General features: G+C 34.8%; 8 protein-coding genes and 1 pseudogene across 9 annotated transcripts; 4 read left to right on the top strand and 5 right to left on the bottom strand.

Moving 5' to 3' along the window:
* Positions 1-17,931: 17,931 nt before the first annotated feature.
* On the top strand, positions 17,932-18,600 carry LOC141692172 (uncharacterized). The gene has a single exon (XM_074496908.1). It carries the CDS (start codon positions 17,932-17,934, stop codon positions 18,598-18,600), a length of 669 nt encoding a protein of 222 aa, XP_074353009.1.
* Positions 18,601-20,077: 1,477 nt separating this feature from the next.
* On the top strand, positions 20,078-22,191 carry LOC141692171 (uncharacterized). Its single transcript, XM_074496907.1, has 4 exons — positions 20,078-20,421; positions 20,539-20,776; positions 21,023-21,809; positions 21,920-22,191. Exons 1-4 carry the CDS (start codon positions 20,078-20,080, stop codon positions 22,189-22,191), a joined length of 1,641 nt encoding a protein of 546 aa, XP_074353008.1.
* Positions 22,192-39,723: 17,532 nt separating this feature from the next.
* On the bottom strand, positions 39,724-40,577 carry LOC141692170 (pyruvate kinase, cytosolic isozyme-like). The gene is made up of 4 exons (XM_074496905.1): positions 40,566-40,577; positions 40,285-40,380; positions 40,005-40,228; positions 39,724-39,931 (listed from the first exon to the last, which is right to left on the bottom strand). The coding sequence occupies exons 1-4, from the start codon at positions 40,575-40,577 to the stop codon at positions 39,724-39,726; spliced, it is 540 nt and encodes a 179-aa protein (XP_074353006.1).
* A 993-nt stretch (positions 40,578-41,570) lies between these two features.
* On the bottom strand, positions 41,571-44,606 carry LOC141688865 (putative pyruvate kinase, cytosolic isozyme). The gene is made up of 3 exons (XM_074492987.1): positions 44,151-44,606; positions 42,679-43,140; positions 41,571-42,584 (listed from the first exon to the last, which is right to left on the bottom strand). Exons 1-3 carry the CDS (start codon positions 44,448-44,450, stop codon positions 41,772-41,774), a joined length of 1,575 nt encoding a protein of 524 aa, XP_074349088.1. The 5' UTR covers positions 44,451-44,606; the 3' UTR covers positions 41,571-41,771.
* A 2,531-nt stretch (positions 44,607-47,137) lies between these two features.
* On the bottom strand, positions 47,138-50,023 carry LOC141688836 (uncharacterized). The gene is made up of 6 exons (XM_074492952.1): positions 49,873-50,023; positions 49,617-49,667; positions 49,460-49,511; positions 49,018-49,076; positions 48,279-48,324; positions 47,138-47,553 (listed from the first exon to the last, which is right to left on the bottom strand). Exons 1-6 carry the CDS (start codon positions 49,939-49,941, stop codon positions 47,423-47,425), a joined length of 408 nt encoding a protein of 135 aa, XP_074349053.1. The 5' UTR covers positions 49,942-50,023; the 3' UTR covers positions 47,138-47,422.
* Positions 50,024-51,110: 1,087 nt separating this feature from the next.
* On the bottom strand, positions 51,111-57,786 carry LOC141693894 (conserved oligomeric Golgi complex subunit 1). Its single transcript, XM_074499082.1, has 6 exons — positions 55,494-57,786; positions 54,300-54,494; positions 53,498-53,781; positions 52,381-52,560; positions 52,074-52,251; positions 51,111-51,905 (listed from the first exon to the last, which is right to left on the bottom strand). Exons 1-6 carry the CDS (start codon positions 57,687-57,689, stop codon positions 51,765-51,767), a joined length of 3,174 nt encoding a protein of 1,057 aa, XP_074355183.1. The 5' UTR covers positions 57,690-57,786; the 3' UTR covers positions 51,111-51,764.
* Positions 57,787-58,312: 526 nt separating this feature from the next.
* Positions 58,313-58,840, top strand: LOC141692169 (ARS-binding protein 1-like). Its single transcript, XM_074496904.1, has one exon. It carries the CDS (start codon positions 58,313-58,315, stop codon positions 58,838-58,840), a length of 528 nt encoding a protein of 175 aa, XP_074353005.1.
* Positions 58,841-61,308: 2,468 nt separating this feature from the next.
* Positions 61,309-63,148, top strand: LOC141692167 (myb-related protein 2-like; annotated as a pseudogene).
* A 263-nt stretch (positions 63,149-63,411) lies between these two features.
* Positions 63,412-66,654, bottom strand: LOC141692276 (uncharacterized). Of its 2 annotated transcripts, none has more exons than XM_074497028.1 (2): positions 63,841-66,654; positions 63,412-63,631 (listed from the first exon to the last, which is right to left on the bottom strand). In XM_074497028.1, the coding sequence occupies exons 1-2, from the start codon at positions 66,609-66,611 to the stop codon at positions 63,628-63,630; spliced, it is 2,775 nt and encodes a 924-aa protein (XP_074353129.1). In that variant the 5' UTR covers positions 66,612-66,654; the 3' UTR covers positions 63,412-63,627. The 2 variants fall into 2 exon arrangements, with proteins under 2 accessions (XP_074353129.1, XP_074353127.1); XM_074497026.1 differs by having other exon boundaries at positions 63,759-66,650.
* Positions 66,655-71,387: the final 4,733 nt, after the last annotated feature.

The following is a 71,387-nucleotide window of genomic DNA, read 5'->3' as shown; positions in this document are numbered from 1 at the left end:
ATATTTTAAAATAAATTTATTTATTAAAAATATTCTTGTTCCTCCCACATATAAACTAAATGAAATGAAATAACACTAAGTGGTCATTATCTTTAAATCGTTGAAGATATCAAACTACTCTACATCAATATAAATTTTGCTCCAACAAATTATTAACAAATTTCTCAAATGATCCATTATATAGTAAGAAACTCATCAAATATAATTTCTCTTAAATAGTTCTCGCTTAATAGAATAAAAATAAAAATAAATAAATTAAATAAAATAACATTATTCCATTTAGAAATAAGCCATTTTTATTAAGTATTATATTTCGTGATATATATACATTAGACTGACACGCTCTAACGCCCCGCGAATTTACTAATATTTCAATTAAGCTCATAATTACTTAAGGTTGTGAGAAAATTATATGCGAACTATCGTAAATACTTACTTCAAATTTGTTGTCGTTACAATAATAAAAAGATTATAATTATTATACGATTTCAAAATATTTATTATTTCATAAAAATATACTATGGAGTCATACGGGAAATAAGATTACTGAGTTGAAATCAATAAAAAAATTGTAATTAAAAAAACGAGTAAACTAATACATCTATACTATTATATTAAATACCAAACATTAAAAATTCGGTTATTGGTCCTTGGTCACTTAATCCAGAGGCGTAAGATCAAACTAATGAGAACCAAAGGTTGGAAATTGACATGCTGGCAATCTGTGTGCTACATTTTCATCAAATAAAAAATGAACATGTTTCTCGGAATGGGCTTACATTAATTAACTATTATAAATATTAAATACTAATAATATAAATATATAAATATTTTGAAATTTTTCTAAAAATATATACAAATTGAAATTTGTAACAATAATTAAATTAAACTGCCATAAACATGACTCGTCTCTATTTTTTATAGTCATGTGAAAAAAATTTAAAAATATAAAATTTATCTTATATGACTTTTAACAAAATTCTATCAAATTTATATTGTACAATCTTTTAACAAAATAAATTTGTAATAGTTCATTATTTTAATAAAATTTTAAAATTGTGATTTTGCTCAATTGTGTCATAAACTTGTAAATAAAGTCGCGCTTCGCGATGGTTTTTTTATAAATTCTGATATGAACTTATATTATAATTTAAATAAAAATTAGTTTAAACCGTTTTTCAAGTCAAACACAAAACAAATAAAAAATTATTATAAATTAGATAAAATTAATTTTAGCCTTCTCCTTTAAAATATAATACTAATAAAAATTATTATCATTTACATAAGAATTAGTTTGAAACATCCTCCTATTAAACACAATATTAATAAGAAATGTTATTAGTACAACTAGTGTTTCATCCTGAATTGGTGTTTTAATATTTTTTTTAAAATATTTTTCAACAATCCACCGTATGGATGTTAATAAATATATATATATATTAGCGCTATAATCAAAGTTTCATATCAAAATTATTTTATTTGGTTTCTCATTTTAACAATCAAATTTCAATTTGACTAGTATAGCTAACTAGTGTTTATTCTTGAATTGGTGTTTTGCTTTCTTTTAAAAAAATATTTTTCAACGATCAAACCGTATGGATGTCAATAGATATATATATTAGCGCTATAAGAAAAGTTTCATATCAAAATTATTTTATTTCGTTTGCCATTTTAACAGTCAAACTTTCGGAGACGGACAATGGAAGGTTATAAAGGGGAATCTAGTCATTGCTCGTGGAGAGAAAAAGGGGACTTTATACATTGTTGAACAATCTAGCTATGAAGCAATTGCAGTTGCTGATGAGATTGAGTCTTCAACTTTGTGGCACAAAAGGCTTGGTCATATGAGTGAAAAATGTATGAAGCTGTTAACTTCGAAGGGGAAGATTCCAGAGTTGAAGAATGTGGAAGTTGGATTCTGTGAGCCGTGTGTTCTTGGAAAGCAGAAACGTGTTACTTTTGCAAAATCAGGGAGGACCCCAAAGCTAAGAAGTTAGAGCTAGTTCATACAGGTGTATATGGTCCAACAACAGTTGCGTCGTTGGGTGGATCTCGCTACTATGTCACTTTCATTGATGATTCCACTAGAAAGGTATGGGTTTATTTTTTGAAGAATAAATCAGATGTGTTTGCTACTTTCAAGAAGTGGAAGACTGAAGTTGAAAATCAGACCGGTTTAAAAGTGAAGAGTTTGATGTCAGATAATGGAGGTGAATACAGTAGTGATGAGTTTAAAAGTTATTGCGCGAAATTTGGGATTAGAATGATTAAAACTATTCCAGAGACACCTCAACAGAATGGTGTTGCAGAGCGCATGAATAGAACCTTGAATGAGAGGGCCAAGAGTATGAGATTACATGCAGGGTTGCCAAAGATGTTTTGGGCTAATGCAGTTAGCACAGCTGCATATCTCATAAATAGAGGACCTTCAAGTCCTTTGGGGTTCAAGATTCCTAAAGAAGAGTGGCAGGAAAAAGAGGTAAATCTTTCACACTTGCGAGTTTTTGGTTGTGTTTCTTATGTGCGTGTTAAAGATTCCGACAGGGATAAGCTTGATCCGAAAGCAAAGAAGTGTATCTTCATTGGTTATGGCTCAGATGATATGGGTTACCGTTTTTGGGATGAACTGACTAAGAAGGTCGTTAGAAGTAGAGATGTTACTTTTAATGAGAATGCAATGTATAAGGATAAGCTTGTAGTCGATTCTGAGTTTACAAAGGAACAACCTGAAAAAGAGGAAGCAGTGCTTGAAGATATTACAGAAACAGATCTTGCAGGAAATAGTGGGAGTTCGGAGTATGTTGATGACAGGGTTCCAGTAACTCCACGGACTGAGATAAGAAAATCTAGCAGAAGTGTGAGGCCACCATAAAGATATTCTCCTTCAGCATATTATATGTTATTGACCGAGGACGGGGAGCCTCGGTGTTATTCAGAGGCAGTACAAGTGAATGATTCAGTTCAGTGGAAATCAGCCATGGATGAGGAGATGAGTTCTCTTGAGAAGAATGAGACTTGGTCTTTAACAGAGTTACCAGCAGGAAAGAGGGCTTTACATAATAAGTGGGTGTACAGGATCAAAGAAGAACATGATGGAAGCAAGAGATACAAGGCAAGGTTAGTAGTCAAGGGTTATCAACAGAAAAAGGGTATTGACTATACCTATATATTTTCTCCCGTTGTTGAGATGACTACAGTTAGAATTGTGCTAAGTATTGTGGCTGCAGAGGAGTTACATCTAGAGCAACTAGATGTTAAGACTGCGTTCTTACATGGTGATCTTGAGGAAGACATCTACATGGTTCAGCCAGAGGGATTTCAGGTAGCTGGGAAAGAAAACCTTGTTTGCAAGCTTATACACGAAAAACGTCAACATTCTCATTTTCATGATTTTTTTATGATCCTGTCTTGATTAACCCAAATTATTCCTATTCGACAAAAGGCCCTTTGTATATAATAATCGCATTGTAGCGGGTATAGTTTAGTGGTAAAAGTGTGATTCGTTCGAGTAACTCCCTTAAATAGTTAAGGGGTCTTTTCGGTTTGATTAATATTCCGAGAAAAAACTTTATTTCTTAAAAAGCTTGTATGGTTTAAAGAAAGCATCGAGACAATGGTACTTGAAGTTTGACAGCTTTATGATGAAGAATGGGTACACGAGGAGTGTTATGGATCATTGTTGTTACTTTAAACAGTTTGATTCATCTTATATCATATTATTGTTGTATGTTGATGACATGTTGATAGCAGGATCAAATATGAGGGAAATCAACAGGTTAAAGAGACAGATGTCTGAGGAGTTTGAGATGAAGGATATGGGTGCAGCAAAACAAATACTTGGTATGAGCATCATAAGGGATAGACCTGAAGGTACTTTAAATTTATCTCAAGAGAAGTATGTTGAGAAATTGTTACAGAAATTTAGTATCCAGGATGCAAAGACTAGAAGTACACCGTTGACGAGTCACTTTAATCTCACAAAGAAGCAATCACCTAAAACGGATGAAGGAAAGAAAAATATGGCTAAAGTTCCTTATGCATCTGCAGTTGGCAGTTTAATGTATGCTATGGTGTGTACAAGGCCAAACATTGCTCATGTTGTGGGAGTTGTTAGCAGATTTATGTCTAATCCAGGAAGAGAGCATTGGGAAACAGTCAAGTGGTTGTTACGCTACTTGAAAGGCACATCCAAGGTTGCACTATGTTTCAGTAAGAAAGATGTTATCTTGGAAGAGTTCTCTGATGCAGATTTGGGTGGATGTTTGGACACAAGAAAAAGTACAACGGGTTATATTTTCACTTTGGGTGGCACCGCAGTTAGTTGGATGTCTCGACTTCAAAAGAATGTTGCTCTTTCAACCACAGAAGCAGAATATATGGTTATCTCTGAAGCTAGCAAGGAGATGATTTGGTTGAAAAATTTTCTTGAGGAGTTGGGCAAGAAACAGGCGGACAGTGCTTTGTATAGCGACAGTCAGAGTGCTATTCATCTTGCGAAGAATCCCGTATTTCATGCTAGGACGAAGCATATTCAGCTGAGATATCACTTTACAAGAGAGTTGATAAGCAATGGTACTTTGTCCTTGAAGAAAATCCTTGGTTCAAAGAATCCTGCAGATATGTTGACTAAGGTGGTTATGAATGAAAAGTTGAAGCTTTGCGTAGCTTCAACTGGCCTTCATAATTGATTGATGAGAAGACGCTGCACTAGTTAGAGTTATTGATTGAAGAATTGATTTTACTAGACTTACAAGAGTGAAGTGAAGATTGGCCAGACTCCAAGTGGGAGATTGTTGGGTTTTGTGGAGTCTATTAATTAAGCCCATAAAAATAGACTATTCAGATTCAGATTAGTTTATGGATTAGTCTACTTTTCAGATTTGGACTGTAATTTTGATTTAGGCCTAGTTTCTTCTCTTATAAATACTCATATAATTGTAAAATCATAACACAACAAATTGTGAGAGATCAATACAAAATTAGTGCGGCTTGTGGAGTAGGAATTTCCGAACCACGTAAATCTTTATCTTGTGTGGTTGTCGTTTATTTTCTTGTTCTTGTTTATTCGCTTTGCGTTTTGCTTTCGTTGTTGTATACTCAACAGTACGCATTCCTTTACTTTTCGTGGCGGCAGATGTTACACCCCTTTGACCCTCTTCCGTTAAATTACCCCGTTAACGTTAAAAAAGGACGGGGCAAAAAGGTCCAAATTAATAGATCGTCCATTAGGTGTAATAAAATATAAAACAAATGATTAGAAGTTAAATCAATCGTCTCTATCTCTGTAAAACCTATTTCTTAAATTAGCGAATTCAATCTATGCGATGAGAGGGCGATAAAGAATTGTTATTGACGGTGATAGAGAAGTCCAAAACCCAAACCCAAAGGATGCAGCCCAAAACCCAAACGATGCGGCCGAATCAAGTGAAGGAGCGAAAGTTGGGGATTACAGTCTACCCATTAGCAACGAAATTCCTGACTACGAGGGTAACCATCTTTGTCTTCTATTTGTTGATATGAGTAGCAGTGCATGTATATTTATGGAGTATGGATTTTTGTTATTTGTTTATGGTTGAAGCGGGGAGATATATGAAGTATAAAGTAGTGTATTTTATGTATGTGGTCCCCAATGTCTTTATTTCATCACTTGATTATTATATGTGATGTGGTCCTTGTTAAGAAATTGTGTAATGCATATGCCTTATTTGATGTGAAACCCTAAATTTATGCAGATGTGTATGGTTTCTTTACAATTAAACTTCATTTTGGCAGAAATTTTACCGAGGAATTCAATAGTTATTTACGGGGATAGATAGCTTATTTTGATATGTGCTTAAACATGAAATTTAACTTAGTTGAAATTGAAATTATGCTTGGCCAAGTAAGGTGTACTACTCAAACAGTGTCCTCTCCATGTTCAAACCAGTAAGCTTTTTCTCATAGGAAAATCTATCAGTCTCTGATGCTTGATTGTTTCATTTATCTTCATTTTGGTAAATAGTGCAGTTGAGAATTTAAGTTGTTTGATTTTTTTAGCATATCAGTTCATTTCTTTTGTAAAAATAAATGGATTAGTGGGGATTATCGGGCATAATTTGTGAATGCTGCTTGTGGATTATCAGACATTCAGACCTTTGATCACTTGTTAGAGTCGGATCATTAAACAAATTTTATTTTTTATTTTGTTCCTGGACTCGCTATAAGTCCCAAACCAACATATGTCCAATTCTTACGAAATTATGTGTTTGATCCAATTTTCTTATATAGCCCAACCCAATAAGACATTATATTTAAAACATATGAGATCGATTTTGATAAAAAAAACAAGCAAGAAAAAATTTACAAAATGCTTCATCATTGAATCTCGTTAAAATTATAATAAAATATTAAGCACTCTTATTTATTAAAGATCATTACAAAATTTTAAAATCTATGATCAAAATACTACTAATTTTAATCAATATCTAACATAGAAAATATAGATACTTTATCTAAAATGAAATCTAAATATCATGTATTGTTGTCATTTACTAAAGATATCATTTCCCAAAGATATCAGAGCTTAAAATACAAACACTTGAGAACTGGATTTTGTTTGAAAGATTGGAATTGACCAAATAAGTAACATAGATTTGGATTTGAATTTTATTTCAAATTCAAAATATTAATAATAAAATTCATTTGAAAATTTAAATCGACAACTCCGATCATAACTTTCAAAACCTATAGTTTATCTAATAAATATTGGAAATTGATAGATGAACTCCAAAATTTAATATTTAAGCTTCAATTTTCTTCTTGTAAATAACATCACTATCCATGCCAAAGACAATATTAATGAATTCACTTGTGTTCCATATATAATTTTTTGACCTCTTTATGATTTGTAGAATTTAGTTGGTATCCCAACCAACCCAAATTGACACAATATATAATGGATTCTCACTATTTATTACGGATACTAAAACAAATTAATACGCTCAAGAAAAGATCTCAAAAAGTCAAAAAAGAAAATAAAATGAGTGTATCTTTCATTAATGATATGAATGAAATAATCCCTAAGATATTCGAAAAGTAAATAAAAAAAATCCAAAAAACCATGGTCTGAAAACAGCTGGTTATAATTTCTTATCACCACACCTAGTCAACTTGAAATCTACTATAAATGTATGTGCATGCACTGCTCAAATATTACAGAGTACTTTCAAGCACTTGTCAGCGCTATCATCTATACGTTTTATGTTTTTGTAGTTCTTTATGTTTGTTCCCTTGATCTTTCAATCAACTTCGTGTACTTGATAGATTATTTGTATGATTTATAATTTTTGAGATCATGAATATATAAATCACAACTGCTTGTCTTTTGTTTGTTAATGATCAGTCATTGAACGTGAATACATTGTACAAGGTGTCGAGTTTCCAAGATGGAGAAATCAACACGGAAATGAGGCCATGTCGACAACTAAAGCTAGCTTTGATCAGCTTCAGAAGGTACATTGTTTTCAATCATGAGTGTGTTTTGTGTTATGTTGTGTATGTGGTTTGATTTATATGTTTAGTTGTTTGATTTCGGTAGACTTTATTTTTTTCTGATTACTATGTCCGTCCCATTTTAATTGACTTTTATTTACGTGTTGAGAAGTGAAACATCAGTTAAAATGGGAGTAAATTTTGTGGGTGTAGAATTGATGATGTCCTTATCATGGAGTAATTTTTAATTAAATTTTTATTAGTATTTACTATGAAGAGTACCATTTATTAATTGGTTTGTTGAAATTAAACCAAAATGTTGTGTCCATAACTGATGTTAGCGAAGGTATATTGTTTTCAATTATGTGTGTGTGTTTGATTTGTCGAGATTGAACAAAAATATTGTGTCCGTACTTGATGTTAGCGAATCTACATTGTTTTCAATTATGTGTGTGTGGTTTGATTTATATGCCTAGTTATTTGATTTCAAGAATGTTTGTTTTTTTAAACTACCACTTCCGTCCCATTTTAAGTGATTTTTTATCAACGTGTTGAAAAGTCAAATATAAATTAAAACGGGACAACTTTGATTTTATGACAGTGATTTCCTTGTCATTGAGCAATTTTTAATTTAATTGTTATTAGTATTTACTATGAAGAGTACTAATTATTTATTGATATGTTGATTTGTCTGAGATTGAACTGGAGTGCGGGTATTCAGTTTGTGTTACATTTAATATGTTGTTGTGACTGATATCAAATGTATTTCTTTTCTGTTGATTTAGTTCTGGAACGGTTTGCCACGACATGGGCGTCAGGAGCTTTTGAAAGTTGATAAACAAACATTCCTGAAGCAAGTTCGCAAGGTCATCTTTTGTCCCAGATGTTTTCGTTTTTTGGATGAAGAGTTTTCCGGGATCGTCAAGTATGGGAAGTCTTCCAAGCAGGACGGAGCTGTTGCTCATCTTTCTTGCAACAGACCGGGAATTCAAAAATCTCAAATTGTTGGTGGTTTGTCTCAATGTGATGATCAAGATCCTTCCGTTCATCCTTGGGGATGTCTGACCACAACTAGGGATGAGTCCCTCACTCTTTTGAATTGCTACATTCAGTCGAGCTCTTTTAAGGGGATCCAGAAGGTAATCACACTCTACGTCCGTTGATCAGTCATTTACTTTTGTTCTTTAAATTTTTAATGTGATGAATTTTTGTTTAATGAATGTCGTCGTCTTTGGGGTATGTTGATTTGCAGGTTCAAGCCCAAAAATATGAGCACCAGAAAGAAAAAAGAGAATAAATTTGCTTTCCTCACCAGGACTGATATCGATAACATGGATGATGGATTTAGATGGAGGAAATACGGCCAAAAATATGTGAAAGACACCCCTTTCCCAATAAAAAACACCCCTTTCCTCTATGATGGAAAGGCTTTTTCTATGTTTATGTATCAAGTTTTCAAAAAGCTATAAATAGAATGCGAAGGTTGTGGTTCAATACATGTTTAAAGCTTAAAAGCGTAGTTGTTGTCCTGAGTAATTCCAGAGCTCTCAATAAAAAACGATTTGAGGAAAAATTTGGGATTAATTTAGGACCACTGACATTGCTCTTTTGTCAGGGTCTTGCAGGAAAAGTTACTGGAAGCATGAAATGGGAATGTATAATAGTTCTGGAGAAATTAACGGAAATACTGAAACTTTGCAGTTACACTGTTCTACACAATATTTAATTTTGGACAGAAATAGGGTTTACATTAGCCATCAATTTGTTTTTCAAGTTTAACTGAAAAATTCTATTTCAAGTTTCTTAGTTGATATTAGCAATAAACCAGGGTTTATTTGTCAAAAAAATTTGGTATGAAGGATATACTATTGTTATGATGTAGGTGCCTTATTGTAGGAACGGGAAATAATGGCCACAATAGATTCCATCTTAATAAAGAAACATGTCAGAGTTCAGAATATGCAGACGGTACAGATGCCCCACTACGCCTACAGACTGGTGTTCGTGAATGTGAAGAAGTTGTGATGGATGACAAGCAAATAGCAAATGGAGGTGAGCCTTTCAGAAGCTGCTTGTTAGAAGGGCAAAGAATTCACACCCCAGAAAAAGTATCAAAAGATATTAATGGCAACGGAAACCTTGATGTTGGTCTTATGTATATGCAAGCTCAAGGAATTCCAGAGAAACAGGACCCTGTGCAAAAACAACCAAATGCAGCAGCAGGTGAGGAAAACCTAAACTCCGACATCTCACTGGCTGCCGATAAGGGTTTCTCCTGTTTCCATTCTGGTAGTCCATTTGCTCTTGCAGATGCATCTAAATCAGATTTTCTGCCATCATAGGATTCTGCTGGAGGTAATAATTTGGTCAAGTTTATCCATCTGGTAGTCCAATTTTTTTTGAATTATTGTGGTTGAAATATTTATACCTAATTGTGAGTGCTGCTTCCGATGTTGATATCTTGAATCACTTGACAAATCACTTCAATTAACTATGCTTTTTTCTTGTTTAATATAAAAATCATATTCCAACTTGATAAGGTCTCGGATGAATTCTGCGTGCTTTGTTCAATCGTCTTAAACTACACAATGAGCATTGTAGTTGGGGGTCTACTTATGATCAAACAATTTCGCATCTTATTTGTGTCATTAAGAAATTATGTGATTTCTGTTGTAGAGAAAACACAAAGGCCAGGTACTATAGAAGACAAAATGTAGAAGAACACTGTAACAAAGTGTTGATAGCACATTGACAAGTGTGGGCTAGCAATCTTAGCATACAGTTGAATCTTTATATTTTCAAGCACCTCAAAAGAAAATGGCAATGGAAACCCTGATGTGAGTCATATGTATTTGCAAGCTCAAGGCATTCTGGAACCTATGCAAAAACAATCAAATGTAGCAGTATGGGAGGAAAACCAAAACTCTGACATCTCATAATTCATAAGGCCTATGATACTTCAAATCTGGTTTTACTCTTGTCCAAGTGATGAATGTTTGAGCACTTGGTATTTCCAAACACAATGAGCTTTCTCTCAGAGGAAAGTCTTTCGGCTTCTATTCTTACTTGATTTATCTGTTGATTTTCTTTACTTATTATCCTTATATTGAACAGGTGACTTCAAATGTTATAAATGCAAACCTTTATTTTTTTTTCTATTTGAGGCCATTTTTTATCAGAATTAATGTAGTTGAAATAACTGACCTAATTGTGAGTGCTGCTTCTGGATGTTTGAATCTTGAATCTTGAATCACTCGAGAAATTACTTCCATTCTCTATGCATTCTTCTTATTTACTATGAAACTCATGTTCCAACTTAATCATAAAGTCTCGGGTGAATTGTGTGTGCTTTATTCAATCATCTTAAACTACACAATCATATAGAATTAGGTTGAGTATTACGAAGTAGTGTAATAAGAGTGCCCTGGTTTTCAAATTGTTATCCCACATTCAGACTGATCATAACCAAGATGAAGAAGTTCTCTATCAATTATTAAGCTGCAACTGCAAGGATTTCAAGATCTGCATGCGCAAGTTTTTTACTCTCAATTCTTCCTGCAGCTTGATGCACAAAGCTAAGACATGCCAGTTTCTGCATGCATTGATGAGCAGCTGATATATTGTTCAAGACACTGTCAATCTGTCAACATTTTTCTTATTCAGTACTTCTTGTTCTAAAAAAAGTTTATTTTGTGTTATGGCTAAAGTTTTTAAGAGGCTATAATAGAGAATGCCAAGGTCTTTTAATGCGTGTTTAAAACTTAAATGCAAAAGATTTTGGCAAAACCAATTTCTGCAAAAAAAATTAGGCTTAACGAAAATCAATTTGTTTTGGCAATCAAAAGTTGATCTTAGTTTTATTATTTTGAAAATTAGATGATTTAAGGGGACGATGGCCAAAAATACGACATTTTTTAAAATTGGTGACCAAAATACCAAATTTGAGAAATACAACAAAAAATATCGACGAAATATGCTTTCTCAGATTGGGTATATGTCCGAATATCCGTTCTCAAAATGGGTATTTCAACCAGTTTTTTTTATTTTTTAAAATAAAAATATGCTTTCTGAACCTCTGTATATGAAATAATTCTCAGAACACAATAATAATAATAATAATAATAATACAGTAATAGTAGAACTTATAAACCCTAATTTGAAAACCCAATTTTTCACCATTCTTTCTCCCAAGACCCAATTTGGCTATAAACCCTAATTGAAAACCCAATTGGGTAATACCCATAATCCAATAACAAACCAACCCAAATTAAGAAACAACTTAATTCTTATCCTATCAATTTCCAGTTAATTACATAACATTCAACTCAACATATAATTACGCAAAATAACAAACACCCAAATATATTTGCTACTTTTACTAGTCATTACATCACATATTCCACAAAATATAATTAATACCCATATATTTGCTAGTTTCTTTTATATATATATATGAAACATTTAAATATGACTTTTAAGTAAATAATTCATTTTTTTAATTATATTTATCAATAAAATAAAAAAACAATACTTGATTTAAATTTCAAACGGATCATAAAATCTTTAAAAAGTATCAAAATTCTCAAATTTATTCTACGAATCATATATAAGCAAGAATTAAGTTATTCGTATATTTTAAAATATATTTATTTATTAAAAATATTCTTGTTCCTCCCACATATAAACTAAATGAAATGAAATTTGGTTTAAAAACAAAATAATTAAATATGTATAATGATCTCTTGCTAGAAAAAAAATATGTATTAATCACCCGGGCCTAAAAAGTTATCCTATCGAACTGATCTAAAACAAGATTAGAATTAGAATAATTGGTTGATAGAATGACCACCCGTGATATAAGAAAATAGTATACACTATTCATACATGTTTAAACAACATTATACTACTAATCCTGGTTAAAAATAAAAATAAAAAAACTAAATATAGTTAGTTGATTTGTTATATTGGGTTAAAACACAATAATAAATATTACTCGGTGTTGTTTAAAAAAATATATAGTTATAGTACTCAATCTAGACTGAAACTAAATACTACTAATTCGTTGGTTGATATAATGACATCGAGTTAAAACAAATAATATATATTACTTATCCAGGCTAAACTTAAATAATATTCAACCCGAATTAAAATATAAAAAAGACAAATTAAATATAATTATTTGAATTTAGTTGATATAAATGTCTTATATAATTAAAGGTTTTCTTCTATGCTACAATATCCATATTATTTTATAAAAACGAAATTAGAGATAATATTATTTTATTAAAATGAAACTGGACACTATTCGTTAATTCGTAAGATATCGTCGGATAAACAAAAAATAATATACTATCACCCGAGCTAAAATAAATTTATAAAGTAATCCAAGATAAAATAATAAATTAAAAAATAATTAGACCAGCTAATATATATATATATATATATATTATGGTTTAATATATATATATATATATATATATATATATAATATATCTGAACATTAATAAATGATAATAAAATTTTAATATAATTACGTGGATTTTGTCGATATAATGTGTTTTAGGTATAACAAAATAATGGGTACAATTGAAGGCTAAACCAAGGTTAAAATTGAATTAAAGATGATTCCCCATATTGATTATGTTAAAATTATTAAAATAAAATAATTAATAGAATATTTAAATTATAAAATATAATTACAGTTATTTAAAACAATCGTGAATCGCACGAGTTATTGGCTACTATAATATTATAAGTCATATAGAAGTAAAAGAAAAATAAAGATTATACATTTAGAGTTATAATGAAATTTAAGGAGTGAAATTAAAAGTTGATGAAACCAAAAACGTATAATATATTGAATTAGAAATACATAAAAAAATTAAGAACACTACGGTTAAAGCCAAAAGGCTGAAAGAAAAATCAACCAAACTTAATAGAGTCATAAGACATGTAGAAGTATAAGGAAACAAAAATAAAATTAAACTTAGCAGAAGAAATGTAGAAGTATAAAATGACAAAAATAAAACCAAACTTAATAGAATCTTAAGATATATAAAAATATAATTAAGATACACATACAGTAATAAAATAAAGGGTGTAACCAAAAGTTTTAGTAGAATTTAAAAAAATACAGAAGTGGAATTATAAGATAGAGAATAAGTTAAATCAAAGTTGGTGGTACTAAATTTAATACTTTTTTATTGTAGAGAACCGTCGCTATCCTTCGGGTGCGCACTGGGTAAGTGAAATCAAAGTTGGTGGGTTTAATACATTTTCTTATCATAGAGAACCCGCACCTGCTACCTCCCACGACCTTGCCTGCAAACCACGTGAACAAGATAAATCGCATTTAAGCGACTAGATACTTAACCAACTGACTCAACACTTGCGAGCCAAATTTAATATTTGTGTACCACTTAAACAGAATTTCGCTTATTAATGCCGGAAAAATAATTTAGCAAAACAATCCAACAAAAATGTAATGGGTGCTCTCTGTTCGATTTATACTATGCAAGGTGCTATAACAATATATCTGATTATACAATGACTTGATAACTCCATCTAAAGAAAAGCGTGAAGTTGCAGAATTTGAGTAGGCCAGTCAAATGGTATCTTTATTATTTCCTTCGTCCTAATTTATTTGTTTTGTTTAATTTTTTGTGATAAAACTTACTACTATGGAAAATTTTCATTAAGATTGGATCAATTTGACCCTAAAAAGTCAACAAACAGATAAACGGATGGAGTACAATACATCTATGCAAGACACTGGATCACGTTAGACACAAGAGGTTATGCCGCCATAGAAATGGTGCAATAAACAGCAACAAGAGTTTTCAGCTAGCACCTCAAAGTTGACCTAATTGCAACCGCTATTGTTCTTGATAAATATTGCCAACAAGTATACCAAAAGACTGAGGTGAATGGTGATGCTAAAGGCAACCTATTTAGCCAGAAGAAAAATGATAAAAGCTTTCGAAACCATAGTCTACAAATTACAAGGTACACGACAATTGATTTAGCAAAAAAAAGGGTACACGAAAATTCTCCAGAAAAGCTTTTTAAATGAGAAATCAAAAAAATTATGGAGAATGAGCAACCAATAATAATGCAAAAGGGAGTTTCGGGTGACATTGTATATATAAATGTGTATGCTAATGTTGCAAAAGACTATCTAAATTCCAAGGGAGGTGTAACAGAACTTAAAAAGTTGCTTTCCAAAATTTGCATTCATAAACCAATAATTTTTCATATATAAATTCTGGTCTTCTCTTCAAAAAGTTTTTACCAGGATAGTTATGCCTAAGAGCAAGTCCAATTCAATGCTATTTTTGGTGCTATTGCTATATTATAACATTAAATGCAAAAAAACTCAACTTCAATGGAGTGCTATACTTAGATGAAAATTTGCATATATGCATTCTTGGTTCTATATCTGAAACCAAGGATGCATATATGCATCCATACCACATCATCATTTGACTAGAATTGGAGGGAAATGAAAATCTACCTGCTGCAAACTTTCAACTAGCTGTAAATTTTTTTTCTCAAAAAATAATAATGACCTTATATTTATGTTCCAACAACTAGCTCAACTGTGCAATATTTGAGCACTGTGACTTTCTATAATTAACACACGAACTTGCTTCAACCATCTGCATTGTGTTTAGCTCAATTTTTTTTTTCAAAAGCTGCTTAAGAGATATGTTATCAATAAGAGGAAAATCTTTTCACTCCCGAGCAAGATGAAGCTATTTGTCGAGCTTACTTGAGTGTCACTGAAGATCCAATAATCGGTAATTCTCAGCCTCGAAGTCAGTTTTGGGCTCGAGTGCTACAAGAATATAAGGAAAAAATAAATGATAGCCAACGATCGGAGGCAAGCATGAAATCTCGTTGGCAAATAATTCAAAAGTGCTGCAACAAATTTCGGGGATGTTTAAAAACACTGTCAGCTGACGTTCCATATGCGAGCATTCGTAATGATGCTGTCATATTTTGGATACCGGTCAAACTATCAGCACCAACAACATCAAATTTAGTCTTGAAATAATTGTCATGTCGCTGCAATTGACATAAAATTCTCTTAAACAAAGGACTTGACATCCGAAAATGTTGGCGAACGATTTGATCATTGAAAAGTGGTTGCATTGAAAAATAGTCAGAATGGATTCCTTCTTTGGCAGCAATTCTGTCACGGCGAATATAAGATCGACCACGAACGGAACCAGTATGACCTCCCTGATTTTGTCTTGTTTGCATATTTTGATAGTTGGTCACTACTAGTGCTTGCAAAATGGAGTATCCTTCTTCATCAGAGGAGTTTTCACTGAAATCTCCTCCCTGAATTCTTTTTTTTAAGTTGCTCATTGTAGTAGTTTGAAAACAAAATTTGGACATAAAATAAAATTGGTGAAACTTGTTTAAATGAGATGGTGAAAGTTTGTTGAGAACATTCAATAAAGTTAAAAGAATTAGGTAAAAATAAAGAGAGTTAGTTAAATTTGAAACTACTTATGCAACTAGCATCGTAGAGCAAGTTTTATTTTAGAACCAAAATGCACTTTTTGATATTATATTATAGCAATAATTATAGTAATGTTGCATCTAGCATTGGACTTGCTCTAATATTACTATGCATCTTAAAATTCAGTACATGCATACAATGTTCTTATGAAGAATACTTATTCAAAGAAACTTCTTCATCTTACTCACTCGCAGTCTCCCACATTCCCATCCTTATAAAAAAGATTATTAAGAAATTACTGGACCACAAGTTATTAAGAAGATTTTTCGGGATTTTCCATTAAATAGAAATAACTGGAGCACAAGTCGCAATATTGTTATATGTCATCACGAGTCAGCAAGATCGGGGTAAATCAAGCGAGAAATTTTTTAAAGAGGGAAATCTGAGTAAGCACGTGATCACGAAGGATCGTTGTAAATCAATAAGGAGATCTTTGTAATTAATGCTTATGTGTAGGTTTTTAATATAAATAGACCCCCTAGCCTCATTGTAAAAACACATCTCTTACTTCTCTCTTTTGTATCTCTTTCATTTTTCTCCCCTGTATCCAAGATTTTATTATTAATAAAAAACTTCAAGTTCGTCTTAATTCTAGGTATGAGTTCTTTATTTTCTTATACCATGATGGTCTCGATGATGTGCAACTAAGCTCTCTCTAAGGGGTGGATGTATTGGCAAAAGAGACCCGATCGATATCATGGTATGCGCTTTAATTGTTATATGTTTGTTTTATTGATTATCTTCAATATCATGCATATATGTGAGTATTTTCATGCGAGCCACACAAATAGAGTTGGGAGTTCGTATAGTTAAGATCCATATGATTTTGAGAACTGATTTAATTGGTAAAATAAATGTGAAATACTTTTAAGATTTTGAATGAAACTTGATTTGGAGTCATTGGATGTCTTTACTCTAAATACTTGTGAATTTATTTGTTATTAAAAATATATGTTTATGATAAGATATTCGTGTTTAACCAATAAAATCCGTTCTTTAGATCTATTAAAGGTGATATTGTTGAGTGATAGTTAATTGTTTTTGTTAGTTTATTAAATTAAAAATTTGATTCTCGTTCTCTGTGGTTCGACCCGTACTTGCCCTGTACTCACTACGTCAGTGCAGTTACGGTTTTGTTAGTTTCGGATTTTTTCCAACAGTATACCTATATATATGTAAAATCCGTTCCTTAGATCTATTAAAAGTGATATTTTTGAGTGATAGTTAATTGTTTTTGTTAGTTTATTAAATTAAAAACTTGATTCGCATTCTCTGTGGTTCGACCCGTACTTGCCCCGTACTCACGTACGCACGTGCAGTTACGGTTTTGTTAGTTTCGGATTTTTCTCCAACAGTATACCTACATATATATATATATATATCATCCTTACTTTCTTTTATAAATATAACTAAAATTTATAAACATCTAGCTAGGTAGCTACATCTCTAGATATAGTTATAAATATGAAGCTAGATCTGATATGTACCTAGATGAACCTTTTGTTATCATCACAGTAACTATAACACGCATGAGTTAGATATATGTAAAAACTTTTTGCTAGACTTGATGTGTGGGAACTGTTCTTATCATACATTCTCATACAACAAAAGATTAAGCCTCGGGGAAAAAATTGTCTAGCAAAAGTTAAAGTCTACAGGTGTAGACACTTGAATTTCTGGCTTGTCATACCATACAGGCTCGTCAAGCATACTATGATGGTATAGATGGATAGGGCTACAAACTGATTGACCATCCTCGTCTGGATCCCACTTCAACATTGCAGAGACGTAAAGCCCTTTATCTTCATGTGGTTGAATTTCCACACTCAAGACAAACTCCTTTTCCTCCCCAGGTTTAAACGTTAAAGCAGGAGGCTCCACTGTAATCCTAACACTGGGATCTAATGATCTATTAAAGTATATGACTTTACATGTGTAATGGTTACTCTTTGATTGGTTCCGTTAATGGCTTAGTCTGTCTACTTGTTTGCCCTAAAAGAGTGTCTCTATGGAACCCCGCAATTCGCCAATCTATGGAATTTAATCTGCCACCAGAACCTGGTTATAGTCGTTATCCAACTCTAATTGGAGCCGGTTTTGATCCTGTCAGTAATGATTACAAGGTCGTAGTCTGCTATTCGTTGTTAGACTTTTGTGCTGTTTACTCCTCTAATTCCACTTCATGGATTCAACTATCCGTTCCTCATCATGAGCTTCTTATGGAGAAAAATGAGAAATCAATATTTGTTCCGGCTACTTATGTGAAGGATTGTCCTTATTGGACATATTCTACGTACTCAGACGATGAGATCAAGCTTTTGACATTTGGGACGACTTGTTTCTATGGAACATATCCATCCGTTAAGAAAAACTTTGTTAAATCTTTGATTGCGCTCAAGTTTGATGCTACGAGTAACAAGTTCAAGTGGTTGCCCGAGTTTATCCCTGATGCACAAAGTCGTGAATATAGAATGAGAGATCTTCTTGCTTTGTTGGCATATCGACCATCTGCAACTGGTAAGCTCGATGTGTATTGTTTGGACGAGGAAACGGGATGTGATGCTTGGATTAAGACGCATCAGGTTGGCCCCTTTGAATAATTTGAACGGTTTCAGTACCTGCAACAAGGTTTCAAGTACGGTGAGGAGATTGTATTCTTTGAAAATCATAAGATCCGCTGCTATAATCACAAAACAAAAACGTTCAAGTGTCTTCTCGGTGAAGATGCCTTTCAATTGTCAAATCTTTTTACATACACACCAAATATGGTTTGGCTTCGAGGAATGAAGTCCATTTATACAGACAACCAAACTTGTCCACTTGGTAAGCCTATGCGATTGATCACTTCATTAAAGGAGTAAACATTTGTTTCTTGTATCATTTGGGATGTGACTCGACTCAGTTTAGACTCTTTTGTACGTGCATTTGTCTTCCCAGCAGAGGGGATGCTTCTGTTGGAGAAGTATTTGAATTTCTTAATTCCAACTTCTCTACATCTTGTTAAAAATCAAACTCTCCATCAGGATATTAAATGAATAAAACAAAGCAGTTGAAAATTATAAGTTAGAAAAATGGCAGCTGTACATGGGAGAAATAAAAGATGGTTGTGCATGAGAAAAGAAGAAAATACAGCAGTTTTTCATGGTCAATAATAACAAGCTACAGGTCTTGAAATCATGTCCAAAAAATAAGGTAGGCTATTAACCTCAAGAAGATGTTATCCAGAAGGCTTGGTCAAAGAAAGAAATAGTAACTCCTGAAATTAAGGTGGGCACTGCAGAAAAATAAGAACAGCTTGAAAGGTGACAGTTGTTTTTGGTAGGCTGCATGGGAAAACATATAGCAACATATGTAAGCGATGACATAAGCATTTTAGAGCCTATAAATAGCAGTTCTACCAGTATTAGTAAAACAACAACACACACCGAGAGAGGAAAAACAAAAGAAAAAAAAGCAGAAGCTTTTTGTTGTAAGAAAAGAAACAAGGTTGTAGCCTTTATGTGTTGTACTTTTATTATTCATCAAAATAAAAGTGTAGTGTTATTGTATTTGTACTTTAATATTATCAAAGTTTAGGTGTAAAAGCCCATACACGTTTCCAACAAGTGGTATCAGAGCTAAGGTTCCGTTCGTGAAAAATGGCGACGATGGTGCAACCAAATATTCCAAAATTGACGAGTATAAATTACGGGAACTGGAGTATTCAAATGAAGGTATTACTCGGTTCTTATGATAATTGGGATATTGTCGAAAGCGGGTATGACGAGCCCACAGATGCAGCCGCTGAAGCAGCCCTGTCAAATGCTGAGAAGATGATTTTGAAAGAGACCGGAAAAAAAGATAAAAAGGCGTTATATACAATTATTCAAGGAGTTGACGAATCAACCTTTGAAAAAATTTTCAAATGCAAAAACGGCGAAAGACGCGTGGGAGATTCTGCAGAAATCATTCCAGGGTGTCGAGAAAGTCAAAAAGGTTCGTCTCCAAGTACTACGTGGGGAGTTCGAAAATTTGAAGATGAAGAGTTCTGAAAATATTGGTGAATTTGTTACGCGTTTAAAAACGGTGGCAAATGAGATGAAAAGAAATGGTGAAAGTCTCGACGATGTTCGGGTCATAGAAAAGTTGCTCCGTTCATTAACAAGAAAATTTGATTATGTTGTTACTTCTATCGAAGAATCAAAAGACTTGTCCACGATTTCTATTGATGAGCTCGTAGGTTCTCTTCAAGCCCACGAGCAGCGAATGAACCAGTATGATGATGTAAGCCATTTGGAAAAGGCGTTGCAAAGTAAGGTGTCCATTGGTGACAGTTCTGGCAGTAGCAGTTATGCACGTGGTAAAGGTGGCTTTAGAGGTGGCTACCGTGGTGGACGAGGACGAGGAAGGCAGTCTTTCAATAGAGGCCAGACATCTGAAAGGTATCATCCATCTGGTCGTAGTCAAAATTTTAGAGGCCGAGGACGAGGCGGATATCAACAACGAGGTGATAAGTCTCAATATCAGTGCTATAACTGTAATAAATATGGTCATTTCAGTTATGAGTGTAGAGCACCAAAGGTGGAAGAAAGAAGCCATTTTGCAGCAGCAAAAGAAGACAAAGATGTTGGCACTGCTATGTTCCTCACTTACAAAGAAGACGAGGAAAGCAAGAAGAATGTTTGGTATCTTGACTCAGGGGCCAGTAATCACATGACTGGTCACAAGGAATTATTCACGGAGATTGACGACACCATCAGCGGAGAAGTTACTTTTGGTGACTCGTCAAAGATTCCGGTGAAAGGAAAAGGTATGGTCACGATCATGTCAAAGAAAGGTGAAAAGAAATATATAAATGATGTTTATTATATTCCTGCATTGAAAAATAATATTATCAGTCTTGGCCAACTTGTGGAGAAAGGATATAATATATAGATGCAGGACAATTCCCTCATCATCAGAAATCAAGCTGAGGAATTGATTGCAAATGTGGAGATGTCAAAGAATCGATTGTTTACGCTTGATATGCAAACGAATATGCAGAAGTGCTTAAAGTCGGTCATTAAAAATGACTCGTGGTTGTGGCATTTGAGATATGGTCATCTTGGATTTTCTGGCCTGAAATTATTGTCAAAAACAAAAATGGTGGACGGTTTGCCAGAAATCAATGAACCAGAAAATTTGTGTGAAGCATGTGTAAAGGGAAAACAACATCGACAAAGTTTTCCCGTTGGAAAATCATGGAGAGCCAGGAGGCCATTGGATATTGTTCACACAGATATTGCTGGTCCATTTGATATCTCATCACTTGGAGGTAATAGATATTACCTAACATTTATCGATGATTTTAGCAGGAAAAGTTGGGTTTATATCATCAAAGAAAAGTCAGAAGCTCTTGATAAATTCAAGGAGTTCAAAGCACTGGCAGAAAAGCAAAGTGGTCATTATTTAAAGGTACTCAGATCAGATAGAGGAGGCGAGTATACTTCTAATCTGTTCAGAAGCTTTTGTAAAATACATGGAATCAATCATCAGTTGACAACGGCCTATACTCCTCAACAAAATGGCGTTGCAGAAAGAAAGAATCGCACTATTCTTGACATGGCAAGGAGCATGGTGAAAGCAAAGCACATACCGAGAACTTTTTGGGCCGAAGCCGTTCTATGTGCAGTTTATTTGTTGAATCGATGTCCAACAAAAAGTGTCAGAAATAAAACTCCAAATGAAGCATGGAGCGGGAGCAAACCATCAGTTGGACATCTCAGAATTTTTGGGTGTATTGCTTATGCCCACGTTCCCGATCAGAAAAGGAAGAAGCTGGATGATAAAGGCGAGAAATGCATCTTTACCGGATATGACAAAAGAAGCAAGGCGTACAGACTCTACAATCCCCTAACGAAAAATTAATCATTTCTCGAGATGTTGAGTTCGATGAATCAGATTACTGGAGATGGAGCGAGGATGAAAGAAAAGTTGCTGGTTTATTTTTCAATGGTGATGACGATGACGGTGATAACCGGAACATTGAAGATGACGGAGACGATGATCAAACTCCTCCACCAAGTCCAAATCAACAAACTTTTGGATCAACGCCATCCATGGGAGGAAGCAGCAGTTCAGGGGGAGCACCACGAAAGATACGGAGTCTGGATAATATCTACGAAGCTACAAGTCCGGTACAAACAACGTTTGATTATTCCTTATTTTGTTAATGGCTGAATGTGACCCAGTTACATTTGAGGAAGCTTCTGAAGAAAGCAAATGGAACAAAGCCATGGATGAGGAAATTGGCGCAATCAAGAAAAATGATACATGGGAGCTCACAGATCTTCCAGAAGGATATAAAGCAATTGGCGTCAAGTGGGTCTACAAGACAAAGACAAATCAGGATGGTGAAGTGGAAAAGCACAAGGCGAGGCTAGTGGCTAAAGGCTACAAGCAGCGATATGGCATTGACTATGATGAGGTGTTTGCTCCAGTTGCACGAGTTGACACCATCAGACTTCTTACAGCAATTGCCGCTCAAAATCAATGGAAGATTTTTCAGATGGACGTGAAGTCGGCATTTCTGAATGGTTATCTTGAAGAAGAAGTCTATATTGAGCAGCCTCCCGGATATGTTCATAAAGGCAAGGAAGATAAAGTCTATCGGCTGAAAAAAGCATTATATGGTTTGAAGCAAGCTCCGCGAGCATGAAATACAAGGGTTGATGAATATTTTCAGAAAAATGGTTTCGTGAAGAGTCCATACGAGCATGCCCTCTATACAAAGACAAATTCAGGGGGAGATATTATGATCGTGTGCTTGTACGTGGATGACATGATCTTTATAGGAAACAACCCTGGTATGTTTGATGATTTTAAGAAAGTTATGACTAACGAATTTGAGATGACAGATATTGGTCAAATGTCATACTTTCTTGGAGTCGAGGTGAAGCAAAAGAAAGATGGGATTTTTATGTCTCAGAAAAAATATGCGGAGCAAATTTTAAAGAAGTTCAAAATGGAGGAATGCAAGCCAGTAAGCACGCCAGCAGAACCGAGCATAAAGCTCAGAGTTGATTCAACAAGGGATTCGGTAAATCCGACGTTGTTCAAAAGTTTGGTTGGAAGTCTGAGGTACCTAACTTTTACTCGTCCAGATATAATGTATGCAGTTGGATTGGTCAGTAGGTACATGGAAAAGCCGAAACAAGATCACTTCATGACAGCTAAAAGGATTTTGAGGTACATAAAAGGTACACTTGATCAAGGTCTGTTTTACACGCATTCTCAAAATTCAAAATTAGTTGGCTACTCAGACAGTGACTATGGCGGTGACTTGGATGACGGGAAAAGCACTTCAGGCTATGTTTTTCATATTGGTTCAGCAATATTTTCGTGGTCATCAAAAAAGCAGCAGACAGTTGCCCTCTCAACATATGAGGCGGAGTACATGGCAGCAGCAGCATGCGCATGTCAGGCTATGTGGCTAGGCTACATATTGGGCGAGTTAAATATTGCGAAGGAAGGTCCGGTTCAAATTTATGTGGATAATAAATCCGCTATTTCTCTCTTGAAAAATCCAGTGTCACACAGTCGCAGCAAGCACATCAATATTAAGTATCATTGTCTTCGCGAACAAGTGAATGAGAAAATTGTGGAGTTGGTGCACTGCAGGACTGAAGAAAATTTAGCGGATATTTTCACAAAACCATTGAAGCCGGATGTGTTTTACGAAATGAAAAATAAGCTCGGAATGCAAAGTCGAGTTTGAGGGGGAGTGTTAAAAATCAAACTCTCCATCAGGATATTAAATGAATAAAACAAAGCAGTTGAAAATTATAAGTTAGAAAAATGGCAGCTGTACATGGGAGAAATAAAAGATGGTTGTGCATGAGAAAAGAAGAAAATACAGCAGTTTTTCATGGTCAATAATAACAAGCTACAGGTCTTGGAATCATGTCCAAAAAATAAGGTAGGCTATTAACCTCAAGAAGATGTTATCCAGAAGGCTTGGTCAAAGAAAGAAATAGTAACTCCTGAAATTAAGGTGGGCACTGCAGAAAAATAAGAACAGCTTGAAAGGTGACAGTTGTTTTTGGTAGGCTGCATGGGAAAACATATAGCAACATATGTAAGCGATGACATAAGCATTTTAGAGCCTATAAATAGCAGTTCTACCAGTATTAGTAAAACAACAACACACACCGAGAGAGGAAAAACAGAAGAAAAAAAAGCAGAAGCTTTTTGTTGTAAGAAAAGAAACAAAGCTGTAGCCTTTATGTGTTGTACTTTTATTATTCGTCAAAATAAAAGTGTAGTGTTATTGTATTTGTACTTTAATATTATCAAAGTTTAGGTGTAAAAGCCCATACACGATTCCAACACATCTGCTATAATTATTAGTGGCTGTCTTCCCATGTGAAACCTGATCAACACAACAACTGACTTGATATATTTTCCTTAGAAATAACCTGGAAGAAATAAAACAGCCAGTTTCTCAGCAGATAAATTTGTTACTAGAATTAAGTTTTTCAGATACATTCTCCTCGTTCCATTAATTCAAGATGAATGGTTACTTTGCGTTAAAAACTGAATGTCACTTCTAAGTTCTACTAGTGTGGGTTATCAAAATGAAGATGTTTTAAGACCTTTAATACAACTATTTTTACTGGTTGTCAAGTACATACATATTGGTTGTCAACTTTTAGCTGTTAAGCAGTAAGCTTTCGAACTGACATCATTACCAACAAATATGGTAAGACGCCAAGTAGATTCTCTGATGGTATACAATACTGTGCCTATTGCAAACATGTATGATATTGGTGTAGTCAAAAGATCAAAACATAAACACTCCAGCGTTATCAAGTGAACCATAGAACTACAGTTGACTTTGAAATTCAGATAGATCTGATAAAAACAGAACCATACTATTTCTATAAATATGTGCACTGACCTCAAAATGGGACCATAGCGTTTGGCTAGAACCGAGAACAAATCAGGACCATACTTAGCAAGCAAAGGCAAATGTCCTACGAAGGAAAAAGCAGCAGGTCCTGGAACTCTCCTAACACTCCAATAAGGTCCATAGCAGTAACACAAAACAGCAGCAAGCAAAGCTAACAAAGAACATATAGCTGAAGCAACAGGCACGCTTGTTAAAGTCAGAGAAGCTTCACTTATGAAGTCCATTTTGCTGGGAATTCACTGCTGCAAGAATCAAATGGTAGACGGAAAATCGTCCCAGCAGAGGGGAGATTTTGGCTATTTTTCTCGCAACAGACTGGGATTAATCGCAAATTTTCAAAATGGTGATGGTTTGTCTAATGCAGATAGTTGTCAAGATGATGATCAAGATCCTTCGGTCCACCCTTGGGGATGTCTCACCTTAACTCGAGACGGGGTGCTTACTCTTCTGGATTGCTACTTGTTGTCGAGCTCTGTAAAGGGGATCCAAAATGTAATCACTAATCATCCTTTTTGCTCGTTATTTCATCGTTTTTGTTTGTTTTGATTGTGTGGTAACTTATTACGAAGGCCTTTGCATCAGGTGTTTGACAATGCACGTGCACCAGAGAGGGAGCGGAAGTTGAGTAGTCCTAATGCTTGTGGTGTAGGAGGTCGTAGATGGAAAGGACCTGGATCAAGAGAAACTTGTGCAGTACATAATGCTCGGCTTCCTCTTGAAAAAATGGTTGAGTTTTGGTCAGCTATGGGAAAAGAATCTCGGAAATCTCTTTTGAAGATGAAAGAAGAGGATTTTATGGAACAATTAGTATACAGGTTTGGGCATACCTTGGTATTGTACACGTGTAGAGTAGGGTTTTTGGTATGAATACATGAGGTCCATTAATTTAGGCACTGCTTATAATAGATGTTATGTTGCTAGCAATCGTTTGCCCTAGACCATCTCTCTTAAATTGAAAATACTAATTTTCTTCGTCAATAAACATCTTCACCTTTTAACTGATTAATGAATTGGTTGTGCGAGTTTTTGTGTGTGTCTGTGCTTAGATCTCACGACTCTAGTTTTGACTTGTATACGTCCGAAGAATCTCCGAAGAAGAAGAACGAAAGGAAAGGAGGAAAATTAAAGAGAAGGAGAAGAAGCTCCGAAGAAAGGAGAGAACAAGGAAAAATGATAAAGATAGAGACGATTGTTCTCTCACTAATCAGCATTTAGCACGCGAGGATGAAATTGAAGAATCAACAGTTGATGATGAGAAGCCTGTTACTAATGCAACAGGTGAGGTTATGTCATCCTGGCCTGTACCCCAACAAATCCAGGATGAGCAGCAAAGAAATGGGCGTGTCAGCAAAAATATTGATGACTTATCTGATGTCAGTCCTGCTGAAAACCTTGCTACCAGTAAAGACAAAGATCATTTTTCTGGATTTGATTATTCAAGGTACTCTGGACGCAAACTAAAAAACCGGTGTCAACAGGATACAACCTTAAAATGCTATGTTGACAAATCTGAGCAAAATTATCATCATAATCACATTGGTAGTTCTGCAAGGACTATCAGTGGACTGGATAAGCATCCTAGAAGTAGTGCTGCAACATCAATTATTAAAGCCAGTGGCCCTAAACTTTACGAAAAGGTGCATTGCTCTAATAGGATGTGTGACAGAGGTGACTTGCAAGCCCCTAGATGTTATCAGCATAGCGATTACAGAGGCAATGTAGAGCCATGCTGTATAAAGACGAGGGCTGGTCAGAAGTATATTTGTAAGCCTCAATCTGCTTCTTTGGATATGTCCAGACCATCTAACTTGGCAAATAAACTCACTTTAGGAGACTACATTACTAATAGTTGTGGTAGTAAAAAATCTGAAGATAGAGAAGCCTCACAAATCTTTCAGGTTGGGGTTCATAAATGCGAAGACTCTGTGGTGGATAAAAAGCAAATAGAAACTGGAGGTGAGTCTAGTAGAAGCTGCCCGTTGGACAAGAGTAGAATTTATGTTCCAGCAATGGTACCAAAAGAAAATGTCAATGACAACACTGATGTTACTCATATGAATTTGCAAGCTCAGTGCATCCATCTAGCTGCATTACCCTCCCATAGCCTGCAGAGGGATGGATGTTCAAGCAAAGCAGGATCCTACGCAAACACAAGCAAATGCACCAGTCGAGAAAAACTTAAACATCGACATATCACAAGCTAATGACAAGGGTTTCTCCCTTTTCCATTTTGGCAGTCCATTTGTTCTTGCTGATGCATACAAAAATTGCGCATAATTGTATACAAATTATTCACAAGCCCGTATGGCTTGTCTTTGTTGGCCCATATGGCCTCTACAGCAATGCCGGTTCGTCGTCATGAAGCTGTGCTAGATTTGCTTCTTGACAGTGTTCTTTCTTTCGTCGAGGTTTGTCACACTCTCCCTCAACCATCGTCCTGAGCAACAAACGCTTCAGCTTCTTTCTCTAATTTTAACTTCTCCTGGACAGTGCAAAAATAGAATAGAATATTAGCCCCATATGCATCCCATACTGCACATGATGATAACTCCCACTTTCCAACACTGCACCTCATCTTCTCAGCTCGAGATGCTTCTTGAATATCACATATTTGATGTCATTGAATATGAAAAATAAAAACTTAATGCTTAATATGTATATATATATATATGTGTGTAAAAATATCAACCCACAAACCCTAGATCATGAGGCTCTGATACCATGATGAAATTATAAAAACAAAGATTGATATGTAAAAACATGGAGTGTCTCCATGTCACATTGTGTTCTCTCTGCTTATTATTCTAACTGAGAACATACAAATATTTAAAGGATGGATCAACTACTGAGTTAGCTAAAATCATGCAACTACTTCCTACAAATACTTTAACACCCCCACTTATTCACAACTCTTCCTAATATTACTGAAACAAACAAATGACCTATTATACCTGCTACGTGGTTTACATGATTCAGCAGTAACACAAATAAATAAAACTTAATACAAATATTATTATCTAAAAACAAGTTTTAGATTAAATCCCAACAAAGAATACTTAATTCATATATGAATGTCGATAGTTTTATACTTTTGTTTGGTGCATTGGTGACTCCCGTCTTGCCTCGTAGGCTTATATGCATGAGTGAAGAAACTTAGTTTTCCTGGAATTTTGGGAACTTTAAAATTTATACTTAAAATATGTCCTTTGTCTCGTAGGCTTATATGTGTGTTTTTATACTATTAAATATTATTAATATTATTTTAATAGTAAAATCCAACCAGATATCTGTAGGGTAATCAGATTTTAGATTCTGGATTTGGTTTGATTTTGAATTTTGGAATTGATATGCCAGAAATCTTAACCCATATTGATTATAATTAAAAACAGAATCTATATCCTATCCAGGAAAAAAAAGTACATGTTTGTCATCCTATAAATATAACCCATGCAGATTCATTGACATAATAAAACCATTCAGTTTCGTTGACACGGTCGGTGATGGGGAAAAATAAATCAACCAAGAACTCTTTTGAGAAATCCACCGATATTTTATCAAAATTCTTTAACCGACTATTAATAAAATATTTTGGACAGTGTATGCGCGTTCAAAAATCAACCAGAAGCTATTTTCCAGACTCCACCGATATCTTATCAGAAATCTTTAACCGAGTACCAATAAAAAGTCTTGGAGAGTGCATGCTCGTTCAAAAATCATGGTATATTTTAGATAAAATCTCCTGACTTCATTAAACTCCACTTAAAGGATCAAAAGAGTTCTAGTAATTTATATCTATGTTTTAGAGCACAATGTGAAGAATACTACAAGCTGCAATTTCCATCTGGTTGTGGAACATGGTATGGGATGTCGAATGGTGTAGTATGTTTGTCAAGGTTAGCGTTGCAACCTGATAGCAAGATATATCTTTGGAATCCTATCATTCAAAAAACTAAAACTCTTCCAGATTCCCCGTTGCACTTTGGTAAGAGGTCCAACCCTATCATTAATGGTACGGTAACATGGCTTTATTGTAGGGTATATTTGGGTTTTGGATATTCCAAGGACTTGGATGATTTTCAAGTTGTTAAAATTTTGATGTGTCCTGAGAGGTTGATAGACGGGTCAATCATTGTTGATGTTTATAGTCTTGGCTCTAATTCATGGGAGACTGTCCGATTTAACGATGATGATCTCTCTCTATGAGTTGAGAAATAATTCCGTGTTTGTAAATAGTTCTGCATATTGGATAGGGAAGAAACAAAGTGACAGGGAAGCAGTTTTCCGTTTTAATATGAAGAACAAAAATATTTCAGAGATCAAGTTACTAGAAGAGTGTTCCTCGGGGAAAATTTATATTCAAGCATATGGTGAATCACTTCCTCTTTTTGATTTTAACTGCAAGTCCGATATGCTTGAGCTGTGGATACTTACAAAAACGGGGAACGAGTATGTGGTTTGGAATAGGAAGATGAGTATTAATCTTCAAGGAGTATACGATTGGTTGCCGTTGGGTTTTAGGAACAACCCCCAACGGTGAGATAATACTAAGAAAAAAGAATGCGTCTCGATTGGTCTCGTATAATAATGACAACAGGAAGGTGAGGAAATTTGCTGATTTGAAAAAGTTACGGCCTTGTAAACGTATCGACATCTATGAGAAGTTATATGTGCCGCCGTTTTCTGCTTCTGTGGAGAGGTTGCTTTTACTTGGTGATGCGAGTTTGGGTTTACTTGGTGATGTTGATGCAAGTGACATGCCGAAAAAATCAAGAATAGAGGCGAAAGTAATCTTTAAAGAGTCATGTTTTGCTTGTTATAGTTGAGCCTTTGGATGTATGATTGGTCTTTGTGTTTAAAAATCACTATCTTCTATGTTTGAACTTGTTTAATTATATGATAGACAAGTTTATTAATCTTTAAAGCGTTTTGTTTTGCTTGTTTTAGTTGAGTCTTTGGATGTGTATTGATCTTTGTGTTCTGTTTTGCTCGTTTTAGTTGAACCTTTCGATTATGAAACGAAGATATAACCCATGCAGATAATACTGAGAAGAAAAAAATGTTGTCTTGGTGTCGTATAATAACGAGCTTAGGGTCATGGCGACGAGGATTATGCCCACCTGACCCGTACCCCAGTTTAAACCAATGCTCAATTTTCCCAAAATCTATTGTAAAACTAATGTGTTGATGAGAATTTTACATTTAGGAAGATGAGAAAGGTTAAACATCATAGCACAACATTCAACCAGTTGATTGGTTGCAGATAGGCTAAAGTCAGTTCTGTAGTCTAAACACCCTCACCCTTTAAAGTTTGTCACTGGGAAGGAACATGATGTGCACGAATACGTTTCTTTGCATTATCATCTCCAGGATGAGAAATGACGAGAGCGTAATTAATAGGGTATTCTATAAATAGGGTACCTGTACCACAGACTGATTGATTAATAAAACTTACAGAAAGCAAAGCTCAAACTGAAGATCACAAATGTTCGATGACTAAAAAAGTACCAAGCGACAGAAATCCAACTTGAAGGTAGCAGGTCACAGCTCCGGTCTGAACTCAATTCTGTAAATTAGACTTCAAGACAAGATATCTATTAATATGAAAGGGGATGCAAAACAAACAATCATGGGAAAATAAAATATGCTGTCAATCACAAAATACTAATTTCAGGAACTCAACTTGCCTTATTAGTTAATTGTCTCCGAGAGTAAATATTAGTTATTAGGGTTTTAACGATGCCACGGAGAATTGGTGCAAAGAGGAAAAAGCTGACCATGGAGGAGCTGCTTCGTGTTGGTGGAGAAAAAAGAAGAAGATTGACTAGGGATCATCATCAGCTGCCTGAAGAAATAATAATCGATGAGATACTCACACTACTGCCCATCAAATCGGTTGTACGTTTTAAATCTGTATCTAAATCATGGCTATCTCTAATCTCCTCTTCACGCTTTATTAAAAAACACAACATCTGCAGTTCCCTGCAAAACCCTAATGACTATGACTGTTTTGTAGCTGATAAAGAGGCTAGTAGAGAAAGTCATATCGCCATTGTTTCCCGATACAAAGAGATTTTTAAACTCCCTAGAGATGTGTAACACGTGGGACTATTTTTATTTTTGAATTAGCTTGAACAGAAAGACATCAAAAGGAATTGCAGAAAAATAAAATGCTTACTAGATAAAAATGGCTAAAAGGTAAAGTGCAGAGAGATTACAGGAATGAAAGTAAAGTAAAAATACTATCACCAGTCTCCCCTTCTCTCCCTTCTCTCCTGCTTAAGTACTACTATCCTGGCCACGCGTCAATAATCGGTTGGTTGACAGCTTGTACCGTTATTGCACGTGATCCAAGAATGATGCTGTCTAACAAAGCTAAAACGACAGCGTTTCCCTTTCTAATATTCAAATACTACCCAAGTCAATTAAAATAACAAAAATAACTATTTTGACCAATATTGCTAAAATAGTTACAATGCCTCTCTCTTCAAACAATCCTTGTCCTCAAGGATTAAAGTCTGGGAATTGCTCCACCAGTGCTGCTGCATCCTCCCACGTAGCATCCTCTGGAATAGAATGAGACCACTGAACTAACCATTGCACAACAGCCCTGTTATTCTTCTTGACTAATCTAATCTGCAAGACTTTGTATGGATACACTAGAAATTGGCCTTCAGGACCCAGTTTAGGCAATTCTGTAGTAATAGTGTGTCTTGAGCCAATTTTTTTCTTCAACATACTGATATGGAAAACAGGATGTACATGGCTTCCAGGTGGTAACTGCAGCTTGTATACTACGGGGCCAATTTGAGCCAGAATAAGATATGGTCCGAAGAACTTGTGTGACAATTTAAGATGCTTCCGCACGGCCACAGAAATTTGTCTATAAGGCTGCAATTTCAAGAACACCCAATCTCCCACCTTCAGAATCACTTCCTTTCTCTTCTTGTCAGCATAAAACTTATATTTATTCTGAGCTTGTTGTATAGCCTCCTGTAACAGTGTATTCATAGCTTCTCTTCTTACTTGAAAGTCCTCAACTGAAGCAGTAGTAGTCCTGCATTCTGAGGGAATGCATAGCTGTCGAGGTTTGACTCCATACATAGCTTCGAATGGACTCATCTTAATTGCAGAGTTGTATGTGGAGTTATACCACCATTCTGCCAAGGACAACCACTTCGACCAGTGCTTAGGACTGCAACTCACCATAGCCCTGAGATATTGCTCCAAGCATCTATTTAATCTTTCAGTTTGTCCATCCGTCTGTGGGTGATATGCTGTACTAAACTGTAACTTAGTACCAGCTGCAGCAAATAGTTCTTTCCAGAAGGAGCTAGTAAACGTTTTATCCCTATCAGATACAATGGTACTGGGCATTCCATGTAATTTGTAGATAGTGTCCAAGAAAACTTGTGCCACTTGTGTTGCTGTGTAAGGGTGTGATAAAGATATAAAGTGCCCCACCTTAGAAAACCTTTCAATAACCACCAATATACAGTCTTTATCTCCAGATTTGGGCAATCCCTCAATGAAATCTAGGGAAATATTTGTCCATAGCTGTTGTGGTATTGGTAATGGCTGTAAAAGCCCATTAGGAAACTGATTACCACTTTTGATTCTTTGACAGATGTCACAGCTGGAAATATATTCATTAACCTCAGTTTTCAAATGAGGCCATGTAAATAATTGATTCACTCTTCTGAAGGTTGCTTCCTGTCCTGAATGTCCACCATAAGGGCTGTCATGACATTCCCATAGCAATTTTCTCCTAATGTCACCTTGGGAGCCCACGTAAATTCTGTCAGCTATCTTGATAATACCCTGCACGTATTTATATTGATGATAGACCTTTTCTTGCATAATGATGCCCTGAATGATTCCCTGTGCTTCTGGATCATCCACATAACTTGACAATATCTCGTGCATCCAGTTAAACTGGACTACAGTTACTTCTTTCAATTCTCCTTCAGGTATTGGATCAAGCACTCTAGACAAAGCGTCTGCTACCAGATTTTCTTTGCCTTTTTTGTAGCATATTTCATAATCAAGGCCCATCAGTTTGGCTAACCACTTCTGTTGAAATAGAGTGGATAACCTATGTTCCAACAAGAATTTCAAACTCTGGTGATCCGTTTTAATTTTGAAATGATGACCTTGCAGATACCCTTGCCATTTCTGTGTTGCCATTACAATGGCAAGCAACTCTTTTTCATAAGTTGACAGTGCTAAATGCTTTACGGAAAGGGTCTTGCTCATGAATGCTAGAGGTCTGCCATTTTGCATCAGCACAACACCCACTCCAGTGCCACTAGCATCAGTTTCCAGAATGAAAGGTTGGGAGTAATCAGGTAAGGCCAGAACAGGAGCTGTGGTCATAGCTGTCTTTAGTTGGTCAAAAGTCAGTTGTGCTTCTGTTGTCCATTTGAAGGCTCCTTTCTTAAGCAGTTGGTGTAGTGGTTTGCATATAAGGCCGTAGTTCTTGATGAACCTCCTGTAGTACCCCGTGAGTCCGAGGAATCCTCTAAGTTGCTTGAGATTATTAGGATTTGGCCAAGCTATCATCGCCTTCACTTTCTCCGGATCTGTGGATACTCCCTGACCACTGATAATATGTCCCAAGTACTCCATCTGTGGTTGCCCAAATGAACATTTGTTGTGTTTGGCAAACAAGTGGTGTTCCCTCATAATGTGTAACACTTCTTCCAGATGTTGCAGGTGCTCTTCTGGGGTCTTGCTGTACACCAGGATGTCATCGAAGAAAACCAGGACACTCTTTCTCAATTGCTTGCGAAAAATATCATTCATTAATGCCTGAAATGAAGCCGGGGCATTGGTAAGCCCAAATGGCATTACCCTAAATTCATAAAGCCCTTGATGGGTTCTGAATGCGGTCTTGTATATGTCTTCTTCTGCAACTCTTATCTGGTGATATCCAGACCTTAAATCCAACTTGGTGAAGTGTACAGCCCCATTTAACTCGTCCAATAGCTCATCAATGATGGGTATAGGGTATTTATTTTTGACAGTGATATCATTTAACCTTCTGTAATCAATGCACATCCTCCAAGAGTTGTCTTTTTTCTTGACAAGAATGACAGGTGAAGCAAAAGGACTTGTGCTCACCTGTATTGCTCCATTATCCAACATCTCTTGTACTTGCTTTTCAATTTCCAATTTCTGAATGTAGGGGACTTTGTAACCCCTCTGATTTACTGGTTGGCTTCCTTGTAAGAGAGGGATATGATGATCATGACTTCTGCTAGGAGGTAAGCCTTTTGGCTCTTCAAAAATGTCCTGGTAATCCCTTATCAATGTCTGAATCTCCGGTGGTATTGCTGGTGTTGGCACTTCGGTGCTTTCTTCCTAGCAAGCACTGATTAGGCATAAAAACCCCTGAGATGCAGCACCTTTCTGTTGAATCAGCTTGTTCACTTTCTTGCAACTGATAGTTTTTAGGCTGCCAGTGTTTCTTTCCCCTTGCAGAATTACTTGATTTCCTTCCTTGTTAATGGTGATGTTAACTAAATTGAAGTCAAAGGTAACTGGGTTGTGTTTCTGCAGCCAATCAACTCCCAGTACCATGTCTGACCCCCCAAGTGAGAACAACCTCATGTCGGTGTTAAATTGATGGCCTTGAATGCTGTAATTGAGCTGTTTACAAGCGGTTTCGACTAGTACTTGACTTCCATCAGCTACAGTCACAATCAAAGGAGAGATAACTTCTTCAGCTATTTTCAATCTCTTAACTAATGCTTTGTCAATGAAACTGTGGGTCGAACCACTATCTATCAAAATGTTGACTGGATGTTTCTTTACTGTACCCAACAATCTCACCGATCCCATTGATTTATGGCCAGAAATGGCATTTAATGAAATCTCCCCTGGTGTCTCTGTTCCTCCCAACATTGTTTCCATTTCTTGAATTACTTCCTCAATTCCTTCTCCCTCTATCTGTGGATCATCAGCTTCTCCCATCATTGAATATAACTTGGCTTTGCATTCTCTACCCGGATGATAGGTCTCATCATAGTGGAAATATAACCCTTTAGACCTCCTGTCCATAATTTCCTTGCTGGATAGCGTGGACCTGTTTCTGCTGTCTTTGAAGGTTGATTTCTGGACTGTTGGAGTGTATATTTGGGTTGGCCCTTTCTTTAATTCCACCATACTAGTGTTAACAGTTCTAGTGTAAGGCTTGCTCGACTGGTGATAACTTCTCTTGTTCTTGGACTCCTCTTGCTTAGCCAAAAATACTGTATCGGACAGGTTTTGAGGCCTGAACATTTTCACGGCACCCTTTATGTGGTCCTGAAGCCCACTGATGAAACTTGACACGAAGTACTCCTCAGTAAGGTTTCGGTTTCTGGTTGCCACCAGAGCTCTAAGTTCTTCAAACTTATCCTCGTATTCACTGACTGTCCCTGTCTGATTGAGCTTATTGAACTGATCTTGGACATCTCTCGTATATGGATCCTCAAATCTATTAATCACATCCAGTTGGAACAGTTTCCAGGGAACATTTACCCTGCTACTTTGGTAAAATCTATACCATACATTAGCATTGCCTTCAAAATGCAACCCAGACAATTTTACCTTTCTATAATCATCAATCGAGATAAACTCAAAATATTGTTCTGCTTTAATTACCCAACCCTTAGGATCCGTTCCATCGAACTTTGGGAATTCAATTTTAGGCATTGGGTTAAAGTGGGGATGAGGGCTGGTTGGAGTGTGAGGAGTGAATGGTGGTGGAGTGTGGCTATGATTATGAGGCCCATACGAGAATTGATGGGGTATGATTAAGGGTGGGATAACGGTACCGTTAATAGTACTGTTAGCAGTGATGGGAATCGGAGTGGGTTGGGGAGCGGTCATGGTGTAAACGGCAGTGTGTGGTTGTTGAAAAGGTGTCGGTATTGGCGTATGAGGCATACTAACAGGAATACTATTCACAGATGTATAAATAGGAACAAATGGTATACTAGTACAGCCATTAGTAAGCATAGATCCAGAGAGTGTTTGATTTTCACCTGTGTGAGAAGTGTAGCTTGGGTCCATGAGAGTAGATCCTTGCTCCATGTTTGGCTTATCCTGAGTAGCCTCCTTAGTATGCCAGTTCATCATAAATGTTTTAATTTCTTCAAAATTCATGCTCATCTTGTTAACTTGAGCACCCAAGCCTTCGATCTGTTTACCCATCTCCCCCAACTATGTTTTTCTCTCGTCTTTTTCTTTTCCAAACTCAGTGGTGAATCCTGCAATTCTACCCTCTAACACACCCAATCTTTCATCCAATGATTTCAACCTTGTACCGTCTGCCATCGTTTGATTTTGCCAAGGAAAGAGCTGGCTCTGATACCACTTGTAACACGTGGGACTATTTTTATTTTTGAATTAGCTTGAACAGAAAGACATCAAAAGGAATTGCAGAAAAATAAAATGCTTACTAGATAAAAATGGCTAAAAGGTAAAGTGCAGAGAGATTACAGGAATGAAAGTAAAGTAAAAATACTATCACCAGTCTCCCCTTCTCTCCCTTCTCTCCTGCTTAAGTACTACTATCCTGGCCACGCGTCAATAATCGGTTGGTTGACAGCTTGTACCGTTATTGCACGTGATCCAAGAATGATGCTGTCTAACAAAGCTAAAACGACAGCGTTTCCCTTTCTAATATTCAAATACTACCCAAGTCAATTAAAATAACAAAAATAACTATTTTGACCAATATTGCTAAAATAGTTACAAGATGGTTACTTTTTGATTGGTTCCGTTAATGGCTTAGTTTGTCTCCTTCGTCTCCCTAAAAGAGTGTCGCTATGGAACCCCGCAATTCATCAATCTATAGAATTTAATCTTCCACAAGACAAACAAGGCGCTTATAGTCGTCCTACTCTAATTGGACTCGGTTTTGATCCTGTAAGTAATGATTACAAGGTCGTAGTCTGCAATCCGTCCTCAGACTCATGTGATGTTTACTCCTCTAATTCCAATTCATGGATTCAACTATCCGTTCCTCGTCATGAGTTTATTATGAATAAATTTAAGGAATCATCGTCCGTTCCAACTACTTATGTGAAGGATTGTCCTTATTGGACATATTCTACATAAGAAGAATTTAAGATTTGTTTGTTTATTCTTAGTTACTATATTCTGTTGTATAAAAAATCAGAGTCTGATATATTATAGAGCAGGGTAATATAAAACATCCATTCCTTCTTTCTATGATTATTTTGTTTATTTTGCATGGTACTTGAAACTGCACAGTATTTATGTGAACATGTATTCTTGGAATGATTGATACACCGATAATGGTAGTGCTATCTAGATACAATAACTAGCGCAAAAGCCTGTGCGAGGCATGTTTATTGGCGTTGAATGTAATCTGTTTGTTTTTTTACTTGTTTGGAATTGGCGTGTAGCTGAACAATTAAGGTCCAAGGTATGAGGGCTGATAAGTGCAGAGTTAAGTACTGGTATTAAGAAGTTCTGCTTTTATCGGTTTCCTTTGTCTCTAATTAGCATTGCTCCATGCCTGTCTGATTGACGTCCAAAATGTACTGCCAGTCTATAAAGTAAAGTTTTTGTGGTCGTTCTGGTGCAATGGCGTCAAGGATGTTCATCTCTACTGTAATAGTTTATCTAGCAGTACTTTATACACAGTCCATTGTTATGGTTGTAAATAACTATGTATTCTTGTTGTGCATTACTCATGATCAAAACTTTTGTAAGATATTAGTATTTTCTTCATTTAGTTGAAGTGTTGATGGGCAAATAATACTGGTTTTCAATTTGCTCATTTTACTTTTTCTGCACAGAGGAATATTCACTGGGCTAGTTATCCTAAACTGAAATTTGAGATATGTAGAGTAAATAAGTAATTCAACAATGTCTCCGTCATGTCTTAGTGATGTCTTAAAACACTAGGTTATCGCTTTTCAACTTCTTCCAATAGTGCCTTCAGCTCTACTTCTGCGGCAGAGGCTAACCCTTTTGCATATAAACTTTCTCCTGCAAGTTGCTGATTCCCTATCTCTATCGTCTCGTCTCTCTTGATAAATTGGGACGGAGGGAGTAATACTTTCACTGTGGGACTTCCCTAATCTCCATCTAATCTCCATCTAATCAAGGTAATAATACGAAATCGGTCAGAACATCGTATAAATAATTGAATGGCATGCCAAGCTCAATCTACGCAAAGACATTGCAAGCATAGGAAACATAATTTTCTCTGGTCATCTAACTTATTTTATTTTTTTTTTGCCAAAGTAAAGATTTCGCCGAGGCATAATTTTTACGAAATGACATGTCATTTATCAATTAAGTATAATAAAACATAAAACATAATTATTATACTAATATACAGCGAACTTGAATGTAAAATTAAAGTTAGTTGATAATAAAACTCGAATACCATCGTAATATTCATTTACATTAATAATTTTTTATATATTCAAATATATGTAAATACTTTAAAATTATATTTGTTGTTTCTGGTCATTTTTAATAATAAAATAAAAATTTAGTAAAAAGGTATGTCAAATCATGAAAATACGTGTATGACTCATTGACGTCATGACAAACATATCTTGGCATGCTCGTGCTGCCACTAATGTGACAGCACCCTACCTCAGAGACTGGCTGAAGCTAAATTTAATTCATGTACAACCATTCATATACATCACAACTGAAATTCATCCTTCTGTAACTCTGCAAGAAAAAACTAAGCTCAGATATGTATGCTTCCTCCTTTTCTTAATATTTTTCTAAATGATTTTCGAGCACCGTAACAAACTATGCAGTTTTTTTCACGTTAATCTACATAAGAGTGCAAATTTCTGCAGTTATTTTTTTCATGCCAGGAAGCATAAGTGCGGGTGCGTGTGCGGGGGTGCGTGGTAGGGGAATACAGGAATTCGGTAAATTTAAAAATATGGGGATTCGGGTGGGGGGATTCGCCAAACATTAATACATTGAAAATTTATTTTTTATATATTTTTCAGGAGTTTCAGTCAAATTAAATTGAATAATGAACTATACAAGTTCATTATGAGTACATTATCGTTAAAAATATATATTATTATTACTTGATAATTCAATTGATGCATTTTAACATAGTTAATTAATTAAATGTTCAAGTATATGTATTATCTTCTCTTACTCGTGGATAAGAGAAGAATCCCCGTGCACCCAGGGGCGGAGCCACGGCAAAGGCTGTGGTGGGCTATAGCCCAGGTGAAAAAAAATATTCAAATTTTTTCTATAGTCCAACCCATATAATTCGAATCAGCCCCGGTGAATTTTAGCCCAATTTTAAGTTCTTCTTGTGCTATTCTGTTGGTGCTACTGCAACACACTAGTAAACTCTCTTCTATCTTATTTTCAGGTCTAGTTGTATGTCTCATAGCCCATATGAAAAAAAATTCCTGGCTCCGCCCTTGCTGCACCCAAGAATCCGGTGCGCGGTGCGGCAAGTGAGTGAAGAATTCATGCTTTCCGGTCTTCATGTTTTATCTATAAAATTTCAAGTTTTGTACGGTGATGGTTGAATCTCTGTTAACCGGTAAAGATTATTTGCAGCACTTTGAAGCGATGTCTTTTAATTAACTGTAATGTTTGAAATTATTTTTTAAAAGAAATTCAGCATTCAGGCCTAAACATTCACAAGCAAATACATTCTGCATATCAGGAACAGATTCAATAGATAAAAGCAAATACATTTTGCGTATCAGGAACATATGCAACAGATCAAAACAAGTAATTTAACATACATGACAGCAATTCAAGTCAAATATCAGCCTCAAAACTTCTGCAGAACTGCCTGTGAGGAAGTCGCAGTGTGCACAGCAGAACTAGCCAAACTCCCTAAAGGAGTCATGGGCTTTGGTGCAGTTTCCATGACCCTTTTTAAAATGTCACTGTAATCCAGGGAGTTCTCGGCCTCTAAGCAAATATTAGCCATTGTTTGAACAGCAAGTTCTGGGTAATCCCCAGCAGCTGTTTCACCACTAAGCATCACACAATCAGTTCCATCGATAACTGCATTGGCAGCATCGGTTGCATGGGGATTTGGTCATTGACTCCAGCATCTGAGTTGCAGTAACCACAGGCTTCCCAGCCACATTGCACTTGTAAATCATCATCTTCTGTGCTAGAAATATCTTTTCAATTGGTATCTCCATGCCCAAGTCACCCCGAGCCACCATAAATGCATCCGTATTAGCAAGAATGTCATCAAAATTGGCCACCCCTTCTTGATTCTCAACATACAACATTAGCCAAAACAAATGCCAGTTAGTACTGTACTTTAAATTCAAACAAAAAGATCTAAAACATCACAGTTATGAACTTGTGATCATACCTTTGACATCAGAACTATATTTTTGGCATGTTCACCGAGCAGCTTCCTAACCTCTTTAAGGTCAGATCCTAAAGAAGTCACCCATTCATTTGGGTTCTGTCATTGTGTTGGAAGAGGAAGGGTTTAACATTCGAAGACTACTTTATGGCTTATATATTTTTTGTGTTTTTGCATTTGCAAAATCACAATACTACCATAAAGAATGTCTCATTAAGTTAACTTTCCGAAATTACTCAATTGTTTTCTATTAATTTTGCACAATTCATTTCATTTTTTCTAACCAGACACGCCATTATTGTGTCATGTTCAAATACATGTATGTTGATTGTGCTTTTCTAAAAAGACAATCTAACTACTGTATGAGAAACAGGAATGATTGCTCTGAGCTTCACTCACTGCAACAACTGAAAACCACCTGCAGTTGATATTTTAGATTCAGTAGTTCATAAGAATGATGACTATGATCAAGAGAACTTTTAGAATGGCCTTAATCAAAACCTCAGCAAAACAAATTAAAACCATGAGCTGAAAATCAAGAATACTGAAGAATTCTAGTTGTCAAACTTTGTCCTGCTACAAGCGTTGTAATCCTCCTGTAGGCTGTAGGTTTAGGATTACATCCGAAACAAGGGTTCAACCTTTTCTACATTTGATTATGCAATCAAATTCTATGTACATGTTTTTAGCCCTTTATTTTCTTATCTATACGTCTATACCAGAGACTGCAACTACTTCTATGTATATGTTTTAACCGTTCATTATCTAACCTATACGGCTATACCCCAGACTGCAACTACTTCTATGTATATGTTTTAGCCGTTTATTTTCTAACCTATACGGCTATACCAGAGACTGCAACTACTTCTATGTATATGTTCTTAGCCGTTTATTTTCTAACCTATACGGCTATACCAGAGACTGCAACTACTCGGCTCTCTTACTTCTATTTGAAGACTGCAACTATTATACTTCGAGGTCATAGCCATATATATCACATATGGTTAGATTGAGACATTTGTTCGATCTAAAGTATTCAATATTTTGGTTCCCCCCAACTTTATATGAACTTAATGAAATTTACCTATCATACAGAAGTAAGACAGCCCTACATTGTCCGGAAAGTTAAACTGAATAGTTTTCTGAGAATAAGAAAATGAATTAACAACGAAATTTACCAACATACCGAATTAATAGTGTTTCCAAGAACAGAACAACACAGATCCAGTAAGCAAAACACAAGAATTTTAAACTGATACCAACATATAATATGAAACTACTATAAAGGGTTGGTTCAATAGGGGCTTTATAAATGAAAATCCTCACTAAATAATGATGTTGCAATAAACAAAAAGCAAAACCGCATAAAATATATGATAGCAACTCGATGTAAATATCAGAATCAGTTTCTGCAGCTACTTTTATAAATCTATAGTCTCAGATATGCTGCTACCTAGAAAAATTTATTTGAAACGAGATGGCATATGCAGTTACTTCACGAACTGGATCTGGAGCATACCAAAAGTTCCATCATAATGCAACACCACAATCGCGTCTCCCTGCTTGCAAAGGTTTCTCGACTTTGCATATTCAACAGAATACTTCAACACTTCTTCTGTGGAACTTGTAGGAGGAGTTATTGTCCACCCTGGAGTCAATAGAGGCACAATCCCACGGTATATTAGACCATGCCTTGCTGGAGCCTGCTGAGTGCTCGACCAATCCATGGAATTACTTGTTGCGTCTGGTAAGATCACAGACAATATTGGCATTTTTGGTCTGTATTTTGACACCAGCTTTGCAGTCGTTCCACCTTTAGTTAAGACCACAACCAGAACTGCCTGCGAGGAAGTTGCAGTGTGCACTGCAGAACTAGCCAAACTCTCCAAGGGAGTCATGGGCTTTGGTGCAGTTTCCATGACCCTTTTAAAAATGTCACCATAATCCAGAGAGTTCTCGGCCTCTAAGCAAATATTAGCCATTGTTTGAACAGCAAGTTCTGGGTAATCCCCTGCAGCTGTTTCACCACTAAGCATCACACAATCAGTTCCATCAATAACTGCATTGGCAACATCAGTTGCTTCAGCTCGAGTAGGTCGTGGGGATTTGGTCATCGACTCCAGCATCTGAGTTGCAGTAACCACAGGCTTCCCAGCAGCATTGCACTTGGAAATCATCATCTTCTGTGCTAGAAATATCTTTTCAATAGGGATCTCCATGCCCAAGTCACCCCGAGCCACCATAAATGCATCTGTATTAGCAAGAATGTCATCAAAGTTGGCCACCCCTTCTTGATTCTCAACCTACAAAAGTCACCAAAACAGATGCCAAATGCCAATTAGTACTGATTAAAAATTCATAAATATAAAAAAAACATAATCGTAGCTAGGGTCCTACCTTTGACATCAGCACTATAGTCTTGCCATGTTCACCGAGCAACTTCCTAACCTCTTTAAGGTCAGAACCTTTGCGTACAAATGACAAAGCAATTATGTCAATCTTATTAGGAACTCCCCAGTTTAAGATATCATCCTTGTCCTTCTCAGTCAATGTTGGCAGATCAACAATAACACCAGGAAGATTAACATTCTTCTTTTCACCCAAAGCTGCAGAATTCTCACAACGGCACTTAACCAAGCCTCTTTCTTTGTCACAAGATAAAACTCTGAGTGATATACTTCCATCCGCACACAAAATAACACTGTCTGGCTTTACATCCTCAGCCAGCTTCTTGTAGCTCATGGTGATCATATCATCATTTCCTTGTAGAGTATAATCAGTCGATATAGTGATTTCCTGACCCTGTATGAGATTAATTTTCTTACCATCCTTCAACAACCCTGTTCTAATTTCTGGACCCTGCAAAGGTGCAACATCTATGTTTAGAACTTTCTTCAAGTACAATATACATGGACATAACTTCAATTAAACATTTTCATAAAAAGGCACTCGGTATCTTGTCCTACAACCTACCAGTTCTATCTAACAATCCAACTACAACTGAAGGAGATATTTACTTGCTACATTTCAGAAACAAGATTAAACTTTCTACCAGGCAGTTAAATCCTTCAGATTCAGTTCTAATATATAAAATAGTCAAAATCTCAGAATATTATGTTGAACAGGTCTATTTAACTCATAAAGAAAAACATGTAGCTTGAAGGATACAAATTAAGAATAATAGTATTGGTTATCGACAAATTATTCCTTCAATGTATTCCCTGCTATCGACAAATTATTCCTTCAATGTATTCTGAAACTAATTATGATTGACTATGTCGAAGCTATGATCAAGTATATAAATCTGAAAAATCATTAAAATCGAAGAAAAATTGAAAAGCTTAAGTGCTCAAAGAAACATATAAAATGAAAATTAACATGACAACATAAATAACATTAAGCTCTCTTCCTAGCACCCAAAGTTCTAGCAGATCTAGTAATTTAACATCAACATTTGCCATATCTCATGCTCTTAATAATAGTAATGCAAAAAACAGAGAGAGAGAGAGAGAGAGATCATGATAAAAACAACATGCGAAAAACAGAGAGAGGGGAAGGAGACAAAAAACAACATGCACGAGAGAGATAAAGAGAGAGAGGGAGGGAGAGAGAGAGAGAGAGAGAGAGAGAGAGAGAGTGGGAGAGGGAGTGGGAGGGAGAGAGAGAGAGTGGGAGGGAGAGAGAGAGAGAGAGAGGGAGGGAGAGAGAGAGAGAGAGAGAGAGAGAGAGAGAGAGAGAGTGGGAGGGAGAGAGAGAGAGAGAGAGAGAGAGAGAGAGAGAGATTGTGTAACAGGGAGAGGGGGAGAAGAAAAAAAACAACATGACCAAGAGAGAGAGAGGGAGAGAAAGGGGGAGAGAGAGACAACAACCTTAGTATCCAACATGACAGCACAAGGAATACAAGTATTAACAACAGCAGCCCTCAAATTATCAAGAGTCTCCTTATGATACTCATGACTCCCATGTGAAAAATTAAACCTAGCAACATTCATACCAGCAACAAGCAACTTCTCAATCATCTCAACCGATCTCGAAGACGGCCCTAAAGTACACACAATCTTTGTCTTAGGCCTCTTCTCCATCCTCTTCAGCTTCTCTTCAACACAAACACCACCATTATTCACGTTACTTGGTTTAGAAGAAAAACTCGAAAAATCAAGAACGGCCATTGTTGCTGTCAACAAAAGAGAAAAGCAGAACAAGGGTTTTGTATAGGGAATAGTAGTAGGTTAAATTTTACAGAGGAGAGGCGTGCGAGATCGGTTTAAATACACTTTTCTCGACACTTTGAAAAGGAAAGGACCGTGGCGCTAAATTGTCGAGTTCGTGGCTTCGTGCCCAAGGTAGCTAAACCGCCGTACTTGTGTTTCCATATTGCGAATCGTTGAAAAAAACATATTTTTAATGGTTATTGTATTCGGCGGATATTTTTGAGATATATTTTTTACGGTAGAACCTCGATAAATAAATATTCGATAAACGAATAATTTTGTCAAATAAATAATTTTTCCCGATCCTGTATTTTTAATCTCGATAAATGAATAATCTTGTGAAATGAATAAAACTATCTGATTCCGAACATATTCATTTATTTTAAAATAAATTATGTCTGATTTATTTATATTTTAAGGGAATCCCAGGTGTAAGAACGATCGATTTTATTTGGTCATAATAAATCAAAAATCGACATGTAATTGACAATAATCATAAACATAAACTTAATATGGTGAAGTTGAAATTTGACCTTATTTTACGAAATGATTTAAAAGTGGTACCGGTAAAAAATACCTCTATTTATATTCGTCAGATCAGGATTAATCGCAGTGTGATTAAAAAAATAGAATTAATTCATATCGAACTTAAATCCGAACTTTAATATTTGAAAGCGATTATTACACTAAAAAATTGATATTAAACCAAAATTATGATTAATTAAGCATAGATGTTTAACGTATATTAAGAATTACTTGCACGGCTTTTCACAATATTTTCAAAATATTGAATCAAATTCTCAGAGACCTCAACATAACCTTAGCTTTAGTACAGCATGATTGTATATGTTTGGTATAGTAATAGTACCATATAGACATAGCTTTTTTAATTTAATAATTTAAAATAGAAAATAAAGTATATCAAAACAGCACTTTCCTAAATGCGGTTTACCTTGGTTCACGTGGTTTGCAGGCTATTGCATGAGCCCGTAGGGTTTACTTAATGTGCACCCGAAGGGTAGCGACTGCGGGTTAACTACGATAAAAAAACAGCACTTTCCGGTTTCAGAGGCTAATACAGCACACATGTTTAAAAATTACAAAAGCATAATTCCAATTTTCAAATAACAAGAATAGCAGAGCCACGCGTATTATTCGGGCAGTGCAGCCTATACTTATTATTCGGGCAGTGTTGATTTTTTCCTAATATATTTGGGATTTCAGAATTATGCTCTTTTAATATTCTCTCTTTTAGTTGGAAACATGTTTTATAAACTACTTCTTCCGTCACATTAGATATTATACATAGGAGGTTTGGCTACGAAATTAAAAAATATATATATATAATTTAATAAAAAAAAATAAGAAAAATGTTGAAATGATGAGATCAATTAATATTTAATTTAAAAAGTTGGTTTATTGAATGAAAATAATGAATTTGATTAATTTTCATATTATAAAATTTTATTATTTTTGAAATGTATACAATTGAGCGGTACATACCGAAAAAAAAACTGTATAAAATTAAACGATATCATTATTGTTGTGTCAATTTTTATTCGAATCGACAAAACATATTTTGCAGATATAGAATTAATTGACAAATTCAAATAACAAATATTTCAAATGTACCGAGTCAAAGTCAACTTCAAATAGAAGTTTCTAATTTTCTGCCTGGAATATATTTTTTGGATTTTGGATATCCGGTGCGGCCTAGGAACATAATAAAAAATATTCAGGTCAGGTTATACCAATTTGGTAAATGAGCTTTTCAAAATTAAAAAATAAATAAATTGGTTGGGAGTATAAAATAAAGTAGCATAACTACTTTTCAAAATCAAAGATAAATTGGTTGGAGTATAAAATAAAGTTAGCATAACAACGGTTGGTTTGAGTAATACCAATGAATGATGTGTGAGTGAGATTGAAGCTTCAACAAGCATGCAAAGATCAAGAACCACCAGCTACCTACAGCTATTCATGTTGTTTAAAGCTAAAGCTACAGCTTTTCCGAAATCTTACCAAGTTTGAACATTACATTGAGACATTTCGGAACACAAATGCTACAGCTTTTCCGAAATCTTACCAAATTTGAACATTACATTGAGACATTTGGGAACACAAAAGATACAGCTTTTCCGAAACCTTACCAAATTTGAACATTACATTGAGTCATTGAACACAACTTTTCAACAAAAATGAAGTGAAGTATAGTCATGTAGTAGTAGTGTTCTAGTTAAACTATAATTGAACTGATATCCAAGTGAAAGGGAGATAAAAAGGAAGCTAAACTTGCGTTTCCAAAAACTCATGCAATTCCTGTTCAGCACCTCATGTCAACAACCAAACAACTAACGGTCTAATTCTATGCTATAAAGTATAAACTCAACAAGAAAGAAAACAGTTAAAGAAAAGAAAATATATTTAGCAAAAATACAGTTAAAGAAAAGAAGACTGAGAATAAACAAAATCTACAGTTGTTCCTCGAACTATGTATATATTTTAACCTAAACTTCCTGAGATATGGATTATATGTTGCTACAACTCACTAGCACCTTTTCTTGAACTGCAAACAGACTATACTTGGATGACTTCCAGCCGCGGGAGGAGACAGGAGTGTTTTGAAGAAATAACAAGCATAGATATTTGCCAAAAATACACAGTTGGTTTTGCATTATAATCAACTCCAATCAGCTCTAGTAAAACGAGCAAGGAACTCCATTTACATTTTTCAAAATTCTAGCAAACGATTACAATCTTTTTAATAAATTATTTTTGTTATAAATTATAAGCCAGATTATATAATTCTGCACATAATAGAGGGCCATCTTACTCAAACTTGATTCCCAACCAGATCCTCACCCGGCATACCACTGCCTCTCAACTCACTTACCGCAAGTCAACGAAGCTATTGCACTTACAATATATCCCTATAAAGTGGAAGATGTTCTTGATTTGTTCATCTTAGCCTCCTGTGGGGATGGAGGGGGCAATGATGGTGAAGAGACAGCTGCATGATAAGATGAAGATGCAAGTTGAGCAAGTGCTGGAACAGCACCACCTGCAGAATTCCAAACCCATGCAACATGTTAAGTAAACATAATTAATATCCTTAGCAACATGAAACAAAACATTTTAAACTTTAGAAGGATTCACCGCACCCTGTTACTCTTCAAATCATATCTACCTATAATTATGGTTTGTCCATATGACAAAATTGAAGATAAACGACAACTTTTTTACTTATATGGGAGTTCATAAAACGGGTATATCTTCACTAGAATCCACCTCCAGGTTTTGCCTAAGACTGTCAAAGTACGTAACAAATAATTCATTTGTTTCCAGTAACAATCCAGAATGGTCCTAGAGAAATTTATCTACAATTCCAAATCTGGTCTTCAAACCAACAGTTCAAGAAAAAGCATGCAGCAAATTAACTAACCATGGCAGGTTGATCTAATATCAGAAATCAGCTGGTATTAGTTGCCTGTCGGGCATCATTATAATTAGGCTAATCCTCATTAATGGAACCCTACATAGAGTGTGAATGTAGAAATACATGAAGATAAGGAATATGACAGATCAACTGTTTGTTTCAATAATACATAACGGTGACCTAGTACCCTGTTTACAATAGCTCAATCATTGTCCTCAACAGAACAAACTTCGTAGTGTTAATAAAGGATAGGCATGAACTTTTCTACATAGTTATCATAATACACAGTTTATCGGACATTGCATATAAACAATATCTTAGTAAAAAAAAAAGCAGATAGGAAGCCTTACCTGCTAATCCTGCACAAGCTGAAGAGAAAACTATCACCGGTGGGGCCTGTGTTCACATGATAGATCCAAAACTTAGTATCCAAATCATGCATCAAGATATGCAAGTAAACATTAATATCTATTGCATATGCTAAGCTGAACCCCTAAAACGTGTTCCAACAAAATATAAGTAGCAATGACTCTGAGTGATGCAAGAATTTGCAGCAAAACATGTTGATTGGTGAAAGAAAAAACTAATCTGCAGTAACCTATATCAGTAAATTTAAGCCGCTTCCTCTCAATTAACTATCTTATCATTAATAAGGGGAAATGCTACAAGATACACAGTAGAATTGTTAGCAACCATTGATCTAGAGTGTTGGCTGATGGGGACTCATTCTTCTCTATGCGCCTTCTTCTACTGCATATAAAGCTTTTAATATTTATAAAAGGAGTTCTTACTTGGATCATTATCTGATATCTATATTTCTTCTAGTATATTCTTCACCAAGTCCAATATAGTTTTCCTGTTCCTCTTACTCCATATCTACTACTCAATATCGTTAAAGAAATTTAAGAGCTTCAGTTGTAGTTTGAACTTATTCTACTTTGAAGTCTTGTAACAGCACAGAAATAATCCAGACAAAACAAACATGTTTCGGTCTCAGAATACCCAGCAATCCAGCATAGCAAAAAGAAAAAACTATCCCAAAATATGAAAAATCAAAATTAATGCAACAGACAAGTCCTAGAAACTTACACCAACAAGAAAATGCAGCCACATAGGTCCTTTAACCCATCTTCGAACAATTGGCATCGCTGAAAAAAAATATCATTACCAATTAAAAGAAGAAAGTTCGTAACATAGCTGTCTTCTTCCAAATTATAATGAATCGTTAGAAGCTTCCATCGATCATAGATACATGAATTCCATTGCTAATACTAAATGGTTAAGTTTATAATAGGAATGAGATAGTAGCACTCGAGGGAGCAAAGAATTACAAGATATAGCATAACTTAATAACACACCACAAAATTGGAGCAAAAGCACCTAATCGACAAGCATTAAGACTTAAGGTGAATAGAAATACAGCACGAAACAAACATATATTAAACCACTATAACTTGGGAACTAAATAGACTGCATATCGAGTTTAAACATTTTTAGACCTAAATTCAATAAACCGAAAGACTGAGCGTACCATGGTTAAATCCGTAAAATGCACTTGCTGTACCACCAACAGCTGAACCAATCTACGACACACAAAATTCCAGCAAAAAAATGATAATCGCAAAGCAATTATTAAAAAATTGTAATTATAGTGAAAACACTTGATTGGAATTTAAAATTTAAATTACCATGGAAAAGCTGTCCCTGATTAGTGGCGCAATAGTCCAATTGCTAGTTTCCTGTTACAAAAAATATATATATATGCATACAATAAAAAAAAATCACGAGTGCAAGTAGAGCTAAAAACAATTTAATTCTCTAGTAGCCTATATTGTGTGTGTCTATATGAGAGAGAGGGAGGGAGAGAGAGAGAGAGAGAGAGGAAGGGAGAGAGAGAGAGAAAGAGAGGAAGAGAGGGAGCGGGAGAGAGAGAGAGAGAGAGACCATGTGTTTGGAGAGAGGACCAGCACAGTGATGACATCTCTCACAATTTTTAGGATTTGGATCTTCCATTACCCTCTCTCTGTGTATCTGAACCGAACCCTCCTTTGTAATTTCAATTTCTCAATGTCTCTTTCTACTGGTCCATTTGTGAAAAAATGACAAAAATAGGCTATTTTTGAAAAAATTTAACAAAAATAGTCATTCTGAGAAAAGTGGCCAATTTTGGCCGATTGAATACTCAACTGTCAGTTGGGTATCCCAATTTGTATAATATATTCCGCTGGTAGTTGGATATTTCATATATGGGATACTCCACTATCAGTTGGGTATCTTATATAAAGTGGATACTACACTGACAATTGGGTATCCAATCGGCCAAAGTTGGCCAACTTTTTAGAAATTGATTATTTTTGTCAATTTTATGTAAAAATAGGCTAAATTTGTCCTTCACCCATTTTGGAATTTAAAAAAAAACTCTTGTTTTTCTTATTTTGTGGACTTTTTAAATGCGTAGAATTAGACTGTATATTACTCCCTCCGTCCCTCCCAAATGTTTACATTTGGGTGGGGCGCGGAGTTTAAGAAAAATGATAAAATAGTGGAGGAAAGTTAAAAAAGTGAGTAAAGTAGTGGGACCGATTAATATTATATGTATAAAGTGGGTATAGTGGAGAGAAGTAGTGGATGTAGTTATTTTAAAAATTATAAAAACCTTACTATTTTTGGAAAGTTTTGAAATGTAAACAATTGGATGGGACATCCAAAAAAAGAAAGTGTAAACAAATGGGAGGGACAGAGGGAGTATTATTTAGAGTGTGGATTTTGGCTTCGACGCAAGAGATGCTAATTCTTTAGACAACCCAAAAATAAATTGAAAATTAATATTTTTATATTCTATTCTTGTACATTTACATATCGGCAACATGTAGATTTTAATTGTAAAATTTGAATTAAAGTTTTCACATATGCTCACGAATCAAAATTTATCACGTGTCAGCCATATTATTTGATAAAAAATTGAAATTTTTTTTTAAAATATTTAACATTTTTTTGCTTTTATCTCAAGTATTTTATGGTGTATGAAAATAAATTATTTTTATTTAGGAAAAAAATAAACCTTAAAATATGCGTAAAAAGTCAAAATAGGCAATAACATAACCGGTACATTTAAGTATTACGGGGCACCAAAAAACGTTTTTTGTAAATAGTAATATTCAAAACCTGCTTAGCGCCAATAGTTCCATTTACAACACAAACAATAAACAACTTAACTTCAATGAAGTCATTACATACATGATACACCCATTATATCATTGAATTGAATACAAAGCCTATTGAAGCTCTCACAGCTGATCTGTCCCTCAGCAATCAAAAAAGACCAACCTTATCATTTGTCTTGTCCAAAGCAGCTTCAACTAATGCCTCAAGCCACCTCACCGGAGGATTATAAGATTGAAGAACACAATCTACGTAAGTGGATCACAAGGACTGATATCCGTTTCTTTGCATTCGCTACTCGATAAAATATCAAATAATCCGAAGGCTACTGAACTTTAATCTCCGACGAGTGAAATATCAGCCATATTATTTCTTGTTTCTCATCTGCCAAACTCCTCCACAGATGTATATAAACCTGTTCAAGTCTTCAAGACTAATGTAGGAGAACCAAGAAAATTCAATATAAAATGACTCTAAGACAAATGTTCTCTTCGCGTCCCTGGTTAAATATATATAGTATATAATTTGTATTGTCTATGGTTACAACTGTACTTGATTCAAAAAAGTGGGCGTAGATGTGAGATTTTGTTGGCAGACTCTTAACATCATTTTCTTTAAATGGCTTAGCTTCCAGAAACGTCACCAGAAAGAATGCAAAAAGGTACTCAAGGGAATCACATATCTGGTCTGCCGGCTGTAAATGATGAAAGAAGCCCTGCAGCTTGGACAGGTAAAATGTCACCGAACCTACTAACTTGCCCATCCGTTAGCATGGAACCCAGTCTTAATGTACTCTCACCAAATCTGCTACCAACCTGCCAATACAAAAGTCATTAATTTACTGCCCAATAAGTGGTCACGCAAAATTCACACTTCCCTCAAACTATAACAAATTAAATTAACTATTCCCTCCTAAAGTTGGTTAAGGAATCTACTATTCTAGATATACATCATAATTAAGCAAATGAACAGTTGTTTTTTACCTGCATGAAAGATTTCAAAAAAGGAGTTGCCACCCCAAAACCTGAATCCTCATCAATATCAATACTTCGGGAAAGATCATTCTGCATGTAATCTTTCCATGAATTCCTTGAAGAAACATCATCCATAGATGCTGAAATAGATGTCTTGCTTGTTCCCTTTGCTGATAATGCTGGAGCACTGGATAATAAATGTGATAACCAACTCATTATTTGGGTGGTATATCTTTTTTTGTTTGCTACTTTAAAAGGCTCTATTTGTGATCTCGACAAAACACGGGCACACACATACACACACAAGAAAACATACCTGATTGGAAGGTATTTGAAGCGGGGAATCGTGGAGCATCTCATAATATTTGACTCTGAATTAGTAGGCAACTTTTGCACAGCATCTGTGTACAAGCGGTTGAGTTGCACAAAGAACCCAAAGAGGACAGCATGACGTAAATATGACTGCCTCTCATTCTCCCACAGGTATGGCTCATACCTGAAATGAGATTAACAGAATTAAGCTGCCAAATCAGTCTGACTAAACTAGTGTTATTAATACAGGAAATGGGAGGTCAAGATAAACATATAGCGCAAGACATAAACTATTGTAAGTTTTTATTATACAGATTTTGAAATGTAACCTATTTGAATGCCTGTTGCTTAACAATATACAATAAATCAAAAGGAGCTTTTTCTTTTTCTTTTTTTTTTTGACAAACAATGATATTTTATTAAAACTCCAAATCACTTCTCAGTACATTCTGAATCTCAAGAGGAATAGAACTAAAGGAGCTTTTTCTCAGTGGCTGTGAAGCAATATTTTCATTTGATAGGTCAACAGATTATAATCTGTACAAAATTAAGGATAATAGTCTTGTTGAAATATATCATATACTCTATTCCCTTCGCCCACCTCTACAAAAATATAAAGGCCTCCAATAACATATTACAATAAAACATTTGGTTCTGAAAAAGTCTCATCTTTTTCTAGATATTCCAACAGGAACATGTCTTTACATATTAAAGGTCAGAGGAGAGAATGTTCCTTCAAAAGAAGTAGAGAACACATCTGATTATTATTCATCTTTTATCACTGCATTTTGGACTCTTCAAATTAAACACATTCGGACATTTTCGTAGAAGTATGGGTCACACATATGTATGTGCTATATATGATGAATGTTTTCTAAAATAGCTCCTGTTCTTGGGCTGCAGTTTGAGTTTGTCTGGTTAAATCATTAAACAAATCTCGACTGAGTAGATTTCAAAGAATGGAAGTTTACTATAGAAGAAGAAAAGAAGAATAAACACATCTCAAAACGGGTCCCAAAAATTATGTGCAATTCTTCGGACCTGAATTAAAGTGGGCTACTTAAAAAATAATGAGGATTAAACTATATAGCATAGAAAATGACATTAGATAAGAGGCTTACGTGAGCCAATCTATTGGATCCAGCCTCTGTGACAGACGATTGATTAACCCATCTATTCGCTCCTGACTGACGGACTTTTTTGTTTGGTGTTTATCTTGTCTCTTTCTATAAGAAGTCTTCACTTTTGGAGCTCTTGAAACATCCTCATTTCCAGTGGAATCGCCCCCTAAAAGTATGTCAGCAGAAAATCTTAAATCTAAGAGAATCTGAAGCACTCCTTTTTCTGACACCCGAGTATTAAGAACCTCTTGATTTGAAAGGAAATCCCCATATATACTGTTGACCTGCACAACATATAATAAATTACCGGTGTAAATAAACCACATAAACTTGATTTTTTTCATAAAAGGTGACATAGATCAACTTGTGAACGAGGATACAGATAACTTGCAACATGTACAAATTACAGGAAGAGAAACGGAAAACTTGAATTCTAAACTGGAAAAGCATTTCATTATAATATGTTTACAATGTTTGCATATCCAGTAATTGTAAGCACATTCTCGTGAAATGACGGTTCTCGGACTTGAACCAACATTATAAAGTTTGTGAGCTTCATTTACTACATACATTGCAAAGGCAGATCATACACACCACATAATTTTAAATTCATCAGAAATTGTCCTTGTAAAGGACTCTATTCATTATATGTCTGACCTTTCATGAGAACAATACAATCAATGTAATTTACTAAATTAGGTGGCTATTACTCTGGGCGTTAATCAATATAAAAATCAGAGATTATATGCTAGATACTATAGAAGATAATGCCTAATCAAAATTTTAAGCTAAATTAGACTACCTTTTCCAATAACTTTGAGGCAAAATTCTGCAAAATTATTCTGTCAAGAACATGACCTCCAACTCGATGAATTTCTTCACATGCTTGAAACAGAAAAGAAGTAACATACAAGGAAGGCATAGAGGGAAGTGATATTTTCATCTCCGTGGGAATATCCGCAGATTGCTCATGCTTGACAACTGTCTCCTCCCACCCCTGTTCCATAATTAAAACGGCTTAGGGTATTGGCAGAAACATTAAAAAAATTGTTATAGAAGTGAAATTAATCATGCATATAAAATGTTGGAAGCAACAACTTGAGGTTAAAAAAAAAGAGAGAGAAGACTACATAGACTCATTGTACACATGACAGAGGCTAAAAACACGTCAATCAGTTACCAGAGTTTAGGAAAATACAAATGGATCAAAAGTGAAAGTGAGAGGTATACACTATAAGAGATAAGTAGGGTACCCTTTTTTATTATCTGGATACATATTAAGAGATCAAAAAGCACAATCTTATAACCATAAAGGCCAATGGATTATTAAGGGAAAAACAAAGGAGACATTGAATTTTAGCACAATAATTGTGTGGTTGAACCTCCATAGATATAGATGCCCAGTTGCATTCTTATTTTGCCAAGACAAGCTTAAACTGAATGCAGTACCAAATGTGATGGTTAGAACTTAGAAGCAGGAGGTTGGATCATAGCTATAAAGAACCTCAATGCACACTGTAAAACTAATAGGCATCTATATATCAACATACATTGATCTGCTAAGTTTATTGATAGGTCACATTTTAAAAGGCTTTTCCAAAATATAGCAATTTCCATATACAGAGATGACAAATTTCTTATTAGCAGAACAATATATATTGTGCTTGCGAAGAATTCTTGCAATATATTATATATTTTGCTTGCAAAAAATTCTTTCATTTTAAAGTAAGTTGTTAAGTGCCTGCAATGCCCCTTAGATACCTTAACAATTTGAACACCCGGTGGAGGTTTTTTATAGAAAGGGTTGAACGCCTGACTTTGTCATTTTAGCACTACCTACAATTTAAGACTCAAATTCACTAGAATATATGTTCTTTCCACTAACTAGGAATATGGTGGGAAATAAGAAAGAGAATAACGCAATACAATAACAAAAGAGAGAACACTGAACCAATCACAGTTTGAGTTTAATCAGCATATTGTTAAAGGTGCTTACTCTCATTGGAGCTGTTGCTGATAGACTGTCATCTTGCATAAGATCGCGAGATAAAATTGCTGAAAGCTCTTCTGAGACCCAGGATATCCATAAATTATGAGCTCTAATGCAAAGATCTTGTATTGCTCTATTAAGTTCTTCAAGTTGTGGGCTTGAACTGTCATCAGCTCCATATAAAGCTGAAGTGACCACAGAAGTCTGTTTTTTCTGAAAAGCACTACTATTTATGGGCCTGTCAAACCTAGGTGAATCAACTGAGTTTAACCTTAAGACCGCTGACTTGCCAGAGATGTCAGCCACAGCTTTGTTTACCCATAACTTTGGTGAGCCAAGTATAACAGGAATGTGTTTCGAATGCTTTTGAAATGCAAACAACAGTCGCCCAATAAATAGAGACCTCTGAACAGTTATAGCTGGTGGTATCACAAGCTCACCTTCCTTGTTGCTATTTTTCATGGCATCATATAATTGTCCCATTTCGGTCTTGAGTTCCATAAGTATGGTCGACATACTCTCGTAACACTTATTTTGTAAAAAAGGAGCTAGAAATTTTAATCTTGATGATGCCTTCGGAGATTCCAGAAAGCTCAAAAGATCCTCTAGGACACTCTCACAGTAACTGTCCAGCACATCCCTTATCCTGCTAACTTCAGTCCCGAGGTAAGCACCGAGGCAAGTGCGAAAATCAGTTTCTTCAGAATGAATTTTCAAACCACCTGTGTTATTATATGAATCCATAAACCAAACACCGCCACCTATTGGAGACCTATTTAAATAGGCCTGGAAATCAACTCGATCACCATTTGCCTCAGCAATACCACAAATCGACTCCTTCACATTAACAGAATTACTCAGCTCACTGAATCCAGATTCTATGATTGCTTCCATTCTCCCAATAAAAGCATTTTCAAATATCTCATCCCATAGATCTGCATCATCTCCCAAAACAAGCTCGCGAGTTCTCTTCCACGGCAACTCAACTTCAGAACCAAACACACTCTTAAGCCACTCCAAACTTCCTTCCAACACCAACTTCCCTTCCATAGTCTCCCGCACCATCTTCTCAGCAACCGCGAGCTGATGCCCATTCTCAATCACATCAATCAAAAACCTCCCATTAATCTCCGAAACAATCTCTCTCCCACAATTCCTCAACCAATCCGAACACGACTTTGCAATATACTCCCGATCAAGCATTACCATCACAGACTCCAACTTATCCCTAAACGCCTTCCACAACCTAACTTCCTCCTCCGGATTCGGAATTCCACCAAACAACTGCGATGCAGGCGGTGAACTCAAAATCGTCTTATAAAACACCGGCATATCACTCAAAACCTGCATAAACAACTCCCCTACCTGCGCTACACTAACCTGAATCACCTTCAAAACCTCACAAAACACACCAATCACATCGTCACTACCTACATTACTCCCACTCAAAACACCACTCAACTTCTGCGAAATACACGACTTCCTCGACTCCAAAAACAAACCTAAAACCTGAACCGGATCCAGCTCATCAATAACCGCAACAGCCGCTAACGCATCAGCATACACACTAACACCAACTCCTTTCGATAAATCCAACAACAACAACCTCTCTCGACTCCTAACCGAAATCTGACTTTTAAAACTCTCAACAATCTGCCACTGATGCTTTAACAACGGAAAATTCGCCAAAACATTTCGATTTCGATTACTCGAATCATTCAATAAATCTAAACTAAAATGCACATGCTTAGCTCTCATATACCTAGTAGCACTCTCTAAAAACATAAACTCATCTAAATGTCCCCAAATATTCTCCGGTGTATCGACTAAATACTTTACTCTACACGCAATTCCATAAGTTTTGGATCGGGTCGGGTTCGGAGCACTAACCGATTTATTCGAAGAGCTCAAAGACAACGAATTGAGAATCGTGTCATGAATCGCCGAGATGTTCGCTGAGATTGACTCGGCCGAGTTTTTCATCAACACAATTGAATCGGCCGAGTCGATCAGATCGCGGTACCGGTTTCCGACTAGTTGCCGGAGCTCTTCCGATTTGTCGTCGATCTGCTTTCTGGTTGAGGCTTCAATTGAGCGGATCTCGGAGACAGGCTTTGATCGGAAAAGCAAGTCGGCGTCTTTTTCACGGCCGTACAATTTCCCGTCGGCCGGCGGTGACGACGGCGATAAAGACATTCTCATTGTGAGAGAGAGAATTGAATTTTCAGAAATGTAGTTTGATTTAAAATTTAGTTGAAATATATATTAGTGATAATTTATTTTCAGAATTTGTATGTGATATGAACAAATCTACCAGAGTGTTAAAAGCTTGTACAGTTAAACCTCTTTAAATTAATACCCTTGGTACCGGAAAAAAATATTACTTTACCGAATTTATTACTTTACCGAATTTATTACTTTATCGATATAATAATATTTTATTACTTTATCGATAAAGTAATATTTTATTACTTTACCGAATTTTTATGTTTACGTGGTACAGTATAATATATAATGTACGTATAAAAACTAGAATTAATCACATGCAATGTATTTGATCTAAAATTACTTTTATTATGATTACTTATATCCAAAAACTAGATGCATGCATATTAAAATTGCATCAGATCAGTACATAAAGGTAACATGTGTTGTGTACGTTGTATTGAAACTCAACCATCTAATATTTATTATAATTCTTAAATAAAAATACATGAAGAGACACCATAATATTAATGATAAGACTTTGTGATTAACTATATAAAATGATAGAATGGTACACTACAGACACATACAATATCAACTTTGTTTTACAGTAAACACCAATGTCTTCGCATCATCTAAAAGTAGTGAAAAAATCAGCAATCACAGATAAGATAAGGAGTGCTATTTGTGAATATAAAAAGGAGAATCCAGGTGTAAGCCAGAAAGATTTACAAGCATGGGTACATCAAAAATATGACTTAGATATCAGTCAATCAACTATATCAAACACACTCAAGAGAGCCTCGGAATACTTGTCCGACGAGAGGAAACAAAGTGATGTCAAAAAACACAAATCAGCAAAATATCCAGATTTAGAGAAAGTTTTGTTTGAGTGGTTTCTTCAAAGGCAAGATAAAGTTAATATGTCTGGAGAAATCATTCAAGAAAAAGGAAAGGAGCTAATGAAGAAAATGTATGGGGAAAGTAATTCCGATTTTAGCTTTTCCAGTGGACGGTTAGAACGTTTCAAGGCAAGATATGGAATCAAATCTTATCGGCGTTTTGGTGAAAGTGGTTCAGTGATGATGGAGAACATTGAAAATGCATTGCCAGGCATCCGATCAAAATTGGATCAATTTCAGAATTAAATTTTGTAATCATATACATTATACAGTATATATATATATAATTATGGAATTATTACTTTACATATTACTTGGACCCTTAATGACTTTCGAATTTTTTATTATCTTATGCTTTTAGCGAGAATATTACTTTACAACATTGGCCCAAGTTGGGACCGATGAAAATTATTACTTAAGCGAGGTTATTACTTTATCGGATATTACTTAATCGAGGTTTAACTGTATATCTGTCATAGCTTTTTTTTTACCGTAATACCATAACTTTATCGATTAATCATTCGATTTTTGAAATTTAATTAATTTTATATTACTTTTGATTTGATATATTGTAAAGAAACTATTAAATATAATAAAATTTCAACTAAATTTGAATAATTTAAATTATATAATATAATAAATATATATTAACTTATAAATTATTAATAAAAAATTAAATATAATTTAAAAGATTAAGTGTATCCAATAATTTTTTTCGATTAATCCACGATTCTTTAATTATTGCTAAATGGTTGATTTATTCCGATTATCAATTTTATAATACTGCGTAATACTAACATTAATATGTAGAAATAGTTAACGAATGCTTATAAATAAAAAACGTTAATGTATGAGAGAAATTTGCAGAAAGATATTTTTCAGAAATTTTATAGTTTGTGCGGTGAAGTATGAATTTGAACTCGTTTATTTAAATTGATCGAAATTAAATTTAGTTGAGTTAAAATAGAATTTCACTTTTGAATTCAGAAATTTGACTTCAATCGAATTTGTACTTGTTTATGATTTTGATTAATATTAAAATAAAATTATAATTTAAAAACTGAAATTTAAGTAAATTATATGTATATTTTAGTTGTTTAACTTATCAGTACATTCAATTAGACTTAATTATTTCACTTGCCAGTCAACTTAACTTGTTTAACAAGGGGTTTAAACTCATTTGAGCACAAATTCATATTTCAACTAATCAAAATTTATATGAACGTTTTTTTTTGTCAAATTTATAGCAGATTTCATTAATAACATGAAAAAAACTCAATCGGGACAAACCCCCAATTGATCATGCAACCAGGTTGAAAAACAAATAGAAGAACTAAATAATTAGCCTCTTTGTTTCCGGATTGCTAAACTGACTAAATAAAAATATTCTGAAAATTAAAAATGAAGATAATGGTTTATCGAGTGATCCAGTCTGCATCTCCACCGAAAACAGTAGTTTCAAAATTGACCCTCACATTAATTTCATGGATAGTACAATGTTCAGAGGACTAAGTTGGTTGCAAAAACTGAAAGGCCCTCGTGTTATGAACAAAAATATTTTGTGAGAGCAGATCACATGCGATTTTCCCTACTGTTTCAAAAACACCCCACCTATCTACCTGCCGGACACCAGCTATAAACCTACCAAAAGTGTTATTGATGCGAGATATCCAAATCTCTCAATATATCCAGGTATCCAACTATATGAACCTTTAAATACATCTAAACACAAAGTCATCGAAATTTATATTAGGAGTTGATTTTTTTACTTTTATCTAACGAATTGAATTTAACTATAATTAATATTTCAAATAAACTTTTTCATTCCTGACCTCCGATTTGGGGCGTTACGAGACTTGCTTGAACCTTTCACCTCCTATCCCGCGATAATTTTGACATGCTAACAAAATAACTGCGTAACTATTATTTTGCCTTCTTCACGAAGTATTGACCGGTCAATGTAATTTATTTTTATTACTGTTGATATTATGTCAATTGCACCTTTCTACTTATGTTTGAGTTTAATCTGGTTATTAACACCAAATTCTCTACCTACTTGTGAGCCTCAGGAGGAATGGTTTACAAGGACTACTAGCCTTGTGTTGCATCTTATAAAGTATAAAATGTGGTATATGATGTTTGCCGGACGTGGAGTATAAAATGTACGCAGACCTAAATAATTGTGAACTCCTGCGGTCACACCAATTACACCAATCAAAATGCTCCAAATTTATAGATTTTAGTGTTTAGCATGTGATCATAGGCACATACTAGACGAACCCTAAATTTATATAGTTTTAAAAGAGTTTGATGCTACTACACTGTGGCCTGTGAAGGATGTCTTCCTTGTACTAATATCTACAGTGGAGAGTCTGACTGTACAACATAAACTTTGTTAGAAAAGGAGACAGATATGAAGGCATTCTTTTATTCCATTCTGCCTCAACACACAATCTTTACAAGGAGGAGCATCTTTCATAACCTTCATATTACTCTCCTCTATGCATCCTGTTCTGAGTTTCAGATGCTCCGGTCAATAGAATCTCCGTAACGAATAATCTGAAATTGACTACTACTAGTTACTAACTATTAGAATAATATAAGATCCTGGAAAGGACCATTCTCTAACACCTTGAGATATGCAAGGAAGATTCTTAATACTCTCACAAGTGATGTGCCTTTTGCTTTCTGACAAAGGACTGCTTAGCACGCGATTTCTCCAGAAGAATCAAAATTTTAAAGTCCAAAGTGAGGAGCATATCTAATCAAGAACTTGAAGGTAAAACTAATGTTAATGTGCTCTGATCATAAGGCTGATTCTTTTAGCAATTGTTTTAGAGACAACATGTATCATCATCGGCAACAGCAGCATCAGACAAATAATCTGCAGCCTTGCTCAAGAATGGTCATGGCTCCAGAAAGACATTTGTTCCTGCAAGGTGGGAATGTTAGCGGAGATTCAGGGCTTGTCCTTTCAACTGATGCAAAACCTCGATTGAAATGGACGCCAGATCTTCAAGAACGGTTCCTAGAAGCAGTTAATCAACTCGGAGGAGCAGACAGTAAGTGCAAACACTGTAAATTCAGTTCAAAGGTATCCTGTAACTTTTACATACTGCAGTTACCTACTTAAGTACTTTTTTGTTTCTCTACTGCAGAGGCTACACCAAAATCGGTTTTAAAACTAATGGGAATTCAGGAACTTACTCTATACCACTTGAAGAGTCATCTTCAGGTATTTATAGTCTATACTACACAGTTTAATTATACTCGTTGAGACTAGTTTTCCAGTTAATTAGTACCAGAGTTCAGGTCTTTAAGGCATATCTTTAAACTTCTAGGCCAAGTTGTGACGAAGGAAGGGAAATACTAGCATCATTACAACAGTTCTCGAGTAAATTCTCTTGATTGTCATGTTGTCGTAAAAAGAGTATAATCATTGTTGTTTTGGCTGGCAGAAGTATAGGCTGAGCAAAACTATACATGGACAAGCACATACTTGATCAAACAAAGTTGGTGAGTTCATATACTATTACTTAACAGTCTATGCATTGAAAACAGTTCACAGAAAGAGAACATGACAATAATCTGATTAATCGAAATGGTTACCACAGCAGAAGGCAGAATGCCAGAGGCAAATGAAAATCATACAATTAATCTAAGCATTGAAACTCAAACGAAAAAGTAAGCAACACCTTACTCATAAGTGCAGTTCACATACAAGTGCAAGTTCATAAATTTTATATTTTGATGATCCTGTAATTTAACTATTATGATGTCTTACACTGAAGTTCGCATATGAGTGAAGCAATACAAATGCAAATTGAAGTGCAGAGGCAGTTACATGAGCAGCTTGAGGTATGCAATATTCAACATCAGTCAGCTACAAAAAGTTTGCTTGAACATTTAAAACTTTGGCGTTTTGAACAGGTTCAGCGACACCTACAACTACGAATAGAAGCTCAAGGGAAGTACCTGCAAGCAGTGTTGGAGAAAGCTCAAGATACAATCATTAAACAGAATTTAGGCGGAGTTGGACTTGAGGCTACAATGGTCCAGCTATCAGAACCAGTTTCTAAAGTATCAAACAAATGCATAAATTCCACGAAACATCTTTCCAGCTTCTGTCTCCAGCAGCAAAACCAATCAAATCTAGAGGGTTCGCTAGATAGCTGTTTAACGTCCTGTAAAGGTTCAGAAAGAAACCAAGATGCACATAACAATGTAATGCACTTGACAGATTTGGTTTTTGAACCAATGAATCGTAGTAAAACTGACAACGATACGAGAAACAAAGCATTTAATGATGAGCTACAAGCTATTGATTTATCCATGAGTATTAGAAGAGGAAAATGGAATGATGACAGCAGCTTTAATCAGGAAGGTCTCCAAGAATCAAACGATGGCGCTAGTTTTCCTGATCGAGTTACTAACAAAATAGGTTTGGCTAAACCGAAAAATGATGACAGAATGCAAGAGTTACAGCTCTCCTGCTTCATGCCAAAGTTGGACCTAAATTTACATGATGATAACTGTGCTACTTCAAGATGTTAGAAATTTGACTTGAATTAAAATATAAGTTATTTAGTTCTGTCTGTGGTTTGATTTACATTAAGCTATCTTGATGAATTTGTATTAAACCCTCCTGTCACCTATCTTTTGGTTAATTAGTTTAATGAATGAAAGGAATATAATTAAAATACTGATACTTCTGGGGGGCATCACTGATTTAATGTTTGTCTTTCAAGCCTTCCACGATGTCTGCACAGGTGAGGTGCACGTAAGCTGGCTCAGACACGGTAGTTACTAAAAAAACGTAAGCACAAGCGACAACAAAGTATATATGATAGAGAACATTGGAAAGTATCGAGAAACAACAGAACATATTTATAAAAATATGGACCTAATTTATCTTGACATATACTAGCTATATATAAGCAACTGGAAATACTATTTCTGAAGCTCTACTTATATGATGCAGAATTTCACTTCTTCCTTCTTCTCCAAGGTTACAGCTTGATAAGAACCATGAATCAGCTGAAAAATGCGAATAATGTCAGTGTATTATAATGGTTTTATAAAGAAACTCACTCATCAATTGACACTAGAAGCATTAGGAAAACCAAAGAAGATAAACTAAGTTTATTCATTGCAGTGTGTTCACCTTTCAGTAAAGGAAATTCTGTTGAAACAAGGCAAGGGATATCTTGTTAGAGACTTGCTCGACAAAGTGAAAGTAAGAATACCTCCAAGACTCGATGAAATACAAAGAAGCGCAGAATCCCAAAAGGCCAACAAAGAGACCAGGTGAAATCCCAGTGTAAAACCACAAGCGCTCATCAGCATCATCTTTTTTGTAATGTGATTCGGTGTCATCATCAGTGCAAGGCTTCAGGGGTTGGCCACATAGTTGATTGTTGCCAGCATAGATGGAGGGATCTTCAAGGGTCTGCAATTGGTTTCCAGTAGGTATTTTCCCTGATAAATCATTGAAGGAGAGGTTCAAGCGGCTTAAAAAGCTTAAATCCGCTAAACTCAGTGGAATACGACCATTAAGTTTATTCCTAGAAAGGTCAAGATATTCTAGCTTATTCAGTTTCCCGATTTCATCAGGTATCCTTCCAGCTAGCTGATTACCCGATAAATCTAAATTCAACAAACCACTAAGATCCATCAACTCTTCTGGAATCTCTCCTCCGATATTGTTGTCTGACAGATCAATGGAAAACAGATACCCCAGTGTAGATGTGTATCTTTGCTCAAAACCTCTTGCATCATCTACTATCATTTGACCACTTACTAAACTGAAACCTGGACGTAGAACTTCGCTTTCACCCTTAATCATGGCACTAAAATTGCCGAAACAAGAAGGAATGCTTCCTGTGATTTGATTTTGTGCCAAGTTTAAAAGTTGAACAGATGGCCAGTTGCAAAGCTGTGTTGGAATATTACCGTATAAATTGTTGGACCGGAGTATTAAATACTTTAGGCGCGGTAATTGTTCTCCCGTCCAAGAGGGAAGATTATCATTTACATTATTCTTTCCCATATCAAGCGTCACCAGCTGTGTCAAATTTTGAAAAGAAATAGGAATTTTCCCATGAAACTTGTTGTTGTGCAAGTTCAGATAATTGAGTTGTACTAGAGAACCCAAGCCCGCGGGAATTTCACCAGAGAGACTGTTATTCATCACATCGAAATTGGTCAATTCTGTTAAGTTCCCTAAACACCGGGGGAGCTCTCCTGAGAACTTGTTGTTTGAGAGAATTAAAGTCGACAAGGACTTCACATTGCACAAAAAAGCTGGAAATTCACCCGACAAGCGGTTATTTGAGAGGGCTAATGTATTCAAACCATTTGGAGCTGCTGAAACAGATGACAGGCGTTTAAAATTAATGTCATTGTCAGATAAATCAATAGATTTGAGCACCCGAGATAAGAACACACTCACAAACCAATCAGCAGGAATAATTTCTGATATGCTCGAATTTGCCAGGAAAATATAATAGATCTGTCTCTGTGTTTCGAGCCAACGGGGAAATTTAGGCCCAGCTTTCAAGGACTGCAGGTATATGTATCTGAGCTGAAATGGAGGAATCCATTTCGAGCTGACATTGAACACTAAGTTAGACCGCGAAGAAATCGACAAGTAAGCCAACTTTGTAAGGTTAACAAAATGATGCTCTGATACAAAACCCTCCCATGCATTATCCAAAAGATACAACTCTTCTATATTTGATAGTCCTCCGATGCATTCAGGTATGCTTCCGCCCAGTTGATTACCATAAATGTACAATATTTTTAACTTCGACAGTTGGCAAAATGTCTCCGGCAACCAACCTCTTAATTCATTTATTTGTAAATAAAGGTGTGTGAGTTCTGTGAGATTGCCCATCTCGTGTGGAATTGAATCATTTAGTTTATTATATGAAAAATCAAGTCTCGAAAGTGATTTCAAATTTCCAATAGACTGAGGAATCGGGCCTCGGAAATCATTAAAAGAAAGATCAAGTTTAGAAAGTGATGTCAAATTTCCGATACTGTCAGGAATAAAACCTTGAAAATTATTGTGTGAAATATCAAGAATAGCAAGAGATGTCAAAGCCCCTAAACTTTCGAGGATCAAACCTTGAAAGTTATTAGAGCGGAGATCAAGATTAATGAGAGATGTCATCTTTCCAATGGACTTAGGAATTTGGCCATTGAATTGGTTAACCCCAAGAACAAGATTTTCAATGCCAGTGTTGTTTAAAACCCATAAAGGAAAAGAAGATTTGAGATTGTTGTAACTAAGATCAAGTAAAACAAGAGATGTTAGATTTCTAAAAATCGGATAAGAATCGATATTTTCAGGTAGCTTGCAGTTGCTCATCACAAGTACTGTAATTGCACTAGGAAGCACATTGATGGCCAGAAACCAATTGTTGGCGCCAGAAAGATCTACACCGGAGAGATCTAAGTGTTCCAACAAAGAAAGATTCGATAACCACCCCATATTCTCAATGCTTAACAGAGAATTACCATTCAAATCAAGGTACCTTAAACTCGAAAGGTTTCCTAGATGACGAGGAACTAAACCTTTAAAATTCGAGTACGAGAGATTGAGATATGTTAAATCCTTAAAGGAGCCAAAAAATCCCGGAATTTGGATTTCATCAAAATCATTGAAACTCAAGTCCAAGTAACTCAAATACTTCAAATCTAGTAGAGAAGAGTTTACTTGATCACCTGTTAAACCACCATTTCGAAGATCAACTTGAATGACTTGGCCAGTTGTTTTGTTGCAACCAATTCCATGCCATGCACAACAATCATCTCCGACCCATGACGATAAGAGATTCGATTTATCAATCAGACTTGTCTTAAGGATCAACAAAGCTTGTTTCTCATTTTCAATGCAGCTATGATTTGAATAGCCTTCAAGTCCTATGCTCCCACAGCTAAACTTCAAAGTTGATAGAAAACATAATGCACAAACAAGAATGAGTAAACTAGTAGTATCTTTTTGCATTTCCATTGCTAGAATCAGAAAGTGATTATAATATAGGCTTGTCTTTGAGCAACTTTATATATTTTAATATAAACTTACATGAAAGGTAGAAATTAGAATGGACTCTGCGTGTGGTCCAACCCGGTTCTTTACCTTGACTTGAATACGGGAATACGAAAGTTAAGAAAAATTATAAATTTATAAAATAATATAAGAAAAGTGAGTAAATGATACCGTCTACTACCTCCGTCCCCTTGATTTCGATACGTTTACTATTTACACATATTTCGAGATTTCTATAAAATATACTTTCGTAATGTTTTTTTAAATTTTTTTTTTAAAATAAAAGTTTAAACATAAAACTTTTACACAGAAAAAATAAATTAAAAAAATATTATGGAGTTATACTTTAAACGAACATTGAAGAGCGTGCCAAAAAGTGAGGCAGAGAATTCAATGGGACAGAGGGAGTACTTCCTTAGTCTCAATTTATTTGTCCAGTTTAAATTTTTTGCGTAATTTAAGGTATATTGACCGCATAGTTCTATTTATTATTTTTTAAATATATAAGAATTATTACCTCTATCCCTTTTTAGTTGTCATGTTTTGACTTCAATGATCGAACTTTAACTGAAATTTATGTATACTATATAATTCAAATTATTTTAAAAAAATTGTCATAAAAACTACAACGAATTTATTTCATTATATAATTTTCAGTTTTCTAAAATAATATACGAATAAATTTTAATTTTTGATCAAAAAATGGTCAATTTAACTACTCAGCTTAAAGTCAAATATGATAACTAAAAAACGTAGAGGGGAGGGGAGGGAAAGAGTACATTTTATTAAATTTTCTAAGGCACCCTGTTTATCAAACTTGGCAAAAAGTGGCCATTAATTGAAACGTGCACGAGTGTCTCATCTCTTTCAATTTCAAGACTTGTTCGTCTAAAATGGAGTCAACGAAGACTTGCTTCGCATAGTGACAAAGTTTATACATTCATTTCAACCATAACTATGAATGCTATTACTCATTTTTCATGAATTCATGGCCCCTGCTAACCAAGTTTCTGTATAGGGTAGTCAGTGTTATAGATTTCGAAAATCGGAATTATTTGGTTGAGGTACTGATTTACGATTTATCGGACGATTTTTAAAAAATCGGATGATTTATCAGCGATTTATCGGGAATCGGTCAAATCGGATCAATATTTTTAACCGATTTATCGGCGATTTTTGAAAAATCAGCCGATTTCTATAACAGAGAGGGTAGCTAAGAAAAACTACTAAACTTTCATTTTTTATACTACAATTACTTTTAAATTTAAATCATATAAATATTATATGATTGGAGATTTAATCCTCTCACGAATTTTTTTTAAAATCGGAACTAGTCGATTGAAATATTTATAACTTAAATTTTAAAAAGTTAAATAATTTATTACCAATTTATCAAATTCATTTAACGATATAATAGTGATTTATCAAGATGAAACTTTCCTTTTCTTCCGTGTCATTTTTTCAACGTCAGGCAACCAACGTCATCATAAGAGTGCCGTGTTTGTCAAGTTTGTATGTCCTTTTCGGTATACTCAAGTCCACGTCCATTTTGAATCGTTTAAAAGTTCAAGCTAGAGCAGACAATTTGATATACGACATGATAAAATAACACGAGAATGATACGATATAAATGGATGTGTTCGGTTTTTCTGTACATAAATATGAATGTACACGACATGTTGAAAAACATCTAAACGGTTACGGATACGTGTTTACCCTTTAATACACGACACAACACGAAATAAATAAATTTATTATTAAATATTTAAATATATACATTTATAATATATTTATATATTCATTTATATAAATATACATATTTTGTAATATTACATGTATATATACATATAATTCGTATATCTTTATAAAATTATATTCAAAAGTATACCATTATATGTATGTATGTATATATATATATAATATATATATGTAAAATTATATCCAAAATTATACTACAGTGCATAAGTAATATTTTTGCATGTTTATTTATTTATTTATTTATTTATTTTTATACACGAAACCATTGATTACGGATAAGTGTTTATCCTTCAATACAGGAATGTTAAACGTGTTGGATATGTGTTTATCGTTTAGTACATGAAATACGAAAGCACGCGACACGAAAGTAGAGCTGCAAACGAATAGAACCGAGCCGAGTTCTATCCGAACTGAGACGAGCTCATTTTTTTAAAACGAATTGAGCCGAGCGGAGTTTTAAAATCGAGCCGAAAATAATGTTCATGATCGACTCGTTTAGAAACGAGTCGAGTCCAAGCCGAACACGACTTTGCTCACGAACAACCGAGCTGAGCCGAACTTGAACGGAGTCGAGTTGTCCACCGATAATTCGCATATATACTTTTTAATCAACCAACCTTAAGATATAATTTATAATTTTACAGGTTATATTATATGGAGTTCAAATACTAGTTTTATCTGACAATTATATACGAATACTCATATTTTATACTTGTTTCTTAATTTATATCATTCTATTAATTTAACTCACAATCGGGTTTTAAAAACATAATCAATTTTATTTTAAATTATTGTGAGATTTGCCCGCAAAGGTTGACTCAATTGCTTAAAGAGGAGATAACTATGCTTTGGTCACAGTTCGAATCCCACGGGAAGAGAATTTATAATTACGCCTCCTGAGTCAGAGCAGGTCGCTTAAATGCGGTTTACCTTGATTCACGTGGTTTGCAGACTATTGCGTGAACCCGTAGGGTTTATCCAGTACGCACCCGAAGGGTAACGGCTGCGGGTTACATGTGATAAAAAAAATTGTGAGATTCATAACTTTAGAAACTGTGCATTACTTTCAAAATCATTATTGTCGATTGTGGAAGATATACTAATTTTTGATGTTACAAGTTTGTATATTACAAGTTTTGTTAAATAGCGGTTATGAAAATATGAAAAATTTGAGAAGAATATCTGAATTGGTTCAAGGTTTAAGGTTAGATTTTGATAACTATCTAATGTTTGATAATTTTCTTATAAAAACGTTTTTGAACTAATTAAAACATACTGATAAAAATTATTGCATAGTGTTTGTGACCATTAGTAACATACTATCATACATTCAAATTTCATATTTGTGTTTTTATTTTTAAAAAATGCCAATTTTTGATAAAGTTAGTAAAAATGAATTTTAGATTTTCAGTTTTTAAAGAGAGATTTTAATCGATTCGAGAAAGTTAGACAACTATAACAAAATAACATATAGTTTCATGGTTATAAATTTTGGAAATCTGAAATAACCGGTTGAGATATCGAGTAATGATTTATTAGAAAACCGAGAATGTTTCAGAATGAAAAATCGGATAAAATTAATTTTTTAATAAGATTTAATTTATAAGTCACTATTTACATTGAATTTACCATTTAAAATAATTTCTGATGATAAATCAGATTTTAAAAATCGAACGCGTTCAATATATTTTGAGAATTTATTGGCGAATTACTAAAGATTAAACGTTTTTTAAAACACACAATTTTCATATAAATACAAATAAAAATAATTTAAATATAAATATTATATATTGATAAAATAAATATTTAAATATGATAAAAAATATTATTTTACAAAAATTTTAAAATTTTAAAATTTTAAAAAAATTAAACACAAGTTTAATTATTTACTCGTTTAGGAATAATAATATACTAATAAAAGAATAATGGCCCTTAATCTCGCAATTTGAGAGCAAATGGTCTTGAGCTCAAACATGACTTACTTTTGTATTGGGCTTTGAAGTTTGGCCTGCAAAATTTTAAGAAAACGCATTCTTTTTCTGCGTTCTAGGTTGAAAAACACATAGTTTTAATGCATTACCTATAAACGCTTCCATTAAATGCGTTTTCAAAATTTTTTATTATTATTATTTTTATAATACTTATTTTATATTCTGAAATTAATATGAACGTGAATAAAAAATGCATTTTATATAAACGAAAATTAAAAATGCGTTTTTAAGTGACAAAAAGAGCCATATTCCCGGATTGTGAGATTTTGGGTCATTTCTTCTTAAATTGTGATAGAAAGGGCCAATACCCCTAATAAAATCTATATTATACTATAATAATTGGAATGTGATATAATTTGGTATACATTTTTTGGTTGGTTTGGTTATCCGCATTAATGATCGTCAGATCTTTTTAATCAAGTGATCAGGATCATTATATTCAAATAATAATAAAAAAATTACACTACTCAGTCTCCCTTAAACTCCCAGGTTTGAATTCCGCCAACAAAAAATATATATATTATTATTTATACACTACTAAAACTCTCAGGTTCGAACCCCGCCAACAACAAATATTTATATTATTATTTATACACTATCCAAGATTCATATTCGAATCCCGTCAATAATAAATATGTATATCTTTATCTATAAATCTATTAATAATATAATTATTTAAAAAATTATTATAATTTTAAATAATATAAAAATATTAATGAAACTAGTATATTGCACGGGTTAATATTAGTAAGCGAATATGATTTTCCTTTTTTCCCCATATTAAAGTACTCCCGTCTTCGTAACCAAAAGTCAGTATACTTTCGTGATGAAAGTATAAGAAATACACGAATTGTCAACTCTGGTTTCAACCAAGGGGCACGTAGATCCAAAATCGCCAAGTTTCTCGTTCAAAAATGACTTCTTCATGCAAAATTATTTTTAGTAACTGAGGAGCCTCAAACAAATAATTTGCATCCTTGCTCAAGAATGT

Source organism: Apium graveolens, chromosome 10 (assembly GCF_009905375.1).
Source record: "Apium graveolens cultivar Ventura chromosome 10, ASM990537v1, whole genome shotgun sequence".
Classification (NCBI taxonomy): Eukaryota; Viridiplantae; Streptophyta; class Magnoliopsida; order Apiales; family Apiaceae; genus Apium; species Apium graveolens.
This window is presented reverse-complemented; position numbering and strand designations above follow the sequence as displayed.

Excerpts from the sequence above, each read along its gene's own strand:
- LOC141692172 (XM_074496908.1), top strand. The coding sequence starts at position 17,932 with ATGTGTAATGGTTACTCTTTGATTGGTTCCGTTAATGGCTTAGTCTGT.
- LOC141692171 (XM_074496907.1), top strand. The coding sequence starts at position 20,078 with ATGAAAAGAAATGGTGAAAGTCTCGACGATGTTCGGGTCATAGAAAAG. Across the intron at positions 20,422-20,538 it reads AGAGGCCAGACATCTGAAAG|TTATGAGTGTAGAGCACCAA; the intron begins GTATCATCCATC and ends TGGTCATTTCAG. Across the intron at positions 20,777-21,022 it reads GTGACTCGTCAAAGATTCCG|AAGTGCTTAAAGTCGGTCAT; the intron begins GTGAAAGGAAAA and ends ACGAATATGCAG.
- LOC141692170 (XM_074496905.1), bottom strand. Across the intron at positions 40,229-40,284 it reads ATATAGTTCTGATGTCAAAG|TACAGTACTAACTGGCATTT; the intron begins GTATGATCACAA and ends TTGAATTTAAAG. Across the intron at positions 39,932-40,004 it reads ACTGCAACTCAGATGCTGGA|TGGTGAAACAGCTGCTGGGG; the intron begins GTCAATGACCAA and ends TGTGATGCTTAG.
- LOC141688865 (XM_074492987.1), bottom strand. The coding sequence starts at position 44,450 with ATGGCCGTTCTTGATTTTTCGAGTTTTTCTTCTAAACCAAGTAACGTG. Across the intron at positions 43,141-44,150 it reads CTGTCATGTTGGATACTAAG|GGTCCAGAAATTAGAACAGG; the intron begins GTTGTTGTCTCT and ends GCACCTTTGCAG. Across the intron at positions 42,585-42,678 it reads CTATAGTGCTGATGTCAAAG|GTTGAGAATCAAGAAGGGGT; the intron begins GTAGGACCCTAG and ends TGACTTTTGTAG.
- LOC141688836 (XM_074492952.1), bottom strand. The coding sequence starts at position 49,941 with ATGGAAGATCCAAATCCTAAAAATTGTGAGAGATGTCATCACTGTGCT. Across the intron at positions 49,668-49,872 it reads GTCCTCTCTCCAAACACATG|GAAACTAGCAATTGGACTAT; the intron begins GTCTCTCTCTCT and ends TTTTTGTAACAG. Across the intron at positions 48,325-49,017 it reads GGCTGCATTTTCTTGTTGGT|GCCCCACCGGTGATAGTTTT; the intron begins GTAAGTTTCTAG and ends ATGTGAACACAG.
- LOC141693894 (XM_074499082.1), bottom strand. The coding sequence starts at position 57,689 with ATGAGAATGTCTTTATCGCCGTCGTCACCGCCGGCCGACGGGAAATTG. Across the intron at positions 53,782-54,299 it reads CCTCAAAGTTATTGGAAAAG|GTCAACAGTATATATGGGGA; the intron begins GTAGTCTAATTT and ends TATGTTGTGCAG. Across the intron at positions 52,561-53,497 it reads GATCCAATAGATTGGCTCAC|GTATGAGCCATACCTGTGGG; the intron begins GTAAGCCTCTTA and ends ATCTCATTTCAG.
- LOC141692169 (XM_074496904.1), top strand. The coding sequence starts at position 58,313 with ATGTCTTCGCATCATCTAAAAGTAGTGAAAAAATCAGCAATCACAGAT.
- LOC141692276 (XM_074497026.1), bottom strand. The coding sequence starts at position 66,611 with ATGGAAATGCAAAAAGATACTACTAGTTTACTCATTCTTGTTTGTGCA.